This window comes from Gordionus sp. m RMFG-2023, chromosome 1 (assembly GCF_954871325.1).
Source record: "Gordionus sp. m RMFG-2023 chromosome 1, tfGorSpeb1-WG-v2, whole genome shotgun sequence".
In the NCBI taxonomy this organism is placed as follows: Eukaryota; Metazoa; Nematomorpha; class Gordioida; order Chordodea; family Parachordodidae; genus Gordionus; species Gordionus sp. m RMFG-2023.
In genome coordinates, this window is record NC_088775.1 from 89120558 (window position 1) to 89192646 (window position 72089).

The 72089-nt window shown below is 27.8% G+C and overlaps 3 protein-coding genes and 1 long non-coding RNA gene across 5 annotated transcripts in view; 3 read left to right on the plus strand and 1 right to left on the minus strand.

Annotated features, from left to right (window-relative positions):
- Nucleotides 1-3419: 3419 nt before the first annotated feature.
- On the minus strand, nucleotides 3420-17852 carry LOC135931448 (uncharacterized). 2 transcript variants are annotated; one of them, XM_065468568.1, is made up of 9 exons: nucleotides 17634-17852; nucleotides 17481-17588; nucleotides 17372-17440; nucleotides 17296-17329; nucleotides 17156-17247; nucleotides 7383-7715; nucleotides 7067-7274; nucleotides 4548-4867; nucleotides 3420-4435 (listed from the first exon to the last, which is right to left on the minus strand). In XM_065468568.1, the coding sequence occupies exons 1-9, from the start codon at nucleotides 17805-17807 to the stop codon at nucleotides 4256-4258; spliced, it is 1518 nt and encodes a 505-aa protein (XP_065324640.1). In that variant the 5' UTR covers nucleotides 17808-17852; the 3' UTR covers nucleotides 3420-4255. The 2 variants fall into 2 exon arrangements, with proteins under 2 accessions (XP_065324640.1, XP_065324639.1); XM_065468567.1 differs by having other exon boundaries at nucleotides 17631-17852.
- Nucleotides 17853-31955: 14103 nt separating this feature from the next.
- Nucleotides 31956-35384, plus strand: LOC135931292 (protein YIPF5-like). Its single transcript, XM_065468292.1, has 6 exons — nucleotides 31956-32120; nucleotides 32160-32350; nucleotides 32395-32429; nucleotides 32467-32577; nucleotides 32638-32819; nucleotides 35069-35384. The coding sequence occupies exons 1-6, from the start codon at nucleotides 31990-31992 to the stop codon at nucleotides 35229-35231; spliced, it is 813 nt and encodes a 270-aa protein (XP_065324364.1). The 5' UTR covers nucleotides 31956-31989; the 3' UTR covers nucleotides 35232-35384.
- Nucleotides 35385-42537: 7153 nt separating this feature from the next.
- Nucleotides 42538-72089, plus strand: part of LOC135930908 (protocadherin Fat 3-like) — a 32960-nt gene continuing 3408 nt past the window's right edge. Inside the window, exons 1-17 of the mRNA XM_065467708.1 lie at nucleotides 42538-42569; nucleotides 50279-50810; nucleotides 53782-53847; nucleotides 57593-57741; nucleotides 57917-57976; nucleotides 59761-59850; nucleotides 60454-60561; nucleotides 60841-60942; nucleotides 61206-61331; nucleotides 61714-61825; nucleotides 63012-63103; nucleotides 63426-63694; nucleotides 64371-64461; nucleotides 65746-65868; nucleotides 67177-67226; nucleotides 68078-68216; nucleotides 68365-68531. Coding sequence (XP_065323780.1) covers nucleotides 50732-50810; nucleotides 53782-53847; nucleotides 57593-57741; nucleotides 57917-57976; nucleotides 59761-59850; nucleotides 60454-60561; nucleotides 60841-60942; nucleotides 61206-61331; nucleotides 61714-61825; nucleotides 63012-63103; nucleotides 63426-63694; nucleotides 64371-64461; nucleotides 65746-65868; nucleotides 67177-67226; nucleotides 68078-68216; nucleotides 68365-68531 — 1823 coding nt within the window. The 5' untranslated portion in view covers nucleotides 42538-42569; nucleotides 50279-50731. The remainder of the gene's footprint in view (nucleotides 42570-50278; nucleotides 50811-53781; nucleotides 53848-57592; nucleotides 57742-57916; nucleotides 57977-59760; nucleotides 59851-60453; nucleotides 60562-60840; nucleotides 60943-61205; nucleotides 61332-61713; nucleotides 61826-63011; nucleotides 63104-63425; nucleotides 63695-64370; nucleotides 64462-65745; nucleotides 65869-67176; nucleotides 67227-68077; nucleotides 68217-68364; nucleotides 68532-72089) is intronic.
- On the plus strand, nucleotides 69609-71534 carry LOC135931160 (uncharacterized). Its single transcript, XR_010572960.1, has 3 exons — nucleotides 69609-69895; nucleotides 70181-70240; nucleotides 71480-71534. It is a non-coding gene; the product is annotated as an uncharacterized LOC135931160 (long non-coding RNA).

Sequence of the window (72089 nt, forward strand, 5' to 3'; positions counted from 1 at the left end):
GAAAAAAAAACAAGTATAAATATCATTGTAAGATGTGCCAAGTAAATTTTATCCTAACTAGTAACTTCAAAGAGGAAATATTTTAATATCCTCAAACTTAAAAATATAATATGAATAAAACATAGGAGTTTATGTGATAGTTGATTTTCTAACCCAGTCTATGACAAAAACATATTTAAGAATTTTATTATAAATTAAAATTACAAGAAATATATTAGCATCTCATTTTATCACTTAAAAATTATTATGTACCTAACTACTCGTATATATAATAACCATTTTTTGTCCCTTATTTATGATACATCCTCATTGAAATTTTAATTTAACATGTTTAGGATATATTTTTTTAGCTATTTGCTTTAAAAAAATTGAAAAAAGTTCAAAAATAGCGATTATGACAATTGTCACCTATCTATGATACATCCTCACTGAATTTTAAATTTAACATGTTTAGAATATATATTTTTAGCTATTTCCTTTAAAAAAATTGAAAAAAGTTCAAAAATAGCGATTATGACAATTGTCACCTATCTATGATACATCCTCACTGAATTTTAAATTTAACATGTTTAGAATATATATTTTTAGCTATTTCCTTTAAAAAAATTGAAAAAAGTTCAAAATTAACGATTATGACAATTGTCACCTATCTATAATTCATCCTCACTGAATTTTTAATTTAACATGTTTAGAATATATATTTTTAGCTATTTCCTTTAAAAAATTGAAAAAAGTTCAAAAATAAAGATTATGACAATTGTCACCTATCTATGATACATCCTCACTGAATTTTAAATTTAACATGTTTAGAATATATATTTTTAGCTATTTCCTTTAAAAAAATTAAAAAAAGTTCAAAAATAACAATTATGACAATTGTCACCTATCTATGATACATCCTCACTGAATTTTAAATTTAACATGTTTAGAATATATATTTTTTAGTAGAGTTATCAGATATATCTTATGTATGTACCACGGCAGATAGTTGGACACATAACAGAAGGTAAAAACTTATTTATATTTATAAATTGATCTGATTAAATATTTTTAGAGCTTCCTTGCCCTCAAGTGCTAGTGTCGAGAGATTATTTAGTAAAGCAAAGCTTATACTTTCTGATCGTCGCTCTAGACTTGGGGATGATAATATTGAAATGATATTATTATTAAAATGCAACAAATTAAAATAAATATTTATTTATATTGCTTATTTTTTTATAATCTAAACTAACTATATTTTTATATTTATAAATGTTGATTTTTATATATTATTTATTATACATTTACATTATAAGCAAAAAAAATAAAAAAAATTTGTTTCATTTGTTTCTAATATTTTTTTTATAAAAAGTAGCTAATAGCGCGCTACTTTTTTGGCAAATAGCTATAGCGGTAGCGCGCTACTTGTAAAAATAGCGTTTAACAACTCTGTTATATATAAATTAAATTTAATATTATATTTTAAAAAAATGTAAAAAAAAATTAATTTATCTAAAATGGAGTATTTAGAAATTAATGAAATAAAAAGACAGACGATAATATATTTATAAAAAACCAATTCTTTTTTTTATAACGTAGGTCCCATTTATAGTAGACGCGTTATGTTCATGAGTTGCATTAACGTCTTCGAAATCATAGCTGATTCTTCAGTTAGTTTACTAGATGATACTAAAATAGATATTTATTTTATATATTATTTCAGAAATATCATGTACCTTTTTTTTTATTGAATTCGCATTCATTTTTATAATGGTATTGCATATTTTTTATCGTCGAATCTCAACATATGTTTTTCAAATTTTTTCATAACGCTCGATATTTATAAATTTACCTACCTATTGGCTTGATATTGTAAATAACGGACCACTTGAACATAATGCGACCATAAGTGATGCCTTAGTTAAAATTTTGAATCAACAATACTATTAAAAAGGCACCTTAATTTAAACAAGGAATGATCTACGTTTTTTAAAATTAAAATTGTATGGTGAAACGCAAACGTCCATGCACACTATTAAACATTAAAAATCAATGCCTTGTCTTTTATATAAAATGTAATAATTTTTATAAATTGAAATTTGCTGATCTCTAGTTTAAAGAGTGCAATTGATAAAATTTACTAGAATTTAAAAATATACAATGCTACTTTTTTTTTAAACCTTGTTAATAGTAATCGCGATTTTGCACAAGTGATAAGCTATACCACTATGCTATCATTTAGCGATGAATTTAGGCATCCCCTGAGCGATATCACTGTTACTATAAAAGAGGCCGCACCCTCAGAATAAAATTTAAAAAAATGGAATGCTCGTAATGACGATTTATTGATAAATAGTTAATTATAATTTAAAAACTATCATCCAATAGGAAGAAGGATGATCCTAAAATTTCTTCACTTCTATTTGCTTCTTCTTTTTTTTTACAAAAACAAACTAGACATGTTATTAATTATTTTTTTGTTTAAATTTTATTATACAATGAAAAATTACACAAATACTGTTTCTAAAAATTAATAGTTATAAAAAATTTTTAAGATTGCAGTTTTGCCGTAGTGTTGAAAAGAATATTGCGGGAGTTTCCCGTCAAAGGAAAACGTATTTAATCATTTATATTTATCAATTTGAAAATGGAATATAGAATGTTTATAAATCGTTTTTTTATATAGTGAAATCGTTGAAATCTTTTTTGTTGGGACGCAGTGCGAATCGAACTGTTATTCCTGATTAGCTAAATTTAAACTTGAAATGCCATTGATAGATGCCACTCGATGGAATATCTAATGTTAGGGCGATTTTTAGAACTTCGAAGCTTTTTAGAGGATTTGCCAGATTAAAATACAAATATAGATCTGCCACCCTAGGAATGAAGTACAATGGATGATATCGTTTTATCTTTTGAACCGTCATATATTACATAAGTAAGAATGTTCTTAAATAAATATATATTGATAAATATTAAATTAAAAGCTAAAATAAAACTTTAAATTAAAACGATAATAAAAAACTTTACCTGCCCGAATTTATTTAAATGTAGAAATTAATTTCTTAAAATAGTAGTAATTTGAAGTGTATATTACACCGCCCCTCTTTAATAACTTAAAATAAATAATGTCATATTGCGTCTAGTTTCTATAAATAAAACTAATTTTTATTTTTATTTTACATAAAAAATTCACCATAAAATTGATAAATTTAGATATATTTAACCCAAATTTTTTAAAAATAGACCTGGTCAACGTCCGTTCGGGCCGGCCCTATTTTTGCAGATCTCTAATACTTAAAGGTAAAACATTGTCTAATCGTAAGAAAACATATAAGTATAATTTTTTATTGTCTTTTAAAAATCCATTTTTCAATAAAAGATTAGAACAAATTGTATAAATATAAAAATTTGCAGCAAAAAAATTATATGGGTATATTTTATAATTTTTATATAAAGGTAAAAATTGGAAGGATATATATAATGATTTCTTCAAATATATGATAATAAAATAAGTCCAAATAATATTATTTATGAATCGATTGGTCCTAAAATTAAAATAAACATAATTTATGATTGATTAATGTAATGATGTATAACACCATTCAAGTAAAATTCATTATATAAATATAAAATTCCCCAAAACTCCTAACATAATAATAGTAAGCATAGGTAGGGGATAGGTGTATGATTTTTTTTAAGTTAACATTAAGAAAATAAACATTATTTCAAAATATATATATATGTTATAAATAAATATGTTTTGCAATGATTGGAAGAAGTTGACGTATAAAAAAATTTTTTTTTAGATATGATTCTATTAATAATAAGAGCAAATTCAATTTGAAGTCCTATTAATAAAAAATGAGGATATATGCAATGCACCAAAAATTTGCAAAATAACAAACCAATTAATTATCAATGATCAAGATAAATATTCATAGGAATATTATTCGTGAAGAGCATAAACGCACTGTGGAAGGATTAAACAAGAAAAAATATATTTTAAAAATAAAACACATAATTATTTGTTAATTTAACGATGAATCTGAAAGTTTAAGTGGAAGCTATAACGTATAAGAATTTGAATTTCTAATAGCAAACTCCCCCCTCCCCAAGCCTAAAGAAGGGCTAATTCAAATATAGTGATAGAAATAAACACGTTATCTTAAATACGAAACCGAATAATTCGAAAGTAAAATAAAAATATATATCGTAAAATCGAAAAAAAGGGCGTGATTGAAATAATTATTTTCACTGGGGGTTTGAAAAAGTATTATCCTGTCACGCTGACCAAATTGGAAGGCAAATTATTAGCTAAGCCACCTACACCTCCTTTGGCTTTATTCTTTTTCTTCTTATTGATGTTGGTGCCTGATTCTGGATCGTTCCCCACGTTAACGTGAACGCTAGTGGCTTGTTTAAGAGGGTTATCCTGTTTCTGATAATAAGGAACCTAGGGTGTTGTTTATTAGGTGACAAGTAATCAATTTCAAATGTTTAAATTTTGAATAATATATTTCCCCTAATCTCCACCGTTAAAAAAAAACTAAAAACGTGTGATTAACCTTTTCGCCAGTTGTGCTCATATTCGAAGTGGCAGCGGTAGAGCTAGAAGAATAATTCGCACCAGAAATTTTGGGAATATTGGAAGCGCGGGGAGTGTCTTCAGCCAGCTCAAACATGAGGTTCCCGCGGGCCGTTAAATCCCGCAAGCGCTTTTCTCGCTTTCGATCCACTTCCGAGAGATAGGACTTAACTACTGGCGATCGACCCATAGTCGAATCCGAAATAGTCGAAGTGGCAACAAGGTTAGTCTCAGAATCGTCGCCCAAGAGTGAGTAGGCCTGATAGTTCACGTACCAGGGAGTATCGTCTATATCAACCTCTGTAAGAAAAAACAAATAAGAAATAGGTAAGGCTGTTATATTTTTTTTAATTATTAAGACTAGAATAACAAGTTTAAAAGTAATTTTATTAAGAAACATTTGTTGGCTGAGTTAATATAATCTATATCAATTTTCGTGAATTTTAATTAGGAGATCAAAATACAATAATGCAAAATCTTCTTTGATTCTTGATTTGATATGAAAGAATTAATTTTTTGTGGGGAAAAAAAATGCGTATTTGCAAAAAGAGTTGTAACTCAGTCAATGAAAAATATTATTGCGTTATTTAACGACAAAACACAAATAAAATATTGGAAATTAAAGTCTAAAGAGTATAAAAAATATTTAAGGGTTGTACAGATCAAATGTATAAATTATGATTTTATTTTTATTATATAAAATAATTTTAACTTTACGATATAAATAAAATAGCAATACATCCAAATTTTTAGTTTTTTTTTCCCAAAAAATATTTTTCCGAGATTAAAACAGGCTGGTAAAATCAGAGTTGTTAAAGGATCGAGTCAAAAGATCGCCGATCTTGGATTCGATCCTAAATTTGTCTATTTTCCCGGATTTATGATCCTGACTTAAATTAAGGATCATGATCGAGATCATTTTTTTTAAATATTCGATCCCGATCCTTTTAGAAATTAATTTTTTAAAAAAAGCAATAAATAAAATAAAAATTTTGAAAATTAAATTATTATTTAAAAATAAAATATCTATCTATATAATATTTAATTTACTTAAACGGCTCCTCGTTTTGAACCTATTTTTAAAAAGGGCTAACTCAATATTTCGCCCAGAAAAATTTTACGCAAGCCTGAAGATTTTTCTCATAGAAGGAATAAAGGTCTAGACATATACTATCGAAACCTCGAGGCTTAGGTTCATATTTTATCAACTTCCATTTCACCATATTTAATATTTCAATAATTTACTAAATTTTATCAAGAACGAAATTGAGAGCCTACAAGTTTTATTTATTTAATTATATTATATATAATAATATAAATAAATTCTAGGTTTTAATAATGTCCTTTGTTATAGATTTAGAAGATAATACATCTACTATTGATGTATAATAAATTAATTATCATTTCTTATATAAATTTCCTTCACTGTATAATGACAGTAACATATTGGCAGCAATAATTCACCCAAAATTTAAGCTAAATTGGCCTTATATTAATATGCCACAAAATCTGTTGGTAAAATAGAGGTTAATTGCCCATTTGAAAAATATGCATGGTCAACCACATGATGCTTCAAATGAATCTATAGATGAAATAAATACCTTTTAATCTTCACAAAATGTTCGTTCCATTAATAATTTTTTTTATTCAAATGCTGATTCAATGAATATTTTAAATTATGTTAATTAAAAAAAATATTTACTGAATATAACACACCTTTGCCATCAAGCACTGTGGAGCGATTGTTTAGTAAAACTAAACATATGCTTAATGAAAGAAGTGGATGTTTAAATGATAACAATTTAGAGGAAATTTTATTATTGAAGGCTAATTTTAATTATAAATATGTATATTCTAATTGTTATACTTATATTATATTATTCATTTACAATAAATTTATACCATATTTAATTTATATTTAATTTATACCATATTTAATTTATTTATCTTAATAAAAGTAAAATATAATTATAAAACAATAAACAATTACGAAAAAAAAAATCATAACAAAAGGACAATAATGAGGCATAATACTAAATAAACAAATAAAAGCGAAAGCAGCAGAAATTATTCAAAACCTCCTTCATCTAAATTTTGCAGCGCTCAGTAATTTCCCTCAGAAATTTAAATAAGAAAAGGATCGTGATCCTTTTTTTTAAATAAGGTCGATCCTGGATTTTGGTCCTCTTTTTTGAAAAGATCGTGATCGGGATTCGATTTTTTTAAAGGATCGATTAACAAGCCTGGGTAAAATAATGAATTCATATATTTTTTTAAAAAAATAATTGGGCCAGTTTGAAAAATAAGAATGATTTTTAAATCTGGGCCAGGATCATCCAGTTTTCTTATATTATAAAACATATAATAGGTGCTTTCTTAAGCAGTACTAAATTTTTGTTCCTAAATCTGAATATAGTATATTTTTCTAAAAAAGAAGCCATACAATTTTTTTGTTTAAAATTAAGGTAAATAAGATTATAACAAAGTTCCTTCTGCAACCTTTATCTTCGTTTTGAGCCATCATAGGTGATGAGGGCACCAATTGGCCACCCCAACAATGTCGAGTTGGCAGGTAATATTTCTTGATCGCCAGTCCTCCCATACCAATGCTAGACTCGTTGGGTCCTTCACCTTCCAGTGCGAGCGTATGACTTTCAGATTCTCCTACCCAATCGGCGTCACTCGTCAGTTTCAGAATAGGCTTAACCTTTTTAATTATTATTTAAATGAGAGGTGTATGAAATCATCTTTAAATTCTTAAATAAATTCTAAAAATCTATACTATATATTATGATAAATAAATATTATGTCAAACCTTGTAAATTATCTCGGGCACTGCAGGCTTAGATTCCAGCGATTGGCCAGGAGGCATGTTCAAAAGTTCCCAATCGTTATTGGCCATGGTGCTGTCAGTGGTGGAGGTAGCCACGGACGCATGATCATCCATCCCCCCAAACCCATTGTCCTGTTCATCGTAGTAAGACTTTCCTGGTTCACTATGGGGAATCCTATTGGGTTCGTAAACTTCTTCATCCGTTGTGTGTGAAATGTGGCGAGGCCTAGAAGACTTAAACGGGATATCCGTCGGGGGCTTAGGGGTAGCCTTGTTATGATCGGCAGTAGATTCTTGGCTCTGTTGAGGGACCGACTTAAATTTAGGGGAGATAGGTTATATATTAAAAGATAATTAATGGTTGCAGCACAATTAAAAAAAATTGACTCTAATAGAACTAAGGCAAACAAGCACAATAACTAGAATAATATTACATCAGCATTGTTTGGGGCACAAAAAAATTTTAAGTTTCATATTATACAATTTCTTTCTTCATTTAATTGCTTTAAAAAAAATCGTAATTTATGAAAACCAAAAAGACAAAACTTTCCCCTCAAGTTTCCCAGAAGCTTAACTTAATCGGGCCGTTTTTAAAATACGGGCTTTTTAACCAACACTAGGTCTAGCCAAGCCTTTAATCTAAAAAAAATGACTTAAGCCTCCTCCAAGTTGAGCCTTAAATGGAAGATTGAGATATTCTTCGTTAGGATAAAAATTTGGCCAAGTAGTTTTGTGGTTAAGGGATAGCTGATTTAACAACATTAATGTAATGGATATCATCGAAGGGGAAATTTGACGCCTAACACAAAAGAGTTAGGATTCAAGCTACCCACCATTTGACGAATCCTTAATTATAAACGCGTATTTTTTTGGACTAATCAAAAAAATTCATCGTACGACTTTGAACGTAAAGACGAATTAGTAAAAAAAATGTCGTGCATTTTTTTTGAGTTAGGTCATATAACGAAAAATTATATTTTAAAAAATGTAGAAGGATAGATGATTTTCGACCTAATTTGGCCACATTTTTGAAATATTTGTTACTTCCAAAAAAAAGTTATTTAATCGTAAGGGGCTGTACCAAATGACATATTATAATACCTAGACTAACGATGCATTCATTAAAAGTGTTACATCAATGAAAACAGCTGGGGACGCCAATTTGAATACCCATATCATTATTAAAAATTTTAAACGAGAAACCAATTTATTCCTATGTCTGACGCAAACTTTATTAAAGGGGGTCCAACTGATTTGCATTTAAGGATGCATTATCAATGCATCGTCAGTCTAGGTATCATTATGTCATTGGGTGGTACCGGTAACACTTTTTGTAGGCCGATTCTATATTAAATTGATATGGGCCAATTACCGATTCGAGATCATATCTGAATTGGTATACTGTTAAACATACTAGTTATAATTTTTTAATGCATACATCTCTTCTCATCTCTAATATACTTTTTGATAGTATAACATTCTACAATTTAACAACATAAATCATTTATTTAAAAGATCAGTTGTTATAGTTTTATATTCATGAATTTTTAAATAGTTATTTTTACACTTATTTATTCATACAAGACTTATCCACATTTACATAATAAGCAACAAAATATATTACGAAATTTCGAAATAAATATTTAAATTAATATTCTAAAATGGATTTTGATCTTATTTATAAAAATAAATTGTTTTTTTTAAATGTAACATTTAAAAAAAAAAAAATGAAGACGCCATTTTATCGGATCGGTAGAATACTTTCTATTAGGATTTTAATCCCATTTTCATGAACACCTAGAGGTATGGAATATTTAAAAATGGTTGATCGAAGCGTTATCAGCTTATAACTGTTAGCGTCGATGTGCATTTTTTTCTGGCAATGTGTTAATTTTTTCAACTTTAAATTATTTTTTGAGCGCCTTTTTTTTAAAAAAATTTAAAACTTTGATTTTATCGGAAATATATTCCGTCATGTTTGGAATACCTACCCTATAAATTTAAGACAATTTCGCCATGATCTTTTGAGCTTAATATAATTTATATATTAGTTTTTCCATAGATTTTGATATAGATTATTAAAGGGATAATGGCAAAATTGTCTACAATTTATAAGATAGGTATTCTAAACATGCTAGAATATATCTCCGGTAAAATTAGATTTTTAAAGTTGAAAAAATTAACACATTGCGGGCTAACATATTTTTAAAATCGGTGTTAAAGAACTAAATAAATTCTTGTAAATTTTTTTTAATTTTCCCTACCAATAATATTAAAAAAAAATTGGAATTAACGCAAATGTTTTATATTTAATGTTCCACTAGCCAAAACTTTTACCCTCGATCCCCCGTGGATTGAAGAAGATTGGCGCCATCGATTTTAAACGATTCCCAAAAGCTTTACGTAATACTATTTCTTAGGTGCCAATTCGCGGTAAAAATTTTATTGCAAATATAGAGAATTGAATAGTGTTTTTAGCGAATATTTAAATGAATGTATCATCGTCAGAGATGCTTAATGCGGAAAATCATAATGGTGCACTGTGATCAATTAAAATATTTGGAATTGTGGAATATATAAAATGGAAGAAATTAAATTCTCATGCAAAAAGGATGGAATTAAATATTGAAATAAAAAATAATAGTAAATTCATCAAATAAAGATGTTTCTTCGTGTATTAGGGATGAAATTCAATATTGATATAAAAATTAATAGTTTTAAAGCCAAAAAGTGAATTTTGTAAAAAAAATAAAAATAAATAATATAATTATAAGATAAATAAAAAAAATAATAGTAAATATTAATCAAATAAAGAAAGGAAAATTAAAAGTAAAAAATGGATTTAAAAAAAGAGGTACAAATTTTTATAGGTTTACTTTTGAAATTTTGTTTGCGTATATGTTAGCGTCAATGTGTTTCAACTTTAAAATCGTTTTTTTTTGAAAATTTAAAATTTTGGTTTTACCGGAAATGTATTCCAGCATGTTTAGAATACCTATCTTATTATGAATTGTAGATAATTTAATTTTACCCATATTCGTGACAAAATTATCTGAAATTCATGGGGTTAGGTATTTCGAACATGATGGAATGCAATTCCGTAAAATCAGATTTTTTAAATTTAAAAAAAAAGCGCTCAAAAAATGATTGAAAGTTGAAAAAAAATTACATAATGAAAGAACATATTGCCGCTCGCTAACATATATAAATGGTGCAATTACAATGGGCCATAGCATGGTATGTTAGGTAGACGTGGCATAGACTGCTTAATAATGAGTTATCTCTTGAAGTTTAAAATATATTTGAATATAATAGGTATCGTTTTGGGAAAAAAAATAAAGGATTTAGACTTTTGGAGTATATGTTTTGAAAATAAGTAATATAATGTATAGATTTTTATTCAGTGTTCTAACAGCTTCTTACTTTAGATAGCAAAACGGGATGAAAAACAGGCCAAAGGGTAGTTTTGTTAAACGACTCGTTTTGAGCCGATTTTTAAAAGTGGTTAACCCAATATTTTAGCCAGAAAAATATTGACCAAGTCTAGAGATTTCGCTAATAGTTATCCTTGTTCCTCCTACAAACAAAATCTTCAGGGTGAGTTAGCCTTTTTTAAAAATCGGATCGAGCCATTTAACAACCCTACCAAAGGGAATCGGAATAATATTTTAATTTGAGATTATAAATAATGGGTGGACAAATAATTTTTGAGTATAATAATAATGATAAGGAAGAAAAGAAGGGAAAAGGTTGCAAAATAATTGTCAACGCGGATAATATGGTTCCAAAACACGACTGCTAAACAATCTATTATCCCAATAACAGCGCTATTTAAACTAAAACTAACGTAACGAAACCAAACATGGGATAAAACACTGACTACCTAGATAACGACCAATGGCGCTCTTATAACCGACAAATTATTAAGATGGAAAACGACTAATACAACACTTTGAACCGACCAATCAAGATGAAGGCAAAATCATCTATGTTATGACTGCTGCCATAGAAAATAAATGAACGAAAGATACGGAAGCCAGCTGGGGATAAATAAAGCTCTCTTATTTCAAATCTTTTCTTATATATTTTTCTAATTTTTAAGCTAATTAATCCATCATGGAATTAAATAAGAAATTTAAAATGTGTTTAAATATAAAAAATTCCTTTCGCGTCAAAATAAATCGCCCGAATAAAAATCGCGTCGATTAATCGCCTACGAAGACAAAACCTAGTAAAAAAAATATATTATCCATACAAGTTTTTTATAAAAAAGTTTTAACTTTATAAAAATGTCATTATATAATGCAGATGAAAAAACATATTTGCAAATAAAAATAAGGCTATTATGTAATAGGTCATTTTTAAACAATTTTTTACAAGGAGTTAAATAATTTTATTTATTATTTCAATTTTAAATTCGCAAAACACTGTCCTATAAAAAAAATCTTGTTGGTGATAAATGAACGATAATAAAATAAGTGGTGCGCGTCGAGCGACATTAAAAAAAGAGGAAGAGGAAGATGGGTAAAAAAAAATTAAGAAGGAAAGTAATTAATCAAGGGCAAATATATAAATAGGCGGAAATCGTTTTATAATGAATAATCAATCAAAATTATATACAATTCTCTTTTTTTTCGTAACATCGTTATTTCATTTTAATGATTAAATTAAAAAAATTCCGACCAAATAGTGTTGTTAAACGGCCCGATTTGAGCCGATTTTTAAAAACGGCTAAAACTCAATATTTTACCCGGAAAAGCATTACCGCATGCCTTAAGATTTTTTTTTTCGTAGACAGCACAAAGGTTTGGGACCTACTCTATTAAATGTAGTCTCGAGGCTAAAGACAATACTCTTCAGGATAAAATATCGAGTTAGATGCTTGCTTTTAAGAAATCGGCTCAAATGAGTGAATAATGTGATCATTTTTAGTTAAAAAAAATAAACAAATGTAAATGTATTGTTTTAATCTTAATAATAATATCACATATTTGATCTAAAATAGTTCATTTTTATTTTCTATCCAGCCAAATTTTTATTAATTTTTTAAAAAATTCTTTTCTATTTTAAAAACAAGTCATAATTTTTAGTTTGAAATGAATGAAAATAATTAATAAAATTAGCTTTTAAAATAACATCACATATTTAATCTTGTGGTAGTTTTATTTATATAAAGTTTTAAGAATTTCATATATTTTTAAACTGTTTCTATGGATTACATAAATTTTATCGAGATCATAATTTCATATACAAGGACCATCATAGCATGAAAATGGAGAAAAATGCAACATCTTAAAGAGTAAGATGCTCAACATGTTCAAGCAGCTATTCTATATGGAAGGGTTTAATATTATATTTTAGATTTTATTTTATTAATTAGGCACTATATTCGAAAATATTAATCTTCCTGTGAACAAATTTATCATCTAATATATCTTTTTTGTGTCCAGGATTTCTATTAATGACAGTCTTGGTTATAAATTTAGCACAAAGTACTATTGGAAAATGGTAAAATATACCTATAAGTTTTTTGAGGTATGCAATATTTTTAAAAAATTTATGCAATTACAACAACGTATGTGATTAATAGGAAACTCATGATCTTTTTTAAAAAAAAGCCATGGTACTTGTATATGAAATTATGATATAGTAAAATTTATCTAATCCATAAAAAGAGGGAAAAAAAATATTTGTTAAATAACTTTTGAGCAATGAATCTCCCGGGTTTCAATAAGTTACTACATAATGTATATGGAAATAATTCCAAAGGATTTGTGGTAAATCTTGCTTCTCAAAGGCTAAATATCGGCCAAAAATAGAAACAATTATCCAATTATATTATACATAAGAACTTCTAAATTTTAAGGTATGCTAGATTTTAGAGAAAATATCTTGGGAGATTTTTTTTTATATAAAATTAAAACAATAAATTTATACTTTTATTTAACAAAAATGATAATAAAAATATTGTATCATTTGATTATTCTCTAAGATGGGTTTGATACTGACAGTTATAAATTAATCTCAGTAAAAAAAATGTATTTTGCAAGCATAAAAATTATCAAAAGTACAGAGTCTAGACATTAACCACACAGCACATATATAAAAATAAATGATTTTACTTTTGAAAATCGAAATATATTTTTAGTGGCAAAAGATGTCCATCATGTCAATCTCAAACTGACATTTACAACAATAGTTTTTTTATAAACTAAAGGATGGGTTAAATCAAATTCATAAAAGATGCTAAAAAAAATTAATATGCTAGCTTAAATTTCAAACATCGTATACCGAGGTAAAATCTTACCACATAAACAACGCCTCCAAAATTACCCTGCATTAACAGTTGGCGCGAATCCGCGGCGAAGATACATATATGAATGTATGTCATATTTTGTATACCTCGCCACGAATTGCCGCTTTCTGCGTAAACTTAGGGTTAGACAAGATTTTATTTAAAATTCTTACGTAGCCCACAAATAAGCAGTTACCTTTTCCGGATATAAACAGCTGAGATTTATAAGAATTCTTTCAAGATGAAATCGAAAAAAAAAACTCTGCCCAAAAGCTAAATCTCATTCCTATACGTATTATAAATAAAACAAGCAATAAAACATTGAACAAGAAACTCATTCACTAGGCATCTTTTATCTTTTTATAGAATACTAATTTTTTATTGTAAAAGGGTAAATTATCGTATATATTTCGGTCAGGTTAAATATTTGCCCCCCTTAAGAAAATGCTTTAAAATTTAAATATTGACATGACACTAAACAAACTAATAATAAAAATATTATTTCGCTTCAAATAATTAAAAAAAAAAAAATCACGATCAATTAAAGGAATAGGAATTGGAGATTGACTCTCTTGCCCGGAAGACGTTAGGTCAGACCGGACCGGTATAATATTGGTCTCAAACGATAAGGGGCCTATTTGGGAGAATGGTAAGATATATAGGCAAGAACGGATTCCCTCAATTTCAATTTTCACTATATATAAGATAAGTAATCGAGACGGTTAGCTCCTCCTGTTATGCACGGATGAAGAAAAAAAGTCGCGTGAAGAGGAATATGTGATAGCGTTTTATGCCGACGTTGTTTTTCATCTTGAAGGGTCTAATTTTTGCCATCAATGGCATTCCAGAATTTGCTCCATTGAAATTATCATAATCAATTCCTTGAAATAAAAAATTAGAATGAGATCCCTTTAAGTTAGCGTTCAATGGGACATCAATTCTACATTATTTCACATTAGTATTGTCATATACAGGCCTCATCAATGACATGGAGAGGAAAGGGGGCTTTCAAATTCCTATGCGTCTAGAATATTAATTTACGGCCCAAGATTTCCTGCAGAAAAATATTTTTTTCTTCTTCCTTATTAAGCAGAATGAAATTACCGGCATGAGATTCCTGCAAAAAATAATATTCACAGTGCAGTGCAAGCCACCAAATTATTAAGAGCCAAGTCTGGATTTAAAAATCCCTACGACCTGGCCTCGGTTTTTTCAAATAATTTTAGCGCGATATCTCGCAAATGGCCTCATAGCGGAATCGGAAAATAAAATGGGAGAAGCTAATGACTAATCTATATAATTAAAATTAGATTTTTGGATTCTCATTTTTTTTTGTCGGCGTCAGACCTATCCAATCTTTTTAATTTATCCTGTCGGCTCAGATACTGGATCTTATAAAAAAATCGATATTTGTTGAAACTCTTTTTTTTGCTCACAGATGTCAGAAAGGTTTCTACTTGCCAACTGAGGCTTATATAATATTATTCTGGCTAAAATCTTAATCGGGTCGTTTTTAAAAAATTGACCTAGACCCAAATCGAGCTTTTTAACAATAATATTATATAATTACAAATCATCTTTAGACAATTAGATTGGTTTAAATGGGTCAATTTGAAACCGATATTTTAAAAACGGATTGCACATAAAAAAATATTAAGGCGTTTATGTACCATCATACAATGATGAAATATTTGTTTATAAAAATAATAACAAGATAATTATTATTCTCGGATTTACAAAAAAAATTTATATAAAATTTTTAATTCCCCCCTCCCCATGGTTTAATAAGTACATTGTTTCTAAATTCCCTAAACTTTAAACAAAAGAATTTTTTTTAAAAAAATAATTAAGATATTAAGATATTTAATATACAACATATAAGTTAGATAAATTATCAAATATGGAATTAATAGTATCAAAAAAAAAATAGACTATTTTAATAGAACCCATCAGATCCAAATAGAGAAGATATGCTTAAATTTTTATATTTAATAAGGTCAATTATGGTCCATATTTTCAATTATTTTTTGGCCCATCCCTGATTAAGTAATCATTTTATGCAATATATTCCAAGCCCAACCTCTAGGTCTTCTGATAAGCAAGATTGAGTCTAACATTTCTCTAACAAAATTTATCGTATTTTGTGTATAAAATTGTTTTAAAATTTTAATTGCACGTTATAAATAACCACCCTACCAAATTGAATACTTTTAAAAATATAAATTTTAAAATATCCATTTAGAAAAAATCACCTTCCCTGATACGTACAGAACAAGATTTTTTTTAAATATTAAATAAACATCATTTATTTATTTTATAAAAAAATAATGTTTTATTCATATGTAACAATGAAATAAATCCATTTTAACCCTTTCGCATCCATGGATAACTTTTGGATTCATGACTTTTCAATAGTATTTTATGTGCATTAAAAATGAACACTGATAATTTCTTAGATCATATTTTTAATTTTAAATGAACTTGCATTTTGCCTATTAATGACAATTGGAATCATTTAATATCTTTTGATAGAAATACTCAAAATAAATTTTTTTGATGAAAATGTGTTATTTGTGTCTAAAATAAATTTCTCTTAAAAAAATTTTTTCACTGAGGTTAAAAAAAGTTGGGCATGAAAGGGTTAAATTTTGTACTATTATGCAAAATTTTGAAAAAATTAGTGGATTATATTTTGGCATAGTAAATGAAAGGGTAAAATTAGGTAAAAACAAAAATATTAATAAAATAACAAAAAAAAAGGCTAGGACTAGTCTAGATGAAATTTTTTTAAATATCAGTCTAGTCTGTCACCTTTACTAGAAACAAGGCACTAATATTTTTTTTACAATTAAATAAATAATTTTTTTAAATTTAAATAAATTTAGGCTGGGCCAAAAAATTATTTTTATTTTAGGTAGGGCTTTCAGAACAAATAAAATTTTATTTCAGGAATGAGCCTGGCAAGATCACTAATAAATGTATCAGAGATGCATATAAACCAGCGTAATCATATAAAAAATTAGGCCAAATGCAGATCAACTAATATATGTATCAGAAAACTAAATAGACCAGCCTAAAGCCAGACATAAAATATTTCAGATTTTTTCAGGACAGGATAGCTTATGTACTTTGGATATGATAAATTTAGGATTTTTCCCATTGAAAAAATTGTAGGATGGGAAAGTCAACATGTATAAAAAATTTTTGAGCAATACCATAAATATCACAAGCCATGTTTGAAACCTTTTTAAAATGCTTCAAAGGCCAGTTTAGATCAAAGTGATCTATAAATAGATGCTAAAATAAGTAAAAATAAATGAATAGGATGAACAAAAAGCCTGGGTGAAATCAAGAAAATAATATTTTTTATTTCTGAAATATTATAATATGTGTTTATATATCAATTATTAAACCTTAATGCAGTAAATTAATTTTATTTATAATATAACTTGTACATTACTTTTTGTGGTTTATTTGATGAAGGCTTTGCATTATTAGTAATGATGGGAGCTGATTTTTTCTCTTTTCTTGCTGGGATAGTCATCCATCCTTCTAAAATATATGTGGTATACATTATTTCTAAATATTATACAAATTTACCTGCAACCATTGTAGAGGTCTTTTCATCATCATGCTAAAATATTAATTTATAAATAATATATAATCAATTTAGTACCTTTTGGTGTTTATTATCTTTAGCTTTTTTAGATAATTTCTCAGGTTTTTCAACAATTGGTTTTTGGTTCTAAACATAAATATAAAAATGTAATAAAAATATATTTAACCTTATTTATTTTAGCTTCAACTTGATTTTCCTCTTTCTTAATTTTAGGTGTTGCACCATTAGATGCCTTCTTATTTGATGTGTCCTTAATTTTAACATTGGTTATTTTCTATAAAATACATTGAATATTATAAGCATAAAAATATATAACTGCTTTTTCGTATTTTGCTTTCTTCTTCTTTCCTTTCTTATTATCGGAATCCATCAAATCTTCAAATGTAGGAGGGGTAACAGATTTAAAACCAAAGATATATAAAAAGCTTCCTAAGCCTATGACACCCATTATGGGTATTATAAATTTCAAATTTTCAATATCTGTAATATCCATTTTAAATTAATATTCTTCGAGCTATAGGTTGCTAAATTGTTGATAATTTAAACGAGAGACACGCAACGTACTTCGTAGAGATAATTAAAATTTCATTTTAAAAATAACTAAACACTTTTTTGAATTAACGAAATGGAATTTAAATATTAATATTTTTTAAAAAATATAATTTGGTTTATATTAAATATAAAGGATCAGCCACTAATTCTTTAAAATGGAATATTTTTTTTGCCTAATTTAGAAAATATTTTATTATTTGAATTATAAATTCTCAAGCAGGATGTGATGGGGAGTTCTTCTAAATATTATTTATTTTATTATTTTCAACAAATGACTTCTTAATCTATTATTTAAAAACAATTATTAGTGAAAAGGGTTTGGCTGTGAGACCAATTATAGTAATCAATTGTTATTTGCTTAAAATAATATATTAGATTTACCACATCCCTTTAGCTAATGAAAATTGAAAGGAAGCAAATTATAAACTACAATTTATAAACATATAAAAATATATATAGATCATCGGAATATAGGAATATGAAGTATTCCTGCATCTTCCTAATCTGGCATCCTTGAAATACAAACAATGATCTGTCGTTTCAAAAAAATAAAAGCAGTTCTAATTTTCTAAAAAAAATTATATTATTTAAAATTATAGTATTTTATTTGTTGATTTAACTAATAAATATTAATTTAAAATTTATAAATGTTTTATCACTTAGTTTTATATTTTTTAAAATTTTATCTTCAATAGAAATATTACGATATGCACTTTTGGCACATAGGCGATCTCAAATAACTTTTATCACTTTTGCCAGCTATTAACCTTAATCCTATTGCGACCTTTAGGCACAAATAGAGTTTAAATGGAAAATTTTCCTAGGTTAGATATTAGAATCATTAATATAGGGTAAATTAATTTATCCGCAAGATCATTTGCTTTGTCAGTTTTATTCATTATAATTATTTCCAATCCCTAATATTTATCTAAGAAAAAATTTTAAAATCTTATTAAAAAAAGAGATATATGTAAAGATTTTATTTGAGATAAAAAAAATTCCATTCTAAACATTTTTTTGAAACTAATTATGTAGTTTCGTCGGCTAATATTATATTTATTTGACTTTTACGTATTGTTGAGCTTTTTGGAAATTCTGGCTAAATTAATATATGGAGCAAAATTGATCACTTTAATAAATTCCTATTGATTCATATTTAAAAAATAGAAATATTTGATATAATCCATTGTTTTTTTTGTTATGTTATACTTTGCGAATTTTACATTAATTTGATACAAAATTAATTTTGTATCATATTATTAATTATAATTTTCCGATGTCTTCACTACATCACCGTGACGTCATGTCATCTTACATCATGTCATCGGTACGTATTTTTTTTTATTTGTTGATTTTATTTATTTATTTTATACAAACAGATGATTTTATAACTTAATTTTTTATGCAACTGTAGGAGGTCATATTAAAACCAGTTGGCAAAGAAACACATTATTTACTAAATATTACAAATTATTATATTTTATATAGAAATTCAATTTACTTGAGGTGGGCTTGAGAAAATCTTTTTAAATTATTAAGATCTGGGATGCTTGCAAAAAGTAATACATTATTTACAAAATATTACAAATTATTCATATTGATTGGGATTTTTAATGTTAAATGTTAGTCTTATGTTAATAAACATTAAATATATCTATTTACAAAATATTACAAATTATTAATATTTTTTTAACTTGTACGTCAAAGATTTTTTCTCCATGACTTATTTTTTGGAGTTATCTCCAATAATACGAAGTAATATTTTTTATTTCTTATAATAATATTAGGGCAGACCTTATTTTGTCATGATTCTCTAATGAGTGGTTTGCCCGGGCTTTTTTCTCATTCATTAATTATAAATTATATCTCTAGGCTTGGGAAAATTTTTTCAAAATTATTATGGGTTGGACTGGGCTTAAAAAATATTTCTCAAAATTAATATTGGCTTGATTTTCAAAATTATTAGGGATTGAAATGGGCTTGAGAAAATCTTTTTAAATTATTAAGATATTGAATGCTTGGAAATTTTTTCCAAATATTGTGGGCTTGAACCTAGATTGGAATTTTTGATGTTAAATGTTAGTCTTATGTTAATATTTTTATAAATAAATATATTTTACCCGTAGACTAATTGATAAATCAGAGATTTCCCCTTCATTAATTAAAAATTTAATATCTCTGGGCTTGGTTAATATTGACCCATCTACTGGTTTACATTATTTTCATGTTTATTTAATTTCAACAATAGTTTATTTATATTTTTGCCTAATTTCTTTATTTGTCTAGGCTAACCCAAACTTAATCCCTCACATTGCTACAAAACATGATGAATCTATTAAATATAAGCAAAGAAAATAATGACGAATAAACAAACGCCTTGCCCGTTCTAGAGTTACTGCTAGCCAAAATAATAAAGAACTAGGCTTGAAATTAACTCCTCTGGAGGTTTATTTTGTTTTTTTTTCTTATGTTTGATATTTATATATTTATTTTATTTTCACCCAGTTGCCTCCAAATGATATTTCTATCACCACTACCACAATCCCTAAGCCACCTCTGCCTATTTTTTAACAAATATAAGCATTCAATTTCATACTATCATTCACTTTACTAGGAGTTATTATAAATATTACTTTATCCGATTCTCTGAGGAACTTTCAATATTTAGAGGAATGTTCAAACTTGAATGTGCAGTACGGCCATTTTCATAATGGAAAAATATGCAGTAGTTCTGTCGTGGCCTTTATAACAATTCTTACTACCTTTTTATGGTTAAGTTAACATTGCCGTTCATGATAGGGGCTACCAATGCTGACATTGACAGAAATACCATTTTGCGTTTTTCTTTTACCAGTATCCCAACCCCAAGGCATAGGCATATGCCTCATCTTTATCAGGACGTAATGTGTTTTGTACACTGCTTTGGTAATCCGTCATTACTTTCATCTACAACCCTAAATGATATGAAATTGCACATTTATTATTTCCTCTCCAGACGACCGCCAAGATTTATTTTGTTGCTTTTTCCAACAAAAATAAAAATGTCAACAAGGATTTGATCTTAATTTTATCAAATACACAACATAATAATTATTCCTCATCATTTTTTAAAAAAATTAGCCTAAATTTATATGTCAATAAAGAATATATAAATAATTTGCATATAAGTTTCATTAGTGTTTAATGGCATTTTTGTAAATTAAATAGATAGCATTTTTTTTACTTAACATAAAAATATAGACAAATAATTTGGGAAATGCAAGACATACATTAAATTTATCCGAAAAGCTACAATAACCCTATATAATAAACAACAATTTTTTTATATATAATTTTATTTGATTATATTACCAAAAAGTATAAGAGTCGGTTATTTTTATTTTATTTGTCATGATTCTCTAATAAGTGGTTTGCCCAGGCCTTCCCAATTTCCCTTAATAGGGAATTCACATGTTTTTTTTTACATCTTAAACTAATTGGTAAATCAGATATTTCCCCTTCATTTGATGATAAATCAATTAAAAATTTAACTATCTCCGAGGTGGGAAAAAATTTTCAAAATTATATTGGATACGACTGGGCTTGGAACCTCAAAATTAATATTAGCTTGCACCTGACGGAATATCTTTTACAAATTATTAAGAGTTGAGCTGGGCTTGATAAACTTTTTTATAATTATATGCTTCCTAATATTGTGAGCTTAGACCTGGCATGACATCTATCGTAAAAAAATGAATAAAAACCTCATTCACGTCATTTTTAACGGGCTTTCTACTAGTATTATTAATTTAGCAATATTTTTATGGGCAAGTACAGGTTTATCTGTATTTTGACCAATTTTTGTCCTGATTTATTATAAAGAATAGAATTATATATTTATCCAAAATTGCCATGAATTTGTTTAGTAACTTTTACACTTTTACATTAGTGGTGTTAAAAAGCCTGATTTGGGTTGATATTTAAAAATGGCCCGATTAAGATTATATCTAAAATAATAAGCCTGGAGATTTTTTTAGATGGCATAAAGGTTTTGACCTCTATTTGCCAATGTCGAGACTTAATAATATTATTCTGGCTAAAATATTATTAAGGCCGTTTTTTTAAATATACCCAAATTGGGCTTTTAACAATTTTTACATCTTGCAACTGAAAATCTTTGAATAATTTTATTTTTTTAAATAATTTTATTTTTTATTCATAATAGAAAAAATTGTTCAAAGTTGAAAAATATATCCGGCATCTGCATTTTTTGGCTTTGGGGGGGGGGGGATTTATCAATAAATTTTTTATATGGTTCAAGGCCAAGGTTGCCAGGTCAAAATTTTTAAATTGCGGGAGTAATATGGTATTTGCTAAAAAAAAATTATTTGCGGGTCTTAGGCCGGGATTTTGAATTGACTTAATTATCCGACTATTAGTTTTTATAATTAGTATATATAAATACAATGTCGGTAACTATTTTTCAAAATAAAATAACATCTTGATTTATTAAAATATTAATTTATAAAAAAAACCAACGTTCCTTTTTAAATATAAAACAATGTAAACAAGATAAAATTTTATAAAAAAAAACAAACGATTTTAATTTTACAATGTAAAAAATATATTTTATGCGAATGTCCCCCGCAAAACATCCGTAATTAGAAATCTACTTTGTGTGTGTGTATAACATTATAGGGATTCACGTATCACGTTTAAATACATAATAAGGTAATATTGTACTCATTTCAATTATATTTATTTTATTTATTACTGTTCAATCACATTATTAATCAGTGCAGGAGAGTGTCTATGCATCCATTGCAAAACAAAAATATTCTCCAAAAATAAGAAATAATACAGATGCAACTACAGTTACGCTTACGGTAATTGTAATCACTTATCTTGTAGTACAACATTCACAGAGCTACTTATCATTATAATGTGTGCCTAGAATCTTTTCTCATAATATTTAACGACTCCAAGATAAATGAAAACTTTACTTGTATAACAAAAATGAGCAAGGATATCATCAATGCTTTAGAACCTGAATTCAGGTGGTCAATTCTTAACGATTTGAAAGATGGACATACATATGCAATACTAACAGATGCATTTTTCCCCCTAAAATAGTGAAAAATCCAAAGTTAACCATATAATGGTAAATATAGTAGATTCGGGATTATCAATAAATTGCATGTCAGCTTTCTGATCTGATAATGTCTCGGTGAATTTGGAAAAAATCAGAGTGTATTTACAGAATTGAGTCAGCACAATGATAGTTGCGATATGTTCCTAATACCCGCCATCGATAGAATCTTAAAATTTTATAAACCTTTAAAAATAATTTCTTAAATAAAGAATATAAAAGCTGTCCTAACATTTTGAAAATTTTTTTCAATAATGAATGGTAGAGGTATATTTAGGATTGATTTCACATGTAGAAAATCTGCTACATGCTGTTAATGTTTAGCTGCAATCAGAAGAATCTTAACAAAGATTCACAAAGCTGCAGATGTGTTCATCTTTACAGTTAAAAATTGACAATAAATTTTATGTCGCCATTGATAAAACTATATTAAAATGTTCAAATATTTTAAAAATACCAATAGACATTGGTGTCTTGTTTGAGGAGATTGTAATGCTCTCTATTTTTGATTTACAATGTAAAAAATATATATATATTATGCGAATGTATAAATAAGATTTTATAAAATATAAAAAAAATATGGAAAATTAAATAGTTATAATTTTAATTATATTTTATTTGAGATTTAAATAATGGAACTAAACGTTTACCGTCATTATTGAGATATTTATAAAATTTCAGGCATGACATATTACAAATTTGTTTAACCATTAGCTCGGCCTCTAATGTTGTTAAAGCAATCCGATTTATCTACTTTTTCCAGGCAGTCCTCATCAGGCTAAAAATGCGCTCGGATGAGGCATTAGAATGAGGTAAGGAGAAGATATACTAGCATATTTATTCCAAGCATGGGGATTTATTGTTATTACGAAAAAATTTAACCCATTTCTCCTCTACTTTTAGACCATCTAACTTTAAGTATTCTGGCTAATCATAAAAAATAGAGAGAATTACAATCTCCTCAAACAAGACATCAATGTTTTTCAGTATTTTTAATATATTTATTAAATTACAAAAACTATCAATTGATGGTTTCTGTTCCAAGGTCATATTTATACATTTGTAAATAGAGTTATTAAAATCAAATTTTGATTGTAAATATTCTAAAATTTAAAAATATCTGCTTCATTTAAAAATGTATTAATTAGAATATTATTTGAACATTTTAATATAATATTTTTAGCAATAGCGCTATAAAATTTATTATCAATTTTTATGTAGAGAACAGAACTGTAGCATGATTTAGTGAATCTTTATTAATAAAGAATATTCTGATTACAACTGAATATTAACTGCATGAAGTAGATTTCCTACATGTGAAACTAATCCCAAATATGCCTCTGCCATTTCATGATCCAATAAATTTTTCAAAATTTTAGGACAGCTTTTAAAATCTTTATTTAAAAAGTATTTTTGTAAAATTTTAAAATTCTATCGATGGCAGGTATTAATGATAACCACCTGATAGGTATATATCGCAACAATTCACACCATTCCAAGTCAGACTACTCCTCCAACTCTTTTAATTCATTAACTCTTTTAGTTGATAAACTAAATTCGTTAAAACATTTCCTCACAATTATTTCGACATCCACAAATAGTACATTCATTGCCTTCTTTTAAGAATCATGTTGTATACAGCCAATTGGTATTTAGTCATTATTGTTGCCTCAATTAGGTAAATACACTTTGGTTTGCATGTTTTTCGAAATATTTAAAATTTATTTTAAAAATATAAAAATAATTAATTATTGTCTCTTATATTTATATATTCAAAACGTTAAAATACTTTTTAAAAAAATTGCGGGAGAAATTAAAAAATTGCGGTAGTTTTGCGGGAGAGAGATGTCTGCGTGTAAATTAAAAAATTGCGGGAGTCTCCCGCTGATGGGAGGAGACATGGCAACCCGGTTCAAGGCACGAAAGCTGTGGTTCATAAATCAAGATCAATTTTTGAAGTCAAATCTTATTCATCCAATGTCATCATCGTAGATTACTTATATAAAGTTAATAAATTAAAAACTAATTCATAAGCAATTTTATTATTATTTTTTTAAGTTTTTGCCAGTGCTTCTCAACTAAAAACTTTGAAAAATGCTCATTTTTATCCGCAGTTCTATTATTTACATCAAAATCGAAATACTACTGACATTTGCTCAATGTGGCTATATTCCGATTTACAGTCTAAAGGATAAAACATTTTTAAAATTTCTATATAATTTCTGTTCGAATTGCTTTATTTCGATTCAATTTATTTCTATTTTTTTTTTAAATATTTTATGAAATTAAAAAAATATATATTCTAATACAATCAGATGTGCCTGTATATGCTTGATTATATTTAATTCAATTTTGAATGTATTTTCTATTTTGTTGATTTAAAATTATTTAAAAAAAGTATTTATTGGTGAAATTAAACTATTTAACCCATCAATACTCCGGTGGGGTATATGAAACCCCAGGCTTGCTAGAAATGATATTACATAAAACGGTTAAATATTATGATCTGGATTCAGTAGCTTCATCAGATATATCTTAGAATTTATATTCCAAATTTTATATATTTTGGTTGAGTAGTTTTTAAGATATAAGCATTTTGTGACTGATTGGGGTTTGTGAGACCCCACCAGAGTAAATTTGTATGTTCTATATTTTTTTATATTTGAATGTATTAGTGTAATTTTTTTTTATATTGAAGAATAAAGATCCATATTATGAATTATCATGATTATATGATGGATAAGTTATTTTTTTAATTTTATATTTGAAATTTTAAAAAAGTAAGCTTTTTTAAAAAAATTTGGCACAAATTATAATTATCCTTATTATCTTTAATCTAGGCTTAAGAAATAAAAATATTTAAATATTTTATTAAGCTTAAAGTTAGATCTATCTTATATCCAAATATCAAATGAAAATAATGAATATTACAAGAGATAACATTTGAAATTAGGGTCTATTAAACCACACCCTAGTACTAACGTCATTTTTTTCACCGGAGTATTTAAGGGTTAAGCCAACGCCAGAGGATCGCGTCAATTAATTTATATCATTGATATGCGCTTTTGGGAGTTAAACGCATCGTAAGGAAACTGGTGGTCACTTGGCTATCATGATTTTATGCCTAATTTTTGACTCATTGACGTTTTCTCATGCCTCCTGCTAGTTTTTTTGAGCAAATTGGGGGAAACAATCTGATATTTAATTTTACGTTTATAAAAAAAACTAATTTTTTTTATTTCAAGTTTAGAAAAAATTGTAGCATTTGTTATTTACAATGATGAGCCTATATTAAATTTTTTTGCTTATAACGATATTAAATGATACCGATACTTTTTGGTTATTGGCCTAACCAATCAATCACATTTTTTAATTAATATTTAAATTATTAAATTTCTGAACTGAAAGTAAACAGATTTTGATAGAAAGCAATTACATAAGAAATAATCGCATAAATTTGTAAGAACAATGGATGGTATTTTTAAGGTATTTTTATTTTTTTGAATGCAAAGTTGATTAAGATATAGATATTTTTGATAATTTGTAACTTGAATATAAAATCCTTGTGAAAAGTTCAAAAAGATACAAGATAGAAAAACATCTTGTATTTTGTATCAGTATGCTACACAACCCTGGTTACTTTACAGCATTAAAATTTACTATCTTTGTATATAAATCCTATTAGCGATATATCTTTGGCACCAACTAAAGATAAGAGAGTAGAAAGAATTGAATCCTATATCCAAGAAAACAAAATAGAAGACGTTATACAAGTGGCCAATACATTCCATAGAGATAAGAGAGGCGAGATTGACAAGATATTTAGCAACAAGAGGGATTATAAAATAAATAAGTCAAGATGAAGTATGATTACAAGCATATAATTAAAGAAATATTTAACACCCCCTCCTCCACCCCCCTAATATTGATTATATTTATATTAAACAGATTCTAAGCATTTCCTGGTTATCGTTGAAGTATATATTATACAAATGGTCAGGAAGAATATTTTTCCGGAAGGATTCTATATTGGTTTACAAAGAAGATACCAAAAGTGTGAACAAGCTTAAAACACTCTAGGCTTTTTTTATTCAGTTTCTGTTTCACCGACAAAATATGTACAATTAAGTCCTAAAATTTGGTTAAGAAAGTAATGAAATAAAATATTAATGTATTTTTTTAAATGTGCTAATTATTTAAAAATTGGGTGTTAATTTTATATATACTAGTAGAAAGCCCGTCAAAAATGACGGGGGATGAGATTTTTATTCATTTTTTACGATAGATGTCATGCTAGGTTCAAGCTCACAATATTAGGAAGCATCCAAGATCTTATAATTTTAAAAATGTTTATCAAGCCCAGCTCATCCCTTGATAATTTGTAAAAGATATTCCCAAGTCAGGTGCAAGCTAATATTAATTTTGAGGTTCCAAGCCCAGTCCTACCCATTATAATTTTGTTTGAAAATTTTTTCCCGCCTCGGAGATAGTTAAATTTTTAATATCATCACATGAACGGGAAATATCTGATTTACCAATTAGTCTAATATGGAAAAAAAACATGTAAATTCTGTATTAAGGGAAACTGGGAAGGCCTGGGCAACCACTTATTAGAGAATCATAACAAATAAAATAAAAATAACCGACTCTTATACTTTTTTGTAATATGATCAATCAAAATTATTTCTAAAAAATATGTTGTTTATTATATAGGGTTATTGTTGTTTTTCAGATAAATTTAATGTATGTCTTGCATTTCTGAAATTATTTGCCAAAGAATTTGATAAGGGATATATATTTTTTTATGTTAAGTAAAAAAAAAAATGCTCTCTATTTAAATTACAAAAATGCTATTAAACACTAATGAAACTTATATGCAAATTATTTATATATTTTTTAAGATATTTTTTTTATTGACATATAAATTTTGGATAATATTTTTAAAAAATAATAAGGATTATTTATTATGTATTTGATAAAATTAAGAGCAAATCCTTGTTGACATTTTAATTTTTGATGGAAAAAGCGACAAAATAAATCTGGGCGGTCATCTGGAGAGGAAATAATTAATGTATAATTTTATATCATTTAGGGTTGTAGATGAAAGGACGGATTAACACAGTGTACAAAACACATTACGTCCTGATAAAGATGATATGCCTATGCCTTGGGATACTGGTAAAAGAAGAACGCAAAACGATATTTCTGTCAATGTCAGCATTGGTATCCCCCTTTAAAATAGAATCATGAACGACAATGTTAACTCAACCATAAAACGGTCGTAAGTATTGTTATAAAGGCCACGACAGAACTACTGCATATATTTCCATTAATAAAGTTGATTAAATTGGCCGTACTGTACATTCAAGTTTGAACACGCAAAACGATATTTCTGTCAATGTCAGCATTGGTATCCCCTTCTAAAATATAATCATGAACGACAATGTTAACTCAACCATAAAACGGTTGTAAGTATTGTTTTAAAGGTCACGACAGAACTACTGCATATTTTTCCATTAATAAAGTTGATGAAATTGGCCGTACTGTACATTCAAGTTTGAACATTCCTCTAAATATTCATGAAAGTTTCTCAGAGAATCGGATAAAGTAATATTTATATTAACTCCTAGTAAAGTGAATGATAATACAGAATTAAATGTTTTGTTAAAAAATAGGCGGAGGCATAGGGATTGTGGTAGTGGTGATAGTATAATTTGAAAAAACTATGTGGAAATAAAATAAACATAGATATAAAATATAAGATTTAAAAAAAACAAAATAAACCTCCAGATGAGTTTATTTCAAGCGTAGTTCTTTATTATTTTGTCTAACAGTAACTCTAGAACGTGTAAGGCGTTTGTTTAATCGTCATTATTTTCTTTGCTTATATTTAATAATAGATTCATCATGTTTTGTAGCAATGTGAGGGATTAGGGTTAGCCTAGACAAATAATGAAATCAGGCAAAAATATAAATAAACAAACATTAAAATAATGTAAAACCGGTAAATGGGTCAATATTAGATGCATATTTCTAGTAGTTGGAGGGCTATCATCAAAAAAAATTTTGGGGGACTTATCAAGCCTATTATGATATTCTAAAAGTTAAAAAATAATATGATGTATGTAATGTTATTAAGGTTAATTAATTAGGTAATAAAAAAATAAGATTAAAAAAGGGGGGAAAAAAGAAGGTATAAATTATTATATTATAAAAATAATAAAAATTAAATTTAAGGAATTGATAAGGTTTTGAGAAATAGTGGTTAATAGATAATAGAAATAGAAAGAAAATAATGAGATAATAAAATTTAGTGATAAACAAATTCATTAAGGGAAGGGAAAAAATAAAGAAAGAGTTATTTATAAGGATTGGAGATTATAAATAGGTTAGGATAAGAATATTTAAATATACTTGGGTATCTTCTTAATTATTGGTTATGAAAGAAAAATATGAGTATAAAAAATTGTAATGTACTGACAAAAATTGTAAGTATGTTCAAAATAAATATACAAGTTGAGTATCTTGTAGAGATTTCATTAATGTTTAATTGATAATATGAGATGAAAATTGATAAGGTAATCTAAAAAATAAAGAAAGGATTAGGTGAAATAAAAAGTTTCATTCATATTTACAAAGTTGAGGGAATATTATTTTTAACAATTCAAAGACGATTTTTCAAATCTCTCAATCCATGTTATGTATGATCAATTCTGGAAATTCCATTAATCTGTTTGTATAAAATAAATAAATAAAATCAACAAATAAAATAAATAAAAATAAATACGTACCGATGACATGACGTAGCGATGACATGACGTAGCGATGACATGACGTAGTGATGACATGACGTAGCGATGACATGACGTAGCGATGACATGACGTAGCGATGACATGACGTTACGATGACATAGTGAGGACATCGGAAAATTATAATATAGAGTAATGTAAGTACTGACAAAAATTGTGAGTATGTTCAAAATAAATATACAAGTTGAGTATCTTGCAGAGATTTCATTAATTAGTAATTGATAATATGAGATGAAAATTGATAAGGTAATCTAAAAAATAAAGAAATGATTAAGTGAAATAAAAAGTTTCATTCATATTTACAGAGTTGAGGGAATATTGTTTTTATCAATTCAAAGACGATTTTTCAAATCTCTCAATCCATGTTAGGTATGTGTACACCATCAATTCTCGAAATTCCATTAATCTGTTTGTATAAAATAAATAAATAAAATCAACAAATAAAAAAAAAATAAATACGTACCGATGACATGACGTAGCGATGACATGACGTAGCGATGACATGACGTAGCGATGACATGACGTGGCGATGACATGACGTCATGATGACGTAGTGAGGACATCGGAAAATTATAATATAGATAGGGTGCGAAACTAATTTATATTTCGGCTAATTTTCAAAAAGAGGTACTTTAGCACTAGCTTTTATCTAGTGACCCCCATATTGTCCAGCCTCTCTAGGAAATTAATTTGATAGGCCCTGCCTGTTATAGGTTATTTAAAAAAAATCACAGGCCAGCCCGACACGTTATATATTTAAATTAAAATTTGTTTAGCCCGGCCAGTAAAAATTTTACGAACCTTTATCCTGCCCATTATAGTTTTACGAAATGTTAGCCTTAGGGGGTAAATATTTTGATAAGAACTTGCAGGCTATTATCTTTTTAATATATATTTTTCTCCAAATGTCAATTAAGGAGGCACTTATATCAACCTCTATGACCATATTTCTACAACACCAGCATCATGTTTGATAACTGCTTTGTGCATTTTTAACTTAATCATCTCATAAATAACTTGTTTAATTTTTAGTGAAAATTAGTATATTATTTAAAGATTTGGTATTTTAGTTACAGCTATTAAAACACAAGAAATAAATATATTGTAATTTATTTCCAAATAGTATCAATCAAAGTATTAGCTTGAAATTCAATAAAATATATAAAAATTAAATGCCTGAGTGGCCTAATAAGATTTATAAAAAATCAGAGATTTCCAAAACCTTACCTATATTTGAATAAATTGTCCACCCAGGCACAAAATATTTAACGATGCCGAGGGATTCAAACTTAATGTAAACGTAATCTGTAAACCGAAATTGACAGTTTTTATTTACCACCCAAACCCGAATCTGAACCGTTAAAAAATATGTCACCTGAACCAACACCGAACCTCTAAAAATGCTTACTATTTTAACCTTTTGATTTTTTAAACTCTTTTAATTATTAATAATCAGTTTTGACTGATAAATATCAAATATTTTTAGATATTTTTTTGTATATTGTTATTTGACGGTTAGGCTATCAAAATTTCAGTCATAAAATTTATTCTTCCTCCTTATCGCTATAATTTGACAGAAGAGAAGATAATCTTAAAAATATTTTAATTGTATAGCTCAATAATTTTTATAAGAATAGTAGTAAAATTTTTAAAAATGTTTTTTTCTTTACATAATTTAGGCTAAAAGTTTTAGAAGGTTATAAATTCAAACCGAATTGATATTGTTATTTTTATGAACCAAATAGTAATCCCGAAGAGTTATTTTTATCTAACTAAACCGACTTTGGTACGCTTGATCCCTGGTGTCCAGTTACAGATTTCTATCAGGAATAAAAGTTAAAGATATATGGGTTTAAAGGTTTGAGTGCTATGAGTTAGGATTAAGATATAAAATGGTTCATAATATAATTTCATCATTTTTAATAATAATTTATGAAACTGATAGGTCACGTGGGCTAATATAAATTTATAAATCAGATGTTAAAGTTTGACAATTATGCCACAGGAAAAGAAAATAACAATTTATATTATTAATATTTAAAATATTTTAATAATTATAGTTATTTATGTATAATTAATCAATAATACATAAATTATTAAAAACATATCTTTATTTATTTTTTTTCATATATATTTTTTTATAGAATTGAATACAATATATAAGCGTCTATCCAATTCCTACACGATGTCGGAAAATTTCTGGTACCCCATATCAACTAAAGAGCAACAACCGAACTCATTTGCTAATCCAAATTATCAAGATCCTAGATCAGTTAGTCCCTTGATATATAACCCTTTAAACCCTCCAGGAGATATGTAAATCTATTTTTTATTTATAAATTCAATAATATGCAGACAATTTCAACAATTTGATTATGGCCAGAATCTAAGTGTTGAATCTCCAACATCGAATTATAACGTATATAATAATCCTTATAATCAAAATTATCAAGGTCAGATATTCACACCTGTTAGCACTACAAAACCAAATCCAAGTTATAATTATTCATCTGAATTAGAAGAAAATGAGCCACCTCTATTAGAAGGTATTCATTTTTTCATGAAATATTTATCTATATTTTATTTTTAGAACTAGGAATTGATTTTAATTGTATCAGATACAAAGTAATCATATATAATTTTTTTTAAACATATAATTTAGACATTATCTGTCTTAAATCCATTTAAAAAATGTAATTCGCAATTGAATACTGAAAATGACTTAGCTGGACCCTTGTTGTTCTGTTTGTTGTTTGGTATGAGTTTATTATTGGTAAAAAAAATGTTTTTTTATACCTTAATAGTTTTAATATTATTTTACATATCTACAAAGGCTGGTAAAGTTCACTTTGGATACATATATGGGATTAGTGGCTTAGGAAGCTTAAGCATATATTGCCTACTTAATTTAATGAGCTCACTTGGTGTATCCTTCCTGTGCATCATCAGTGTCCTTGGTTATAGCCTTTTACCTATTATTATCCTGTCTATCATCAGCATTTTTTTGACATTGAAGTAAATACTTAATTTACTTACAATTTTTAAGCTTTGCTATCTAACTTTGGCCAACTCCAATATGGCTTTCCAAATTTTTGAGCCTAAAATAATTTTAACTTCTAAACTAAGCCAAAATTTAAAGGTTCGAACAATTTTGCAGTATAAAAACTTGGAATTAGCTAAAATAAGTGTAGAGATCTACAGAGAAGTGTGGTGCTTCCATGGGGGGCCCTTTATATATATTTTTTAAATTACTAAGATTAATTAATTATTTTATTATATTCTTTTCTGTAAAATGGCCCATAATGTCTTCAATATTTATCATATCTCAACTAGATAATCTAACCACACAATTTCATACTGAAGCATCAAAATAAAGATAAAGATTTATATTTTATTCTTATAGAAGCTGCTTTGCCTCATTCATCTTTTCTGTTTGGTTAATGATATAGTTGTTTCATCTTAAATGTGTATATTTTTGAAAATAATTTTTTTATTTTTATTTCGATTTAAAAACAATTACAATTTATAATAAAAGATATAAGCTATATAAAATAATATATATATATATATTATTTATTAAGAAAATAAGGTATTAAAATAATGTAATATATTTAAAAAAAAAGAACATGAGGAGTTTCATCTAGGTTATGGCTCTGTGGATTGATATACTCTGAGACCTACAAATTTCCTTTGAAATTTGTTGACGAAGGTAAAAAAAATCTTTCTGAGGATCACCAAAAATTAAGCGCATTTTATGGCTGAATCCTTGAAAAAATTCTTTGCTCTGGATCTAAAAGCACCGATTGTGTCAGAAACAATGGGGTTAGAGTAGTTATAGGAATGCTAATTTATGAAATTTTCGAATTTCCTCTCTAACTAAGGAATTGCTAAAGGATGGTACAAACCAATCAACACATGTATAATCCCAGGCTAGCGGGATTTTGTCACACCCTCATCTTGTAACATATATCAGCTCCCTGTCAACAGTCTAGGTCGTCACCCTCTTCACTGTCCTTTTTTTAAAGGCCGCCATCCACGCCACCAAGCAAATTTAATTATTGCTAGAACTCTTCGTTCAGCTAATATTCCATCAACTTTGGAACCTGTAGGTCTTAATCTTGGGGACAATATCAGGCCTGACGGAATGACACTTATTCCATGGAGCAGGGGAATCCCGCTAGCCTGGGATTATACATAATCGGTTTGCACCATCCTTTAGCTCTAATTCCTTAGTTAAAACGGAAATTAGAAAAATAATAAATACATTAGCATTCCTAATATTACTCTAACCGGGGTAGGTATTCAAAACATGATGGAATACATTTCCGATAAAATCAAGTTTTTAAATTTTGAAACCCGCTAAAAAATGATTTAAATTTGAAAAAATAACACATTGCCGGAAAAAACACATTGACGTTAACATATACATTAAATAAAATGGCAGGAAATTGGAAAAATCTTTTTATCTAAAAGTATAATCTTGTACGTTATTTTGAATATTTATTTTTTTACAATTATATTGTTTTTAAGATATGTTTAATTGACAGAAGGTAGATAATGTTAAAAATAAGTCATTTTTGCCACTTTGATCCCTATTTTCTCCAAAAATATAAATGTTAGGAGGCAAAAAATTATTAGCTATTTCTTAGTCACATTAATCTTTTCTTTCCTTATCAAATTTTTTAAAAAAAGAAGGGAGTCGGCCGATTCGTGGTTGATTTGTCATGGAATGACCCAAATTCCTGTTTCGAAATTTTACCGAATCCTAAAACGAATAATACATTTGATGATTGTATCATGAAAAAAAATCATCTTATTTTTAATGTTATAAATGAACAATATAATAAGATGTGCCAGATCTCAAATGATTTTGATTCAAATCACTCGCTACAAAATTCCCAATATTAAAAATGGAAATAAATTAAAAATAAGATATTACCTATTAAATAGAAGTATAAAAAAATTGAAAATTTTTGAAAAATGCCAAGTGAAAAAAAAAATTATTCCACGAAAAACAATTATACTGCTGCAGCGACCCCAATCACTTCGTTAGTTCACTAGAACCCGTAATATAAGGATTACTCCTGCACACACAAGGGTTCTAGAGTGAACTAAGGAAGAGATGGGATTTTTTTTCCCTTTAACCTTCCACATTTAAAAAGGGTTCGGTTTTGGGTTCAGCGAAGATACGAAGAGTCCGGGTTCACTTCCCTGATTTAACCAACTTTTATATTTATTATTTAATGACCAAATTTTTATTTTAGTAGCATAACTGGTACGATACTTATCCTTTCTTCGATATTATGGTGCGCGGTTTCCGCTTCGAAGATGTTCGTGGAAACACTGCGATTAGAGAGCCAACAATTGCTCATCGTTTACCCCTGCGCCCTGTTATACGGCGTTTTTGCACTTTTAGCCGTTTTCTGAAAGAATGAAACAAAAAAAAAATAATTTGATTAATGTTGACAATATTCACCCTTAATATATAATAAAATATATTTTACCAAAAAAAATATATAAATACAAATGAATTTAGGGGTAAATGTTATACCCTTTTATATATATAACATTTATAATGATTTTTAGACAATTCAATTTATCTTATACAAAAAAATTCTTGTAAAATTTTTTGGATCAAAATAAATATATTTATTCATTTAAAATCAAAATACCTTCCTATACGAAAACTTCATATTAAGAGAAATTTAGACAAGCCCATAGAATTTTTACATGTATACAATTTTATCGCATTTGTCATAGATTATGACCTAATGCATAATAACTCTCCTCTAAAATTGAATAACAAATATCTAGCTCTCTAATCCTCACTAGTTTTATGCATATTCATATATCCAGAGTTCTGCAGATTTAATGTTTTTGGTCCAAAGTTGGCTCAATTTCTTTTGTCCTCTCAACCAAAAAATATGCTAAATATTTATTTTGAGATTTATGGGTACGAATTATAAATACAAACAATTTGACTTATTATTTATCAATCCATATTTTTTACAAATTATAATATCTATGGTCAAATTTGTTTTTAGCAAACCTAACCTTGACATTTTAAGTGCCATTAGAGTGTATATATGAATTTTGAGGTATATTTAGTACACTTTCAAATGAATTTTAATAAATGAATAGTTATTCTAGGCTAGCATTAGTGTCATTGTATGTAAGAATAGAAAGGAAAAACATTTAACTTAACTGATAATTTATTTTAAGATATAATAAAATTTTTTATAGTAATTTATATTCATATTACGTCTTTAATTTTTATTATTATGAATCAATAGAAAAGTATCAGTGCCGGAGGCATTAATATCTTCTCCATTTAATTATGGTTTTCCAGATTTAGGTAAGTCAGCTTCATATCTAATTCCCTTTTCGCCTTTTATCCACATTTCGCAACCAGAGCCCGAATTTAAAATTTTTTTCGTCCGAGCCCGACCCGAGCCCGAGCACACATTTTTTAGTTCAACCCGACCCGAGCCCGAATAAAATTTTGCAATTTGAGTTTAAATATTATAATAGCCAAAGAAAATTTATGTGTATTTAATTTATTCATCGCCACCTTAAATAAAAGTTTATTTGACGGCCATAATCTATTCAAGATATATATTAAGTTGCATTTTATTTAATTTGTTAAAAATTTTATAAAAAGATTATTATACAAGCGAATTTAAAAATTATAGCGATTATATAAAAATACAATAAAAGCATCATTTATGTCGAATATAGATGATAATGATATATAAGTTAATAAATATATAAAAAATATAATGAACATATTATATTATGTTAACATATCAATATCATTATCAAAAGTATCACAAAGTGAATAATTATGATATATAAATAAAGAGATGTCCAGTTTATCTGGCTTTAAACAAGTCCTAAATTATAAAATAATAATTGATAATGACATGACATGTTATTATGATTGACATTGGATAAAATGTGATAAATAAAAAATGATATGATTTTATAATTAATATTACAAATTATAATGACCATTTAGGATATTAATATTATTATTTATTTTTCGGGTCGGGTTTCGGGTCGGACAGCTCTTACAACCCGAGCTCGAATCCGAAAAAAACTTTTTTCATGTCCATACCCGACCCGAGCCCGAGGCTCGGGCCGGGTCGGGCTACGGACAGCCCGTGCAGTCCTCTATCCACAGTCTTGGGCCTTATTCGAGGTCTTTATTCACTTATTTATCGAGGTGCATCTCTTTAATCATCTTTTGTTCAACATACCCAAATCACCTCAGCCTACTTCACTCATCACCAATCCAATCGTTTTTATCCCAATCTTTTATAGCAATTCCTTGCTGATTTCTCTCTCTCACAGATACCATACATCCATCCAACCTTTCTCATCTCCGTTCTTTCCAATTTTAGTTCGCGTGACACTTTAATTGCCCATATTTTACGACTATGGACTACAATTTCTCACGCAGCTTTCCTAAATTCTTCCCTTTAACTTCAAAGATACCTTTTTATATATGACATCTTTCGGTACTTCTTTCACGCATATTTAACCCTTGCAACAACATCAGAATCAGCATTTCCATCTGCATTTAGCATGCTGCCCAAATAACGAATTGATCTATTATCAATGTCTATCCACGCTTAACTACAATATCATCATGACTCCTTTCACACACAATCTACAAATAAGTGTCAAGCCAAATATCTCCCACCTTTCTCACTATTACATCGTTTATGTATCTAATATTTCTGACAGCAAATACAGTAGTTGAATTTCTCGCAGCTCCTTCAAAATGTCCTCGCTTACAAGTACCCTTTGCATTCTTTATCCTATGCTTATAGCTAGGACCGCGTTTTGTGCCCCCGCATACATTGCCATCAGCAACGGACGCATAATATTGTTTTGATTTCTTAATTCCATCACCATTTTCCCTTCCGCATACATTCTAAGTTGTTTCCAATCAGGTTTAGCTCCCCCCCTTGTTTACACCGGAAACCTGTGCAACCTCAGACCTCTCTTATTGTCAATGTCCTATTAAGTTTATATTTAGCATTCTCCTTCAATTTCTAAATCTTCAGCCTCGGCATAAACTTTCTATTAGTGATCCTCACGCTTTTAAAAGTAGGATCTCCTACAAGTTATGCTATGCTGCTCAATTCACTTCTCCTCTAACAAATTTCATGATCCATTGCACTTTTAACTACCTGATATGTAAGTAAACAGCTTCTCTGCTTATTTCTTTAACAGATAATTTCAAACTAACAAATCTAGAATTCTCACCACTTCAGAAATTTTTCATGCTAAAACTAATTCCCCTATATCTCACCCTATACTATTTACTACACATACCTGTTCAGATCAGGCATAATAATCACCTCTTCATTAAGTAGTCTTAATGTAATTTCCAATAGACTTCCCAAATATATATTTCTCTTCTTAATTTCTGCTAACTTGGGTAGCATATGCTGAGAAAATATTTAATCTTCTACCAAAGATCATCTTGATTATCCAATTTTTCTACTTCAACCACTTTGTTCACCAATTTCTCTGCAAAGAACACATCAACGACTGCCTTATAATAGTAAAAATCCTTTCTCCTTCTTTACATTATGCTCATCATTTCTCCCGCTTTTCCCGTCAAGTTACATGTCCGTCGCAGCTCTTTCTTTATCACTACTAAACCGGTTTCTCCACATATTTTAAGGTAGTTTGTGGCCTTCATAGGTCTCGTCTTTCTAAATTGTAGTTCCAACCGGCCTCCTCATTCTTTTTTTTGTATAAGATTGATAATTAGGCCCACTGGATACTATGGGTTGGAGCCGCGCATATTAGTTTTAAAGAGTTTTGAAGCGATGTTTTTACAACCAGGTGACTTTTTTTAACATGTGACATTTACCCGTTCAAGAGACCACTATTATTCTTTAAACCCAGATTACTGGGAACCTTATGACTCTCCATAGACTTCTATGAGAAGTTGCCACTCCCCCGTCGCACTGAGGCCGAAGTTAGTAATTTTGGGAAAAAAAGGGCAATTTTATATATAAATAATAAATAAATCAAAAATAATTAATAGTCTCACTCAGAAAATGATCAAGATGACATCAGGCCCTCGGAAGTATTGTTTTAAGGCTCTTTTGGATGATAAGTTTGATAAGGGATCTTTGCCTTTTCTGAATCAGCAGGTTAATTAAAAACTGAAACCACAATAGATATAAATTATATTGTTCTAAACTAAGTGCGAATATTTGTGGGATTTGTTTTTTTCTCTCATCAATTCATAGGTGATTATAATTATTTGAAGGAAGATTCCAGAAATTTTCTTTATTATTGATTCTTAGGATGGAAGAATAAAGAAGATCTTCTATATTTAGTACAGAAAATTTTTTTTTGTCAATTATACTTAATTTAGAATTATAAATTTGAATATTCAATCAAATCTTAAAATAAAGATCAATAAGAACCAATCATCAAACTGATCTGTCTCAGGGTGATTTTAGATCGTAATTTGGTATTTATTTTGGGCCAGTTCAAATAATTTGTAAAACTAAAGACCGATTGGAGATTCATTCATTAAATCCATTTAAAAGTGTTCATAGGTAGAAGTCAGCTGTAGCGCCATTTTGTGATTTTGCGCATCAATTTAAATAACATTAATTTGCATTAATTTAGTGATAATAAGACAATTAGTCTGCAAGCCACAAAAGGGCGCTGCAGCAGACTTCTATGTATGGAGACTTTTCTCCTAATTAATGAATAACCAATCTAAGTAGTATATTTCTATCCTTGCATCCCACTATACTCACCCAAATATTTAAGTTTTAAAATACTTAGTTTAGATATCTTTTCTAATTTTAATAAAAAAAATCAAGATAAAAATCTGAAAGACCTGCAAGTGTCAAAATATAATACCTAACCCTGCATTCACAGTTAGTACGAATTCGCGGTGGAGAATACAAAAATAGTGATGTTAAAAGTTACTTTTGAAACATAACTAGTTACAGTTACTAGTTACATTGGCAAAAACATAACTAGTTACAGTTACTAGTTACATTTTTACAAAAATAACTAGTTATTAGTTACAGTTATTTTCAAAATTTTTTGCAATTATTGTAGAAGGAGGAGGTATAATTTCTTCATCATCTGACTCAGAATTCATATTGTATTCTGTTTCTATCTAGGAGATAAATATAAATAACACTATCTAAATTAGGAATAGAATAATCAATTAATGAGTGAAACATACAGTTCTAAATGTGTCTAATTTATATATAATTTGATTATAAATAAAAATTCAGGCTAGACCAAAAAATAAATTTCAGAAAGCAATCATTTTTTAAAATTTGAGTAATATGCTTATGCTTTTGTTAGACTTGGTTCTTGTAAGTAATGATTAATAATTTAATATTAAGTTCTAAAATAATCTGTCTTTGTTTTTCCTTATACTAAATTAAAATTTTTTTTATTACGTATGATATGAAGTTCCAATGCTTGTTACTTGACGGAAAAAAATATATTGTGCTACATTTGTAAATAAATATAATATTAAAATTTATTAAATTACTTGAATTTGCTTACAAAATTATGAAGCCCAGCAGCAATGTAACAATTTAAGAAAAGAAAATTAATTTGAACAGAAAATTATAACAATCAGATGTTTTCACAAAATTTTAAATTAAGAAATTTAATTTAAAATTAATTTATCACAACATATTAAAAATAAAATTAATTATTTGAATATATCTTTAAAAGTAACTAGTTACTTTTGGCAGTTACATTTCAAAAATTATAACTAGTTACAGTTACTAGTTACAATTTTAAAAATATAACTAGTTACAGTTATTTTTTAGCCAAAATAAAAATACCCTCGTATTTTGTAAAATGTGCTACTAATCACGCTAACTAAGAATGAATGGTAACTCTGCATTCAAGAGTAATTCACGAACCATTATTTGAAAAAAAAAGAATTTCATTTTAAAGCCCGGCTGGCAGTTTTAAAATATTTCTTTGGCTCGGGCATAGATTTTTTCTATTTTTGATCATCCTCCTTTTTTTAAAAAAAATCTCGTTTTTTTTGAATAAATTACATTTTTTGAGAATTGTTTTCAACGGGGAAAATAGAAAATAAGAAAGAGTAAATTGAATTAACATTTTCCAGCTGATAAATTTATATGTGTCAAAAATGGCGGATTCAGAATTTTTACCCGCCCCGGATCTTTAACCCCCGCATTCACAGTTAGCGCCAATTCGCGGCGAAAGTCTAACACTTAGTAACATATTAGTTTTTGACCCATTCCGGACCTGGCCCGCAGGGATCCATGGTATAAATAAAGACTATTATAGAAGTCATAATCTTCGAAAAATAGAAGGATCTAGGCCAATTGGGCTAATTTTATTTTTCTTCGAAAATCTAGAGGAACAAAAAAAAAATTGTTCGCTTTAGAAAAGGGCTGAGATTAGACAAAACTTTAATTCTCCTTTCCGTTTCTTCATTTTGATTTAAATCTATATTTTATTATTTATTATATTTTTTTTTAAAAAAAAAAGAAATAAAAGGAAAATTTATAATCCAGAATCAATGACATAATAATAATAATAGCTTGACTGATGATGTATTCATTAAAGGTGTACATCAATGAAAAACAGCTGGGGACGCCATTTTGGTTACCCATATTATTATTAAAAATTTTAAACGAGATGCCAATTTATTCCTATGTCTGACGCAAACGTTATTAAAGAATCGAGATAATGAGGAAGCAAGTTATCCATTTAATAGTAGTTTTTAAACATGAGAATAATTACTATACGGGTTACCAAAATGGCGGGTTCAGCTGATTTGCATTCGACGACGCTTTCAAATGCGTTATTATGTATGCAACATCGGTCTAGATATTATTATTATTTGTTATTGTGTGGAATAGAAGAATAAAGTGAAAAGTAAATATAAAAATCCTTTAAAAAAAAGAAGCTTATGGGCAGTGTTGTTTAAACGGCTAGATTTAAAGCGATTTTTAAAAACGGCTAACCTCAATATTTTAGCCCAGAAAAGTAATGTCTATGCCTCAAGATTTCTTTAATAATTGTTCAAACTTTTTTTTCTTAAAACCATTCTACGAGAAAAATTTTAAGGCTTTGGAAATAATATTTTTCTGGATGAAATATTCAGTTAGCCTTTTTGTAACTTACTTATTATTTTTTTCGACTTATTTTTGTTACCGGCTAAACAGCTTTTGAATCAGGACACCATATTTTAGTTTATTATGAGTATTTAGTGTCATTTATTTCATTCTAGTTTTTTTTTTGTATTTTTGACTTAATTTCTTTTAATTCAGGACTCACCCTTTTTAAGCTCTAAGAACCCAAATGATTAAAAGAAAAATACACATTAATTTCCAATATTTTCTTATACCCATCATAAGTAAGTGCCTATAATTTTTTATTTCACAGTAATGTAATAATATAATATATTATATAATATTGATTTTATATTAATACCCCCTTTTATTAATTATTTATTTATTTTTTATTTTACCTGCAATAAAATTTATTAACATTTTATTGATATGTCCTATATAATTTTTATTTTATTATTTAATATAAAAAATATTTTTTTTGTATAAATGTTATTTATAAAAAATCTGTATTTTTTTAAAAAAAATAAAAATATTATTGTAATATAGGAATAAATGATTTTAGCAACTTTTCCCAAAAAATAAATCATCTATCCTATCCATTCTCCCAAGTTCGCGGAAAGCACCATCAATTTTTTTGAATGTAAGTTATCATGTATTTTATTATACTATTACTTCAAAGTAGAGGTTTGCACAAACCGGTCTGAATCCGATTTGATCGCAATCCGACCAGTCGGATATTCCCCGGAATCCGGACACCTTGATCTCAAAATTTTATTTTGACCCCGACAAAATTTAAAATAAAATTTGTTTTCCTTAATTCATTTTTCTATTTTCCCCCTTTAACAGCTTAGGAATTTTTCCGCTTTCGTTGTTTAAAGTATTGTATACCTTTTCCAACCGTCCATTAAAAGAAAAAAATCGAAACTAGGGGGCCCCATTTTATAAAATAAAATTTTGGAATGCACTCGTATCCTCGAAAAAAAAGATTTCAATGTATGACAGATAGGGAAGGGGTTGAGATACCTGTCGTATTAAAGGATCTCACGGCCTAACCCGTCCCATTATCAGACTTTGCCCGGATCTTCCAGACCGGCTGACCGGGCTTTGGAGTAGATCTTTTATCTCTATAATAATACGATGCTCGTTAAAACTATTTATTTTATAAGAAAAATGTATTAGTTCTAAAGTCGAAAATCGTTTTTAAAAAAAAATTTTTTTTATTAAATGATTATTTCATTTTAAGTGTTCTTATTATTGATGCCATTATTTCGAGATTCGTTATTTAGAACATTATCTGTCATAGTTTTTTAAATTAACCAAAATTTAGCTACCCTTCTTCATCTTGATCTGTATACAATAAAACCTGTCTAATTTGGTTATCGTTTGGGATCAAGATTCCCCCCCCCCCCTCCCCAACTTTAGACAGTTGCGTTGCCCCAATTTATCGAGACATATTCTAATACGTAGTAGTTAATAAGGAATTTGATTTGGGAATCCAAATTTTTGCTCAAATCAGGCAATTGTCCGAATTATTAAGAGCTCAAATTAGATCAGGGTTACTGTATAAACATAAAATACACCTAGATCCGAGCTGATAATTTTTAGGGTAAACATTAGGGTTAGCCCCCCGCTAAAAATACCAAACCAACTATAACTGTAGGTGCCCGATTTTTTAAAACGGCTCCGATTAAGATCTTAGCCAAAATAATTTTGTTAGCCCTAGAAATATTTTCTTCATAGATGGCAGATAGGTTTGGACCTTTATTTGTCAAAAATAGATCCAAATTGGGCTTTTTAACAACACTAGGTAGCTAGGTATACAAATTTATGAGATGTTTTCATATATATATATATATATATTTTTTAAAGATAAAAATTAAAAATATTCAAGTATTACATTAAATATCATATAATCTAGATTCTAATCGATATTTTATATATATATTTTTTTTGAAATCTTTTTTTTAAAAATAACTAATTTTTGGGAAAAAATTCCATGAAAGTTAATAACAAGATGAGGCCACTGTCAGCTAGCGTTATTAAACGGCTCGAACTGGGTAGAATAATAAATAATTGCTTCACCACATTTCTCCAATAAAATGATTATTATTAATAAGATGTATTTTTTTCCGAAAATAAATCTTTTTATTCTTATAACGATATTATTTAATTACTCATGGGCCATTAAGCCCCGCCGATCAAACCTAAATATGTTTCATAGATATAATAATGATTCATATGTATATGTTGGCGTCAATGTGTTTTTCTTTTCCGGCGATGTGTTATTTTTTTAAAACTTTAAAAATCACTTCTTTTTTTTGAGCGCGTTTTTAAAAAATTTAAAAATCGGATTTTACCGGAAATGCATTGTTTGGAATAACATATCATATGATTTGTAGACAATTTTTTCTGTTAACCTTTGAATAATCTATAATTTATATAAAAAATATCTTTAATTTTTGGAAGGTAATTACGCCAGGTCTTAAAGGAAGGGGATGCCAGAAAAATAATTTAATGATATACCCCCTTTTAAAATATTAAACTATTTAAAAATTAGATTGCAAATCTTATATTGCTGATAAGTTTCAGCAGATAGAAGAATCAATAATTACCTTCCAAAAATAAAAAATATGGAAAATCGAATATAAATTATATCAAGTTTAAAAGTTTATGAAAAAAAATTGTCTGAGATTCATAGGACAGTTATTCCCAAACATGATGGAATAAATTTCCGGTAAATTCGGATTTTTAAATTTTTAAAAAAAACGCGCTAAAAAAAATGATATTTATGAAAGTTGAAAAAATAGCACATTGCCGGGAAAAACGCATAGAAAAAATAATGTTAGCATTTAATTACTATTTGATCGAAAAGATTCAATTATTTAATTTTTGTATAAAAAAAAAGGTAATATATTTGATCCCGACATTTAGGTTGTTGCACGCCCAATCACATCTCATTCGTAGTTTCGACAAAAATATGTTTTGTTATTTTTTGTATTCTTTGCCGCGAAATTATGAATAAACAAATGACGTTCTAATTTTTTTTTAACGCCATTTTGGTGGTGAAGCTTTGATGAACGGGATTGGAGTTGCTTGGATCGTAAACAAAAACTCTAACCGAACTATTAGACATGATACCTGATATCGGGGTTTCTTATAACTTGGTGGGTCAAAACCGAACCGATTGCTTAGATCGGACCTGCTGGAACACTCAAAATTTTCACGCATTCATTTCCTTATTTTGAAAACTTAGAACTTCTTGATATTTTGGAACCGTTTCAAAATCCTAATGAGTATTTTTAAAAAAAAAGAAGCCAAACCGAGCCCGCCTTTCAAAACTGACCATAAAGTGTCATGATAACAAATAAAATATCCGGGGTAGGTTTGAAACAATAAACCCGGCTTTTGTCAATTCTTTCAAAATAATGAAAATTCATCCCCATAATATATCAAAGTTATTTCAAATGACCAAGTCTTTATAAAAACCAAAAAAAAAATTTTTTTTTTCTTTAAAATTTGTACCGTGGTTAAAAAAAAAAAGAAGAAATTTTCTTTAAATTCGTGTGGTGTTCATACTTACCCCATTTTCTTTTAAAAGAAAACAATGGATTTTTACTGTCCATTTATAAATACATCTGAAATTTTTCTTTTAATATAAAAATTATCTTTATAAAATATAATTGAAATAATATGCAAAATTGAAATATTAAATTATGATCTAATAAAACGACATAAAAAATAATAATATATAATACTATATATTTTATTTTATATATAGGCCACTCACTCAATTTATTATTATTTAGAAGTGTAATATAAAGTTTTGCTTTAAACTTTAAAAGAAAAAAAAACACAATTATGCAAAATAAATGTTTTTTATATTTTTTGTTTTTTATAAAAAAAAAAAATTATAATGTTTTAAATTAAATTTACTACAATGGAAGGCTATGGGAGGAAGACATCGAGAATAAGAGGATGGAATGGCAAAAAAAATATGGCTTATTAAAAAAAAAAATTGAATTGTACAACAAAGAGACAATTTTATATTTTATGTTCATTTCTTCTATGTGATAAAGTATGATGAGATATCCATTGAAAGAAAATAAATTTTTCGATGTATAACTACTTTGTAATAAAATAAAAAGAGTCATATTATACATATATATAAATATGTATGTTATATTAGTAATATACACACTTTACAAATTTTACTATATTATTATAACAAGTATAAATATGATGCAAACTTGTTTAACTTTGCTGTAATTATTTTTATTTTCTTCAAAAAAAAACGATATTTAAAACAATAATTACAGCAAAGTCCGAACAATTTTTATAAGATAATTGTCAACAAATATATGGAAATGTTTTTTTTACAACAAATCATAACACACACACACTGCATGTTATAAATTATATAATTATGTATAAATATAATTTAGTGTAATTTTATTATAAATGGAATAGGCAAAATATTTAATAATGTTTTAGGATAGAAATGAAAAAAAAACAATGATAAAATTCATTGAAAAAGAAAGGGCTAATATATACAAGGTGAGGAACAAAGAATGTTTAAATAAAAATGCTTATACATTGGCAAGAAAGATCCATTGTATTCTCTTCTCCCCCAATTGAAGAGTTACAAAGTTTTGCCCGGGTCTCTTCCCATCAGCTGGTGCCTCCCGCGATTTTTTCTCTCCTCAACATACGCATAGACCTCTTTATAGCATAACACCCGCGAATATCAATCTCCCGCAATTTTAAGATTTCCGCCACCCTAACACCTTTTTTTTAAGCAATTTATTAAATGATTAAATTCAAAGAGGATACAAAGATATTCTCTAAATATAAATGTAAGGTGAAACTTTTGTAATGTACCCGTTTTTTATGCGTAAAAAAACCCCTGATTTTTAGGGGAATTGTTTTTTTCCCTGTTTTTTTAAAAAAAATCGCTACTACCTTTTTAGGGGAATTGTTTTTTATCCTGTTTTTTTTAAAAAAATCGCTACTACAGATTTTTCCTTAATTTAAATTTTAGCTATATTTTTAATTTTCAAATTTTTTTTTTATTATTATGCTAAGAAATTTGATTAAAATAATAATATATAAATTTATTATAATTTTCTAAAACTTTAAATAATTTTTTTTTTTTTAAAATGTTTTAAAATGTTCATTTAAAAAGGATGATGTTTTATAAACTCCATTTATTTACCTTCCCGTTTTTTTATGTTAATGTATATTTAAAACAACTTTAGAAATATCTAAGTTAAAAGCAGAAAAATCTGGGAAAATGTCAGCAGATAAAAGTATGTAAGTGTTACACATATTATTTATAATTTTAAATTCTTTACTAAGAACTTTATTTTATTAATAATAATTGAATAAGATATACACATTATATTACTATATCTAGTGGATTTAAAATGCTTTTTTTTATAAACATCCCCTAAATACAAATAGCCTTCATTTAGGATTGATAATATCTTCTTAAAATTTGATACAGTATTGAGGAGAATGTATAAAAGAAAGAAGGATAAAAACTCTGTTATATAAAAATTTCGCAATTATAAACTAGTGTTGTTAAAAAGCCCGGTCCAAAAATAAACATTACGCAAGTCTAAAGATCTTGCTCATAGTTTGGCAGAAATGTTTGAAACATCCATTTGTCAAATCTCTATGCCTTTACATAATACTATTTTAGCTAAAATTTTAGTATGGCCATTTTGCAAAATCGATCCAAAATCGGACTTTTTAATAACACCACGCTAGATTCCATCCATATTATGTTCGAATCAAAGAGAATTATTAGTCAACTTCCTTCCATTTATTTCTATAATTTTATATTAGGCCCTTTTTTTTAAACTAAAGATTCTAATTAAGTGAGAAACATAGTAATATATTTTAAATTAATTTTTTTTATAGATTTCTAAAGCATTCGAATAAAATAGTTAGACTTTTTTTTTAAACTTAGAAAATATAAAATATATGCAGTTTTTCTGATAATTTCGTAATAAATTTTTTTTTTTCATTTAACTATCTGGAATTGTCTTAAACAAGAAAGAAAGAAAGAAAGAAAGAAAGAAAGAAAGAAAGAAAGAAAGAAAGAAAGAAAGAAAGAAAGAAAGAAAGAAAGAAAGAAAGAAAGAAGGAAAAAAGAAAGAAAGTAAGAAAGAAAAGAAAGAAAGAAAGATAAGAAGATTATGAGACGTTAAATGGGCCGAATTGGGTCGATTTTAAAAAAAAACCCCAGACAGATAAGAATTTTAACCAAAAAAAAATAAACATTATGCAAGTCTAGAGAATCTGCTCATAGCTTGGCAGAAATGCTTGGAAGATCTATTTGCCAAATTTCGATGCCTTTTACATAATCTTATTATTTTAGCTAAAATCATCAGAGTTGTTAAAAGATACTTTTTAAATGGATCTAGATACAGATACATCGTTTAAAATAATATCTAGATACAGATATTTTAATCAAAAATCTATCTAGATACAGATACCACATTTTTATATCTAGATACAGGATCTAGATACTGTATCTAGATCCTGTAACAACTCTGAAAATCATAATCGGACCCTTTTTGAAAAATCGATCCAAAATGGGGGGGGGGCTTTTTAACTAGTGTTGTTAAACTACCCAACTTTAGTCAACTATAAAACAGTGTAGCCCCATATTTATATCTAAAAATATTCGAGTCAATCTTCAAGTTGAGAATCAACTCAGAAAACTTAATTCAATTTTTAGGCTAAAAGCTTGACCGAGCCACGATAGAGATAGTCAAAGTTAGGTAATTTAACAACACCACCAGAGTTGTTAAAGGATCTAGATATAAAAATGTAGTATCTGTATCTGTATCTAGATCCATTTAAAAAGTATCTTTTAACAACTCTGCTAATCACGATTCTTAAATAAGCCTATTTTTTTTAAAATCGAATAAACAATTCCTTTCAAACTCAAAAATATTTATTAATCTTAACAAGAGTCATAAAATAATTTTTTTTTTTAAAAAAAAACACAAAGCAAAGTAGCTTCTTTTCTAATACTTTAACTACCTGGAGGAAGATAAGAATATGAAATTTTTTACAATTTTAAAACAAAAAAAAAATCAAAAAAAAAAACTTATCATAAAATATTAAATGATAAGAAAATTAATTTTTATATATTTTTTTAATTAATAATAAAAAAAAAATATATAAAAAAATTCTTTATTTGTTTATGTGGTTGTACTTTGATTATGATTTTCGTGTGTGATGATTCCTCCTATACGTGAGTCGCGTGGAAGACAAAAACTAAATACGGGACCTATATTATCATCTATCGTATTCGTACGAGATAATTATCAAAAAATATCAAAAAAAATATGAGATAAATTTTTTTTTTATTATTATTATCATTTTATTTCGAACAAAATATATTTCCATTTAACCCCCATTTCCATATTTATAAATTATTATTTATTTTTTTAAAAATTATATAATGCTAGATATTTGTACAAATAAACTGTTAGGAATTTTGGCAAAATCTGAAAAATAAAAAAATTCGTTTAAATTTTCTGACAATTATTTGGGGAAAACACAAAATCTTGTTTTGTCTTTTGTTTTTTTTTTAGAAGTTCCTAGAAAATTTTTACGATTCGAATGATTATATGGTATTACAAATTTATTTGCATATTGTTCAAAATGTTTTACTGCGATTCATTTTATTCTAGAAAAGTTTATTTGAAAGTAAGTATGAAAGAAAGAGAGAGGGAGGGAGAGAAACTCCCGAAGGATCTATAAAGATAAATGGCTCCCTTATCCTTCACCCCTAATGTTGTTAAACAGCACTCAATATTTTAGCCAGAAGCCTAAGCCTCGATGTCTAGACCTTTGTTCCTTCTAAGAACAAAATCTTCAGGCTTGCGTAATATTTTTATGGCTGAAATATTAAGTTAGCCGTTAACAACATTACTTCTCCCCATCCATGGAAGTTGGTGTCTAAGCCAAGAACCTCCATTTAAATTATTCTAGGGAACTCAGCCTAACCACTAAAACTCACTTTTTAAAAAATAAATATAGATATTCAAAATGAAACTATATATATATATTATTTTTTAATAAAAATAAGAGAATATAAAAAAATAATATTATAAAATTAAAAAAATACCATAATAAAATTAATTAATTGTTTTTTTAATAATTGTTAGTTATTTGATATTTTATTAATTTATTTATAAAAATAAAAAAATAAAAAAATATGTGACACAAAATGTCTCGTTTCAATTTCGGCAAATTTTATGAAAAGTATAAATAATTAATTTTTTTTTTTAATACTTTCAAATATAATAATCCATAAATTATGTTTTATAGGTTTTAACTGAAAAAGAAAAACCAAAAAAAAAGAATTTGAAATTCTTAGAATCTAGGGATAAATTGTCGCTGGAGGAATTATGAGGGATTCACATTTTGCGGAAGTGGAATCAAAGTAACCTATATATATATATCCAAAAAAACTGTTGGGGATAAATTATTCGTCAAAGATTAATCTCAGGAGTATATGGATTATGTTTAGAATAATAATTAACAATATTATTTTTTAAAGAAAATATATCATAATAATAATAATAATAATTTTACGATTGTAAATCATCGCCTGCTACACAACATTCGGATACACTGGGTCACCATTCCTATTTCGAAAAATAATATGACTCCAAAAAAAAATGTATTTAATCATTATAACCCATATTGCGAATAAAAGCATTTAAATTTGACAGAATGACGTAATGCCAATAAAAAATTTTCTAAGAAATTATTAAAATAATGGATTCCACGTGGATTTTAGGCATTTTAAAGATTTTAGGGATTTTAGCCCTATTCCGCATTTCCGAATTCGTGACAGGTTGACAAAAAAAATATATGTTTTATAAAGAATTTATTATATGGTCAGAATATTTTAAATGTTTATTATTTATTAAAACAATAGAAATTCTTTAAATGATAGTCAATGAAAGAAAGAAAGAAAGAAAGAAAGAAAGAAAGAAAGAAAGAAAGAAAGAAAGAAAGAAAGAAAGAAAGAAAGAAAGAAAGAAAGAAAGAAAGAAAGAAAGAAAGAAAGAAAGAAAGAAAGAAAGAAGGAAAGAAAGAAAGAGAAATAATGAATAAAACAAAATTGTTTTTTTTTGGATTTCTCCAAAATTTATGTAATAAATGATCCTATAAAAGAAAAATACGATTTTTTTTTTGGTTTAAAAAAAATAAAATAAATCGATAACATAGTTATATTCAGGTAAAAATTTTGTTGAAAATTAAATTAAAAAAAACATTATTAAAAGACAGGTCAATTACATCTAAACTTTTGTTATTTTTATTTTATATAACATAATACTAAAATGATATCATATCTAAAATGATTTCTCTAAATATTTTTAAAAAAAATCTGGATACTGGTTTTAAACCATGTAGTATGTTTATTTATATATACCATAATCTAGTTAATTGATTTATTGATTTATTTTTGCATTATTATAATCTCCCCCCCCCCCTTCCCATAAAATAACTTAGAGATTCCCTCAAATTGTTTTTTTAAAAATAAATAAAATTAGTGTTGTTAAACGGCTCACGGCTAACTCAATATTTTATCCAGAAAAAATATTACGCAAGCTTAGAGATATTGCTCATAGATGACACATAGTATTGGACATCTATTGGCGAAATCTCGACGCTCAGGCAATATTTTCCTAGATATAATGTTGAATTAGCCGTTTTTAAAAAAATCGGCTCAAATTGAGCCGATTAACAACACTAGAAAAAAATAAATTCTTTTATAAGATTTCCACAAAAAACTCACAAAATTCAAAAAAGAGTTATATTTTTTGTTTTAAAAAAAACAAATAAAAATTAGTAAATCAAAGGCGAGGAAGTTAAAATTAAAGGGGAAACAGGCAAAGTGTATTCTCGTGAAAAAAATAAAAATAAAAATAATGGGAGATTTGTAAAATATGATATAAGAGGGAATACGGTACAGGTTACCCTTGTCTGGAGAGTAATGATAAGTTTTAATGGGAGTTATGGTGCCCATGTTATTTGACGGGAGCGGCTATTTCTGTGATGGGGTTATGAATTGGTATTGTTGAAGGGCACTCAATATTATTCATCCAGAAAAAAAAATATTACTCAAGCCTGAAGATTTTTTTTGTTCATAGAAGGAACAAAGGTCTGCACATATATTATCGGCATCTCGAGGCCTTAGGCAATATTTTTTCTGGTTAAAATAATGAGTTAGCTCAAAACGAGCCATTTAACAACACTAGCGTATGATAAATATCAGGAGTCTTTGGGCCTCTATGAAATGATAGAAAAATGAAAAAAAAATGTATTCTTAGAGACGAGAATTTTCTCCACTATAGAGTTAGTTAAAAAAACGGCTAACTCAATATTTTACTAGATTTGGCTAATTAGATGTCTAAACCGTTGTGCCAAATCCATCACCAAAAATCTTCAGGTTTGTATAATATATTCCTGGATGAAACGTACAATCTGAATTTTATCTATATAGAAATTGTAACGAAATTAACTCTTAAATTATTAATTTTTTTTTAAAAAAAAATGAGGAGAGGGGCGAGGGCTTTCAAAAAAAAAATTTACGCGCGTTTTTCTTCTTCCCGCAAAAGCTCATTCCTGATTGAATAATACTTGTCAATCTCAGATATTTTCTAAGAAAAATTATTTTTTTCTTCCTTGTTTTTTGTTTCGTTTTTATTAAAGATAAAAATAATTTTTTTTTATTTTAATTTTAAACAAAAAAAAAAGAGAAAAATAAAAGCATGTTATCTTAAAAAAACGTTTCATTTTTCAAAAAAAATTAAAAATTATTTATCAATTTTTTTAAAATTTAATATTTTTTGTGACCCATTTTCCCTTTTCTGTAAAAAAAAACATTAATTTTAAAAATTAAAAAAATAATGATAAATAAATGAAAAAGATATGAAAATAAGGGAGAAAGAAGGGGGGGGGTGGTGGAAAGGTAGCGAGAAGGAAAACAAAATTTTACTAAGTTGAAAAATTATGGTGTACAGTAGTGTTGTTAAACGGCCCATTTTGAGCCGATTTTTTTGTAAAATTGGCTAACTCAATATTTCATCTAGAATAATATTACGCAGGCCTGAGGATTTTTGGTTGTAGAAGGAACAAAGGTTTGGACATCTATTAGCGAAGTCTCGTGGCTTAAGGAATATTTTTCTGGTTAAAATATTGAGATAGCCATTTTGTAAAAATCGGCTCAAAAAGAGCCGTTTAACCTACCATTTTAAAACTAAGGAGATGAACAATACGCATACACAATAATAAAATTGTATTTTGGAGTGTTCAAAATAGATCTAAAGGGAGAAATATGAGTAATAAACAGATTTGGATGAAAAGACTGACGTGTCTAAAAGACACTTCAAAATTTCTTATTTGTGATGGTATACTATAATAGTTTTTTTAAAATATCAAAAAAGGGTTCAAAAAAAAGTGTCGTAGATGTTATATCTAATTTTATATAATATCGTAATTGACGATAAAATAATTTCCGCGGTGCCCGAATATCAATATAATATGTCAATCATGATTTAATTCGAATAAATGAGGATAGGATTTTGTCAATTCTTTTTGTTCGTTATTCATGAATGTTATTACAAATAGCGAATATGTAAATTAATAATATTATATCCGCGATTATGTCAATCATGATTTAATTCGAATAAATAGATAGGATTTTGTCAATTTCCTATTTTTTGTCATATGTTATTACAAATATGCGAATATGTAAATTAATTATATTATCTTCAAAGAGTATTTGTAAAATTTTTCATTTTGTTTTCCAAATTTAGGGTTTACGAGTTGCGACATTCCGACAATGGATAGGATCATCGATATTCCAGAAAATCTTCCTAAAGGTCATATTCTTATTTATTTATTTTTTTTTATCATTTTTTAAAAAAAATATTTACTTTATTTCACTTCAATAATATAATAATTCCTCTATATTTTATAAACCATATGATTATTAAACGCCCGTCTGGCGCTAGACGCGCCCTAACTGAGACAAGACGCGCCACGAGGGCGTGACGGGACGTTTCCGAGTCCTTCCTCCTCACATTTTATTTTTTATATTAGTACTGATTTTTAAAATAATTATCATAAAATTGGTTAAAAGGACATTTAATAAATAGCTGTTGTATTTTAGTATTCATATAGTTTAGACAATGAATAAATATAATTTAATTTTAAAATAGGCACGTGATAGGCTCATTTAAGAGTATGGTTGCCTCAATGACATATAATGATACCTAGACTGACGATTATCCATGATAATGCATTTGAAAGCGTCGTTGAATGCGAATCAGCTGGACCCTCCATTTTGTCAACCCAATATAGCAATTATTTTCATGTTAAAAACTACTTATTAAATTGATAACTTGCTTCCTTAATATCTCGATGATCAGGCAATTCTTTGATAAAGTTTGCGTTAAATAAATTGGCCTCTCGTTTAAAGTTTTTAATATTGATATGAACCAAAATGGGGTCCTCAGCTGTTTTCATTGATGTACACTTTTAATGAATGCATCATCAGTCTAGGTATTACTATATGTTATTTGGTTGCCTACTACTTGTTTTTTCTCTCTTCCCATTAATAAGCTTGAATTTTTTTTTTAATAAAAGTGTATAATGAATAAATGAAGCTTATTTTCGAAAAAAAGTTAGATAGTAAATTTTATTTATTAAAGATAATCATCTTTTTAAAAAAAAATTAAATTTGATATAAATTTTTTTTTAATGACAAATCAAAATAAATAGGGTGTCCTGGTTTAAAGTTGAAGCCGTTTCCGGCTATATAGCTTCGTTTGAATAACCTAAAAAAGTAAAAGAAAAAAACAATAAAAAACGAAAAAAACAACAAAAAATTAGAAATAAAAAACGAAAACATAAACATTCAAGATAAACAAGAATAAAAAGGGTGTCCTGGTTTAAAGTTAAACCCGTTTCAACGATATGTTTTAAAAATAAATGGAAAGGCCGTGTTTTAGGTCGACTTATTACTAAACTCCTGGTTTACCCGGGTAATGTAGTTTCGACTAAAGTAAAAAAAAAGATGAAAAAGAAAAAAAATGAGAAAAAAAAGGATTTACAATGGCATCAAATATTTTAAAACAAAACAAAATAGGGGTGTTCTAGTTTAAACCCTATTTAGCCTTGGCTAATAAACAGCAATAAATAATCAAAACTAAGTCAAAACCTGGAGACAGCCTTGCGTCTTTCCTGTCTTTAAGAGAGTATACGCATCCCAAAGACGCTATATCAGAAGAACGCGAACTCCTCTAACTCTGATAATCTTAATAAACCCTGATGATATAATACAAAATTAACCAAAGTGTTAGAACCTAAATAAGGTCGCTTTAAAAAAATAGAATCATTGGGTTTTGCCTGTTTTTTTTAATGTTTTTTAAAAAAAAACTTTTGGTTTTTTTTCTGTTTTTAAAAAAAAACAACTTTTTATTAATGTCATTTTTTAATACTAAAAAGATAGTTGCTATAACTTTGAAGAGGATACACCATTATGTGAATAAAAAAGCAGTATTAATGTTATTCTTGTTTAATCCAATATAATATCATTTTGGGAAAACTTATTATTTAAAAATTAGTTTCATTCAAATGCCTTTTGTTTGCTTTTAAATATAAATTTTAGAACATCTATTATATATTATAAATATATTTCCTTCCTTCCTTCCTTCCTTCCTTCCTTCCTTCCTTCCTTCCTTCCTTCCTTCCTTCCTTCCTTCCTTCCTTCCTTCCTTCCTTCCTTCCTTCCTTCCTTCCTTCCTTCCTTCCTTCCTTCCTTCCTTCCTTCCTTCCTTCCTTCCTTCCTTCCTTCCTTCCTTCCTTCCTTCCTTCCTTCCTTCCTTCCTTCTTCTTTCCTTCCTTCCTTCCTTCCTTCCTTCCTTCCTTCCTCCACTTCCATATATATATTTTTTTCAACTATTAAAATCACTTTATCATTTAAGGAGGATAATTTTCTTATTTAGCGTGTTGATTTATGATACCTTTTGAAAATAGAGATGGTATAATTATTGTTATGGCATTGGCTCTGCTTTTATATTTATCAATATAATTATTAGATAGATATACTACATTTATCAATCGATTTTTTTTAAAAAAAGGATAATTTAAATTCTTATATTATTTACCATTTTTTTTTGCAATGGTTCATCACACTTTAATGTTTGTTTAAAATACGGCAAGGGGGCTAAAAAAAAAGAATGAATTTAAAATATTTTTTAATCAATTACTCTAATTAAATTTATAATCCATTAACTTCTTTCTATCAAAGTAAAATAAAAACCCGGTTTGTGTGGATTTTTTAACACGGTACCGATTAAGATTTTAGCTAAAAAAATAATATTTTGCAAGCATCGAAATTTGAAAATCTAGATGTCTAAGAATTTCTGCTAGATATGAGCAAAATCTTTAGGCCTGCTTAGGGGCTTTTTAATAGCACCTAATTGAACAGAATAAAAAAAAATACGCAATATGGAAAAATATTCGATAACTTTATCTTCAATATCATTTTCCTAGTCTACATTGATGATCAAACGTCAGTCACTTCATAAATTTTTATGACATGGGGCGTCACGAAGACGCCAACATTTGGGACGGGACGTGTTTCCAAGGACGCTATTATTGGACAGAAATTGGGTTTGTTCTCTTCTGAACCGACCTTTGATCATCTATTGGTTAGTTCCATTTCACCAACTTACTAGAACTCAAATCCTGCCCAACCATCTGGCCATCTTGTTTATAACTTTTACTTTTTGACCGTGTTTGCCCTATTTTTTTTAAAAGCTCTTTACTTTTCGTTATTTATTCAACTAGTTCAAAATTTAGGGATAGTTGCATTAAAAAATTGTTGAAGCTAACGAAAAATAAAAACTTTTTTTAAAAAAAAACAGCTGTTATGTCAAAACCCGACAAAAATTGTTTTTAACCATATTAAGTCAATCAAATAATTGACTCATAAAGATTTTACCTTAATATTCACCTTTTTAACAAATATTTTCTCCCATCTTTTTCTTGTTTGAAAATGTTTCCTCCTCCTTTTATATATGTTCTATATTTCGCTTCACCTTCAATCAATTCCCCCTGCACATTTAAGCTAAGATTCGCGGTTATCTTTATTTTCGATATTTATAGCTCAATCAATGACATATAATAATACCTAACTGACGTTGCCATTCATTATAAGTGTACATCAATGAAAACAGCTGAGGACGCCATTTTGATTACCCATTATCACTATTAAAAATTTTTAAACGAGAGGCCAATTTACTTCCATGTCTGATGCAAACTTTATCAAAGAATTGCCTGATCATGGAGATAATAAGGAAGCAAGTTATCAATTTAATAGTAGTTTTTTTAACATGAGAATAATTACTATATGGGTTACCAAAATGGCGGGTCCAGCTGATTTTGCATTCGACGACGCTTTCAAATGCATAAAGCATCATTATGAATGCATCGTCAGTCTAGGTATTTAGAGAACTATCCTAAGTCTTATTTGGCGTTGTCAGCCGTTGTGCCTAATCTCTTCCCCTTTTTCTAATAACGAAAATTTAAATATTTATAAAAATTTTTTTTAAAAAAAAGGCTCAATAGTCAAAACGATCAGCGTAGTAGGTGGTCAGAAGATAGGCGAGATGAATAGGGTTAATATAACGCTAGACTCTAATCCTTACGTGCGTTTAGACTATAGCGGCAATTTCGATTTTCGTTTACTAAGATCCCTGGATGCCGAGGTTATCTTCGATGACATTTATATTAAATATATGCAACATTATGAATGTATATATAATAACCGTGAGACCCTATTCTATTGCGAAGGAGATAAGATGACTATAATAGTGCATATATATATAAATATACTTTTATAGATAACGTCTATATTTAAAATATATGTATACGCAAATAAAGAGAGACCCTATCTCAATCAAAACGCATTTAAGGTGTATCGATTCTACTACTAACATGATGGTAAAAAAAAAAATGCTATTACATATATATGTTATATTCTCTTTTTTAAAAAAAATCTATTTATATTCATTATTTATCTTTTCCAACTCCCCATAACCCTTCTTTTTGAGTAATAATGGTATAATATGATACTTATTTTAACATTATTCTCTACGTATCATTATTAATAAATAAAAATGCATTTCAATTTATTATGGACTAAAAATAACCAATGGTTTAGGAAGCCCCTTGAAGTGGTTTGCCTCACCCCGCTATTGGGGCTTGTTGGACAAAATTTTCACTTTTACAAAAAATAAAATTTAAAAAAATTGATTATATTCTTAAATTTTTTTTATAAGGTATCTTTATAGAGTATAGTTTTCGGTATCTAATCAAAAAAAAAACCAGGAGCTATAGCCAATTTTGTAAAAATTGGTTCTACTAACCCCGGTCTCCCCTATCTCTTCATTTTAAAATGTAACGGATTTTGATATCAAGATGGGAAATAGTGTTGTCAAACGGCTCGTGATGAGCCAATTTTTAAAAACGGTTAACTCAGTATTTTATCCAGAAAAATATTACATAACCATGAAGATTCTTCCCTTAGATGGCACAAAGGTTTGGAGATCTATTAGCTAAATTTCAGGCTAACGCAATTTTTTTCAAGCTAAAATATTGAGTTAGACGTTTTTAAAAATCGACTCAAATCGAGCCGTTTAAATACAGTAATGGAAATTTTTTGAAGAAGTTAATTTACCAAAAAAATAGAAAGTCATTATAACATAATTTTTTTCCTGTGTCATTATGATATAACAGGTGTCAATCTCAATTTCTGTACATCTCATTAGGGAATAACGTATAATTGTTATTTACTATGGAAGAGTATTGCTTTAATATGAATGTTTAAAATGACAAGAAAGTTCATATTGTTTCATAGGACATATTCCATAAATTAGTAGTATGCATTTCCGGCAAAATCAATATTTTTTTTAAAAAAAACAAGCGCTAATTTATTTATTTATATAAAAGCAATTACAATTACATATTTACAATATGTTTAAGGCTACATTCATAGTAAGATCCGATCCCGAGAAGATTTAACAGCTGAGCGATTTTAAAAATCGTTTAATGAGATCAATTTTTCTTAATTAAAATTAATGGCATTTAGATTATTATGACGAATAGAATTTAAATATTAAAAGAATTGATAGCATAAACAAATTTTAAGATCAGCTGTTAAGGCCTCATTCATAGTGGTACCCGATTCCGAGATGATTTAACAGCTGATCGATTTTAAAAATCTATTTTATGAAGATAAATTTTTTTTATCAAAATTAAAACCATTATTTCTTACATTATTATCACGAATAAAATTAAAGATAAAATAAACAGATTATAAAAATTTATCAGCTGTTAAACCGCGTTTGATCGGATCTCACTATGAATGCGGCTACACAAGCATAACAGGCGAATAACCACAGAGGGTGATCATCGCAAATTCGCGTTTTCGTAAATATCATTTTAAGCTAATAAAAATTCTCTCTCCCCCCCCCCCCCTTCTCCCCTACTCACTCTTACCATAAATAAATAAATAATAGTATATCATTTATAAAGAAGAATAAATAATCTATAACCAAATGTCTATAAAAAAGCGGACCAATAGACCTCCAATAAAATTTATGAGGGAAAACTCGCCCGATAGCGCCCCCCCCTCTAGCAAAATCATGGAAACGCTTAAGCATGACACCATAACAAATATTATGCAAATAATTCATTTTTAATTAATTATCGTTTATTTTAATCAGATAACTCAAGATGTATCCTTGAACATTTTGGATGTCAATGATAACAGCCCCTACTTCGAAAGGGATTTATACGATATTCAAACTAGCGAAGTTTTTTAAAAAAAATTATAGATAAACCATTTATTATTCATCGTTAAAATCTTGAAATGTTTTTTTAAAGATATTACAATGACATATTATAATACCTAGAGTGACGATGCATTCATGATAATGCACTTGAAAGCGTCATTGAATGCGAATCAGCTGGACCCGCCATTTTGGTAACCCATCTCACTCATGTTAAAAACTACTAATAAATTGATAACTTGCTTCCTTATTATCTCGATGATCAGGTAATTCTTCAATAAAGTTTGCTTCAGACATAGGAATAAATTGGTCCTTCGTTTAAATTTTTTTAATAACGATACGGGTAACCAAAATGGCATCCCCAGCTGTTTCCATTGATGTACACTTTAAATGAATGCATCTTCAGTCTAGGTATTATTATATGTCATTGGATATAATATATTATCTGGTTAGTTATCATAAAATTTTACAAGAGAGGAAATTTTATTTGAAAGAAAATAAATAAATGGAAATGGGTTGAATTTTAACGAAAAAAATATTGTAAAATTAAGTTGAAAAGAATGAATAAAAAGAAGAGAAAAAAAAATATATATAAGTAAATTTTTTTTTTGTGTTCTTATTAAACAGTTGATCCCGATTGGGAGTTCTCTGATACAAAATATCAAAGCCATCGATCTAGACATCGACTCTCTAAATTCTAGATTGACTTACAGAATTGAAGATGGTCCTTACTCGGTTTTATAAAATAAAGAAATAATTTATACTTGGGGCAACGCATCTTCTATGAAGAAAAGAAAAAGAAGGAAAGAAAGGGAAGGAAAGGAAAGTAAAGTAAAGGAAGGAAGGAAGGAAGGAAGGAAGGAAGGAAGGAAGGAAGGAAGGAAGGAAGGAAGGAAGGAAGGAAGGAAGGAAGGAAGGAAGGAAGAATAATTCGTACAATATATTTGTTATCTAAATCAATTTAGGATATAAAAAAAAATATTTAACAAATTTTTTTCGTGATGAATTTAAAAGGAATACTTTTCCATTCTCGATACCAGAATACCTACTGTGACTTTGGTCAAGCCTTTAGATTACGAAAAAATACGTTCCATGCATTGCACCATAATAGCCGAAGTGATTTGAAATAATATAATTACGTTTTTCATTTTTGATTTCATTATAATTTTATCTTGTGTCGAATACAAGTTAAAGCTGGTCTAATTTGGAGTTCTTGATAAATTCACGCAACTCTCTGATTTGAACCAAAATCTTGACTTCCCATTAAATTCCTATTAACTAACTATGTATTATACTAAAAATGCCTTATTAATAAATTTAGGCAATTGTCTAATTAGACCACGATTTAACTGTATATCAAATATAAAATTATTATAAAGGATTCTGGCCAGCCAAAATTGAAAAATTCTACCATCCTTAGAGTCACTATCCTTGACGGCGACGATAAAAATCCTTTGTTTTATCACAGCAATTATTGGGCTATTGTTCCGGATAATTATACCGAAGTAAAACAGAAATTCTTTCTTTCTTCTTTCTTTCTTTCTTTCTTTCTTTCTTTCTTTCTTTCTTTCTTTCTTTCTTTCTTTCTTTCTTTCTTTCTTTCTTTCTTTCTTTCTTTCTTTCTTTCTTTCTTTCTTTCTTTCTTTCTTTCTTTCTTTCTTTCTTTCTTTCTTTCTTTCTTTCTTTCTTTATTTCTTTCTTTAATCTTCCTCAATTTTCAACAAATTTTTCTTTGAGTTAAGTTTTACTTTATAAATTATCAAATTTTTTTTCCTAGTGGATAAGGAGGAGGCGATAAAATTTGCAAATATTTTTTTAATTGGTGGCATGACAAATTTTTCTTTTCATTCTTTTTTATTTTTGAAAAACAAAAACAAAACAAAATAGGAAGTTGAATTGCTAATTGAACCAGAGACTATATCGGCTTACGATCAAGACGAAGGCATAAAATCTCAAATAGTATATTCTTTTGAAGGGACAGTCAACAATGACACTACAGGTATACTAATAATGGAAGGAAGGAATGAATTAATAAAGGAAGGAATGAATTAATAAAGGAAGGAAGGAGGGAAGGAAGGAGGGAACGAAGGAAGGAAGGAAGGAAGGAAGGAAGGAAGGAAGGAAGGAAGGAAGGAAGGAAGGAAGGAAGGAAGGAAGGAAGGAAGGAAGGAAGGAAGGAAGGAAGGAAGGAAGGAAGGAAGGAAGGAAGGAAGGAAGGAAGAAGAATGGAAAGAAGACTATTGCTACATGAAGCGCTGTCGGTTCGTAGTCTCTAATTAAAAAGATATATTAGACGGGATATATATATACAATTTTTTTTTTTAAAAAATGTAAACCTAATTCTACCTTATATATTAGTGATCTGCATCGGGCCTAATTTTTCAAGCCCAACCAGGCCCGAAATTTTTTAAAAAAGTTTTGCCGGGCCCGGCCCGAACCCGATTTTTTTTTAAAAAAAATTTACCGACCCGACCCGGCCCGGCCCGAATATATGTAAATATAGAAATTAATTTTTATAATTACTCAAAATAAAAGACATATGTTATATGTCGTTTAGTTTCAATAAATAAAATCAAGTATTTTTATTTTACATAAAAAATTTAATATAAACTTGATAAATTTAGATATATTTTAAAAAAATCTCAAGGTCCGACTCTACCCGGTCCGAATTTTTTTTAAAAATATTAAGCCCGGCCCGGCCGAACCCAATTATTTAAAATAGAATTAGGCCCGAGCCCGGTCCGAAGCCCGTTCGGGCCGGATACGGGTCGGGTCTAACTTTGCAGATCTCTACTATATATATAATTTTGTTGCCAGATGACATAGAGAATTTTTTTATATTTAAGCGAATTAAAAATTTACGAAATTTAGCATTATATTTTTTAAAACAAAACCCCCTAAACGACATCGGTTGATACTTAGAAATCTTTTATTATAATCCAGTTTAAATAGTTTTTCTGTGTGAAGCAATCTATCGACTAAATCATGTGGCACTAAACAAACCAGTTAAAAAATAAGAGACTCGAGCACGTAATTCCTTTAATAAGAGGGGTCATATAACATTTTAATAAATTTTGGTCGGTATTTAGCAAATTAAGTTTATATTTAGAAAATTGCTATACGTTGATTTGGCAGTATCTATCATTAATTAACCCATTATTATTTACACAATTTATTAACAACAGATGATGAACTGTTCATGATTCATCCTATAACCGGCAAGATCTATATCAACAAAAAAATCCCGGAAAACGAAGCATACTTCATTATAATAAAAGTTTTACAATTTTATAGGTTAATGATGCTTACTACCTTAAGGTACTACCTACCAAATTTGAATTTTGTTTATTTTTCATTTGGATAGGCACTACCAAATATCACTTGGTAGTAAGCATCATTAACCAATTTTATACTTATAGAACTTTTCTAATTTAGACCACCATTTAAAACAAAAAATAAAATTCAAGATTTATCTGGATGAAAATATTTTTTAAATAATAGTTGTAGGAATATTATGAGTGTAATACATCTTAAAAACCTTTAAAAAAACTTTAAAAATACGTGTATCATCTGATCTATACAGCTATTTATTATACTAGGCAACGCAAACGGATAATTTTGATAGGTACGCTACTACCACGTTAAAAATTCACTCACCACGTTACAATCATCTGCAGGATAAAAATCACAACATGGTGGCTATAGGTATGGGTGACGAACCTTTAAAAATGAATATAAGTGAAGACGTCATACCGGGAACAATGGTTATGAGCCTAGGATCTAGGCTCGGTTCATTTTACCCCGTATTATTCGAGATTCCCATAACCGAAGGCAACGGCACAGCTTTGCCGTTTAATTTAACTCAAAGGTTTACATTGATAATTTAAAAAAAATATTTATGAACGTAGCCACTCTCAAGCCGAATTATATTAAGTTTCAATAGTTATTTATCCATAATAATCTAACAATATAGAAGCAGATTATTGTTAAAAAAATAACTCATCGTCATGATAATGTTATTAAAAATCATATTACACCTAATATCCCTCTTTGGGTGGCATCAGCCTAGTTCTAAGCTGGGATCTGACAGCTGGATTCATTTAATTTTGCTGAAAGTTAATTTGATATAAGGATACGCATATTCCCCCGCTGTAAAATAGATACCTAAGATTGCTCCAACCAGCAGTGAGTTCTCAGTTTAATTTCGCTAGAACATGGGGGGGGGGGGTGGTGGAAATTTAAATATATTTTTTTGTGAGAGTTTACCTACAAAGTTCTAAGCCATTTTTTTTGATATGGATTATAAAAACCATACGGACAACGCATTCATGAGGGAATTGGGGGTATTACGCCAAGATTTACCGCCCTATCGCCCAATATATTATTACTCACTACCCACTAAAACCCTATTCCTCGCCCCCTTTAAGATATTTAATGGCAAAATAGCTTATGTATATACTGCCTATGAAAAACAGAGAGTTTTAAGAAAAACTATCCATACCACATTTATATATATAAAAATTGCGAATTTACATTTTTTTTAGGGGTGATATTATAGTCACTCGTTCCCTGGATTACGAAAAGAAAACCTTTTACGAGATGGACGTGGATGTGATCTATATTAATGCCAACAAAGTTCGTTGTTTTAATTATTTTAAATTAATTAATTTTTTATTAAATTTTAAATTATAAATTTTGGTAACTGACTAGTCGATAGCGTTTTTGCTTTTTTTAAAAAATTATAATAAATGGAGACGCGAAAAGGCTCAAAGCTTAAATCAGCTGTCGAGAGGCCAGTTTTCATTTATAAAAAATATTATAAACGGAAATGAGACGTGTCACTAGCTGATTTGTATTCAACAATCTCAAAATGTACTTTAGTGAAAGGAATCTTCAGCCTCAGTGGCAATTAAGATATATGGGGTGGGGGGGAAGATGGTCTACTGTGCATTCTTCTAACCTCAGAAAAAAAATCATCTCTATATTTAAGAATGTCAAAACATTAAAGAAGAATAAAATAAATGTATATTACTGCGATTATATTTTGTGACACCTCCCTTCCCCCCCCCCCATCTATAATTTGAATTTTCTAATCGTTTTTAATTTAAAATGTATTGTCTTCAATGATGCGAATACTAAATAATTTGTAAATGGATTCCTAATTTTTGTCTTAGAAAAATTTGGCATCCACCCCCTTTTCCTTATCCGGAGTCAAATCTTAGATACGCCCTGTGGTTAGGTAAAGCGATATATAGAATTTAAAACCATATGGAAGTGTGAATGTTATATATATATATCCCAAGAACACGAAGTTATCCTGGCACATTTTATACACTGAATTATGTCCGTAAAAACCTTTAAAATATCAATTTATTTGTTCATTCCTTCTTTTCCTATCTTTATTTTATTTTTTTCACGATAATAAGGTTTTGTATAATATCGTTTTTCCTAGTGTTGTTAAATCAGCTAACTTTGACCATCTCAATTGTGGCTTAGTCAAGCTTTTAGGCCGCATTCATAGTGGATCCGATCCGACACGATTTAACAGCTGATCGATTTTTAAAATCTGTTTATGAGATCAATTTTTTTGTAATAATATTAATTTTGTCTATAATTCTTTACATGATAATAACCTAAGAAATATTGGTTTTAATAAAGAAAAATTGATTCTAATAAACCGATTTTAAAAATCGATCAGCTGTTAAATCGTGTTGGATCGGATCCACTATGAATGCTTAGCCCTAAAAAAATATAATTAAGCCTCTTAAGCTGAGTCTCAACTTGTCAACTTGAAGATTGATTGGAATATTTTTGATCAAAAACATGACTGCGCTGTTTTATAGTTGACTAAGATTAGGTAGTTTAACAGCACTTGTTTTTTTTAATTTTTATTTCTTGGTAAAAAAAATAAAAATTTAGACGGAGAATATCAAAGTCATACTGCACATCCTCAACGTGAACGATAACGCTCCCAAATTTTCCAAAGATTTTTACACCTTTCACGCCGAAAGGAAGAACGGGGGACTGGTAGGACAAATAAATGTAAGGGAATTTTTATCGATTAAACTTTATTTCAAAATTTTGAATAAAATGTAACTTTCGAGTCGCGAATTAACGCGGATCATAAAACGGATCGAAAAGACCGAACCGGAGCGAAGACCGTTTATTATTACATCGGATCGGACTTTTCATTGGCCACTTTTAATCGATTTCGTAAAATAAATTTAGTCCACTAAAAAAAAATATAATCTTGAAAAGAATCCTAATTTGGGCTGTTTATCTTCTTTTTCCTTTTTATTTTTGTAATTGTAAATGTAATTCTATTTATATATTGTTTATTATTTTTTTTCAAAACTTTTTTATCTTGCCATTTGAAAAACATCGTCTATGCATCTATATACAATGTGTTACTTTTTCAACTGTAACCTTGAATTCATAGTGGCGCGATTGCGATTTAGCAGCTGATCGATTTTTAAAATGTGTTTTTGATATCAATTTTTATTTATTAAATATTAAATTTAAATCTTTAATTCAATTCAGAATAGTAATCTAAATGAATTTAATAAAGAAAAATCGATCTCACAAACAGCTTCTAAAAATTGATCAGCTGTTAAATCGCGATCGCAATCGTGCCAGAATTCAAAGTAAATCATTTTTTTGAGCGCGTTTTTTTAAAAAAATTTAAAAATTTGATTTTACCGGAAATGTATGCCCGCCATGTTTTGGAATCACTACCCTACTAACCTTAGACTATATTTCTATGAACTTTTAAACTTAATTATAATTTATATTAAATTTTCCATATATTTATATATATATAAATTATAAATGATTCCAAGGTTTTAACATCAAAATTGTACACAATTCTTAAGATGGGTATTCCAAAAAAGATGGAATATTTCCTGTAAAATCCAATTTTTAAAAAAAAGAAGCCGCTCAGAATAATGATTTAAAGTTATAAAAATGACACATTACCGGAAAAAACACATTGACGTTAACATATTTTACCGGAAATATATTCTAGCATGTTTGTAATAAACTATCTTTTGAATTGTAGACACACTTTGCTGTTAATCTTTGAGTCATTTTTAATTTATATAAAAAAAAATATACATGGAAAATTTAATATAAATTATAAGTAAGTTTAAAAGTTCATGGGAAAATTATCTGAAATCCATAGGGTAGGTATTCCAAACATGACGGCATACATTTTCCGGTAAAATCAGATTTTGAAATTTAAAAAAACGCGCTCAAACATTGCCTGCAAAAAGCACATTGGCGATAACATATTTATATATAAAACGTATTTTTTAAAAAAAATAAAATAAATAATAATATTTTTTTAAATAGGTAACTGATGGCGATAACGATGATATGGAACTCAAAATTATTGGATCCAAGTATATATAAAAGATTGTTAATGATTCCGATATACCCCAAATTCCTCTATTAATTCATGACATGAATTCTGTCAAATATTTAAATCCAGTCGTTTATTTATGGTGGGGGGGGGGGAGTGTAATGATGCTAACTTCTGTAGCTTAGTTGGTGATAAGCTAGATCACCAATTAGATCTGGGTTCGAAATCAAGCACCATTTTTTTCTGGAGCCAACTAGGCGGTTTTGTGCTACGCGGTATGATAATATAAAATACTCCTAAGATACCGCCAGATTCTGCCATTTAATAATTTTAGAGATAAGTCCTTTATTACATTTTAACAAAAAAAATTTATTTTTTGTTTAGCAAAGGGGTCTAACAGGATTTATCACTAGCCGAATTTATTTACGTCCTGCGACATATAATATAAATGTTCGGTTAAAAAAAGAGTGTTAATTAGAGTTTAAATATAATGCGTATGTCGTATTGGAATACGGAATCCATGGGGATGGATTCACTCAATTTTAAATCATTTACCGCGAACCATTTTTAAAATTTTTAAAAATTCTGATTTAAACCGGAAATGTATTCGAGCATGTGCAGGGTGCCATCCCTATTAATAAATTTTGGACAATTTCCGCCATAAAATTACTTATTTATTAATTTATAAGAAAAAAAATTAATATAAAAATTACGACCAGTTGGTAAAATTGTCTGAAATTGACAGTACGAGTAACTTACATATGCTTGAAATAGTTTTCCTGTCCAAATTTAGATTTTTGAAACCATCGGGTAAATGATTTAAAAATTTGGGAGATTAGATATCCCAAATAGGACATATATATATTAAAATTTATATAAATTATACGTAAGACATTTTACGATCGATAAACATGGCAATATCTTTATGTTCGATCCCGAAAAATTGACAGAAGAAATCTATGAAATAACTCTGTTAGCCATAGATAAGGGTACAACCCGCAGAACTGCCACTTCTCAAATTCTAATCAAAGTTTATTTTTTTTATTGAAACATGGAATGAAGGAAATGGAATGAAAGAAAGGGGGAAGAAATAGGTATAATATGGGAACAGAAGGAGTAACAAATATGATATATTACTTTATTCTTTACAAAAAAAAATTGTATTTTTTCCTATCTAGCTGCCTCCATTAAATCTCACTTCTACAAACAGTTTAATAGACGGTTCCGATAACAACAAGTATAAAGGTTTTTGGGAGAAACGAGACAATTATTTGATAATCATGGGAGCACTCTTAGGGTTCGCCCTCGTATTTATATTACTCCTGTCGATACTCATAGCCAAAAAGTAAAATTTTATATTGTAATATATTCGTGAACTTTTGGAAAGATAAATATATATATTTTACAAAAAATATAGTATAGAATGGAATAAGAATGAAAATGAAATAAAATTAAAATAAGAATTAATATGAATATGAATAAGTAGTATAACTTGAATAAGAATAAAATTGAAAAGAATAAGAATAAATAGGAAAAAAATAAGGATAAAATAGAATGGAAGTATAAATTACGTTTCTAAAGTATTATAATGTTCGTTGCATATACTTGTCATAAATATATACGCTTATTATATAACTAACAAGATGTTACTTAATTTACTTACCTTTTAAAATTAAATCATAATAACAAAGCAGCTACTAATAAATTTGTATAAACGCATCACAACATTTTATTATACATATTTTTTTATGTTCCAATTTTCGTCTCGATTATAAATGCTTACTTATTTATTGCTTTATTATAATATTATATAAAATATTTATACTAATAATTTTTTTTGTATCATTGCTACATGTATACATTGACTATTACTATTGCCATATGGTGGCAGTGGTATATCTAGGATTTTCTTCCAGGAAAGGAGGGGAGATGTTGAATGTCCAGTTGACACCTTCTCAAATACGCCAATCCTATAGGTGACGAAATTTCCGGAAAATACAAAAATTTTTCTTCTTTAAATCAATATTGTAATCTTTTTTAAGCCATAATGCAACCCTGCATTTAGAGTTATTGTGAATTCGCGGCGAATTCAATGACATATAATGATACCTAGACTGACGATGCATTCATCAAAAGTGTACATCAATGAAAACAGCTGGAGATGCCATTTTGATTACCCATATCATTATTAAAAAATTTTAAACGAGAGCCCAATTTATTCTTATGTCGGACGCAAACTTTATTAAATAATTGCCCGATCCTCGAGATAATAAGGAAGCTAGTTATCAATTTAATAGTAGTTTTTTAACATGAGAATAATTACTATATGGGTTACCAAAATGGCGGGTTCGGCTGATTTGCATTCAACGACACTTTCAAATGCATTATTATGAATGCATCGTCTTATTATATGTCATTGATACAATGCAAGGTAAGATATATTTAGATCTAAAAAAGGTTCCAACTTGTATAAATCATTTTATTTGAGGCGTCATACATAAGGATAATACATTTTTTTTTCTTAAAAAACTATAAAGAAAGACAATGTTTTTATTTTCTAAAATAAATGTTCGTTTATTGCTTTTTATCATCGACAAAATTTGATAAAACCTTTAAAGTTAATTATAGAACGACATCATGAAGAGGAGCCGTGCAGGAAGATGATCCCGAAAAATATCAATTAATGACAGCCTCTTCCATAAACTTCAAGTATTATGAAATTCAGTTTGGTTTCTAGAAACTTGTAGTTTAGAAAACTTAAAAATGCCTCTTATCCGCTTTGCGACTCTAATCTTTTCCGTAGCAAAAAAAAAATTCCTTATTTTTTTTCCCCCGCCTTATCAACTAGTTAGCTTACTAACCTAATTAACTAACTCGGCTATATAAAACTATTACTAATAAAATTTGTTCGCTAATTAAAAAGAAGAATAAAGAAATACACGAAAGATTATGTTTTCAAACAAAAAAATAAAAAAAATAATAATATATAATTAGAAAAAAATCACCCGATAAAAAATGGCTAAATTCTTGGAACTACATCTGGAAGGTTTCCAAGTAATAATAATAATAAATATTTAAATTTATTTTGAAAATATATAAAATCCATTTGAGCCACCTTTTTATATAAAAACGGTACATACGAATTTGTCGGTTAATTCCAATGGCATATATAATGCCTAGACTGACGATTCATTCATTAAAAGTGAGTGTACATCATTGCGAATCAGCTGGAGACGACGCCATCTTGGTTACACTAATCATTATTTAAATTTTAAACGAGAGTGCCTAATTTATTCCTACATCTGATGCAAACTTTAATTAATTAAAGAATTACCGGATCATCGAGAATAATAAGGAAGCAAGTTATCAATTTAATAGTAGTTTTTTAGCATGAGAATAATTACTATACGCGTTACCAAAATGGCGGGCCCAGCTGATTTGCTTTTAACGACGCTTAGAAATGCATTTTAATGAATGAATCGTCAGTCTAGGTATTATACACGTAATTGGTTAATTCTCTTGTTTCAAAGAACCGATTTTGGGATCGATTTTTTAAAGATAATCGGCCGGATTAAGATTTTTAGCCAAAATAATAATTATGTTAAGTTTCTGGAGATTTTGTTCATAGATTCGGAAAGGTTTGGACATCTATTTGGTAAAAAAATTCTCGAGGCGTATATAATTTTTTCTTTGGCTAAAATTCCTATATTCGGATTATTTTTTAATCGACATATCAGTGTGTATAGTGTCTCTTTTTTAAAGTTAAATAAGTATAAACAACTTTATTCAAGTTAAAGAAATGACAATATACTCGCATCTTTTCAAGTTATTCATTTTTTATATTAGGTTTAATTAGTATATATTATATGACAATATACTCGCATCTTTTCAAGTTATTCTTTTTTATATTAGGTTTAATTAGTATATATTATATTAATCATTTCTTTGATCGAAATTTTCTCTCTCTCTCTTCTCTTCCTCTTCTCTCTCTCTTCTTCTTCTTCTCTCTCTTCTCTTCTCTTCTCTTCTTTCTCTCTCTCTCTCTTCTCTTCTCTTCTCTCTCTCTCTTCTTCTCTTCTTCTTCTCTTCTTCTTCTCTCTCTTCTCTTCTCTTCTCTCTCTCTCTCTTCTCTTCTCTTCTCTTCTCTTCTCTTCTTCTCTTCTCTTCTCTTCTTCTTCTCTTCTCTCATATTTAAATATATATTTAAAACTGAGTTAAGTGTATACGATCTAATTATTAAAAAATTTAACATAACGTTATTTATAAAAAAAAATACAAACTTTAAAATCAAAGAACAGTCAAAAAATCCCCCGTGGTTAACATAGCTACGAATGCTATTAAAAATGCACAAGACAATGAGCGAAAGCAAATGACCCCGAAATAAAAGGATAAATAAATTTATTAGCTCAATTTTTTTTTTTTTTAAATTTCAATATGTTTACATTTTATATACTATAATTTAAGAAATTATACTAAATATAATAATTATGTGAATGTGCTAGTGTTGTTGAACGGCACTCAATATTTTATCCAGAAAAATATTACGCAAAAAACCTGAAGATTTTTTTCTCATAGATTAGTACGCAATGGTTTGGATATCTATTAGGGTGAAATCTCGAGGCTTACTTAGGCAATATTTTTCAGGCTAAAATATTGAGTTCGCCATTTTTAAAAATCTGCTCAAATCGAGACCCCTTTATAACAACATTATTGTGGTGCTCTAAAATATATTGATCGCGGTGTCTTTCAAAAATCTAAAAATGCATTATAATTTACGTAAATAAAATAGTTATATAATGTTTTATTACATGTATTTATGATTATTATAATTATATGATTAAATTAACACCTTGTATACCTAGTCATTTCATCGAATTTATAAAATCAACTCATATATAAATAT

Bases quoted from the DNA above. Each gene is read 5' to 3' on its own strand.
- LOC135931448 (XM_065468567.1), bottom strand. From the start codon at position 17,807: ATGGATATTACAGATATTGAAAATTTGAAATTTATAATACCCATAATG. The intron at 17,589-17,630 runs GTTATATATTTT...TGTATTTTATAG, and splicing joins AAGCAAAATACGAAAAAGCA to AAAATAACCAATGTTAAAAT. The intron at 7,275-7,382 runs GTTTGACATAAT...ATAATTAAAAAG, and splicing joins TGCCCGAGATAATTTACAAG to GTTAAGCCTATTCTGAAACT.
- LOC135931292 (XM_065468292.1), top strand. From the start codon at position 31,990: ATGTCGGAAAATTTCTGGTACCCCATATCAACTAAAGAGCAACAACCG. The intron at 32,430-32,466 runs GTAATCATATAT...CATATAATTTAG, and splicing joins TTAATTGTATCAGATACAAA to ACATTATCTGTCTTAAATCC. The intron at 32,578-32,637 runs GTAAAAAAAATG...ATATCTACAAAG, and splicing joins TTGGTATGAGTTTATTATTG to GCTGGTAAAGTTCACTTTGG.